The 72,089-nt window shown below is 42.1% G+C and overlaps 2 protein-coding genes and 1 long non-coding RNA gene across 3 annotated transcripts; 1 reads left to right on the top strand and 2 right to left on the bottom strand.

The window, feature by feature from the left end:
- Window positions 1–8,937: 8,937 nt before the first annotated feature.
- LOC139650697 (uncharacterized) lies at window positions 8,938–13,191 on the bottom strand. Its single transcript, XR_011695653.1, has 3 exons — window positions 12,785–13,191; window positions 11,900–11,991; window positions 8,938–10,036 (listed from the first exon to the last, which is right to left on the bottom strand). It is a non-coding gene; the product is annotated as an uncharacterized lncRNA (long non-coding RNA).
- A 1,435-nt stretch (window positions 13,192–14,626) lies between these two features.
- tm6sf2a (transmembrane 6 superfamily member 2a) lies at window positions 14,627–18,260 on the top strand. The gene is made up of 10 exons (XM_071527434.1): window positions 14,627–14,718; window positions 15,677–15,780; window positions 15,876–15,973; window positions 16,129–16,232; window positions 16,345–16,427; window positions 16,526–16,650; window positions 17,195–17,296; window positions 17,419–17,511; window positions 17,815–17,934; window positions 18,051–18,260. The coding sequence occupies exons 1-10, from the start codon at window positions 14,627–14,629 to the stop codon at window positions 18,258–18,260; spliced, it is 1,131 nt and encodes a 376-aa protein (XP_071383535.1).
- Window positions 18,261–21,360: 3,100 nt separating this feature from the next.
- On the bottom strand, window positions 21,361–59,321 carry LOC139650462 (neurocan core protein-like). Its single transcript, XM_071527144.1, has 20 exons — window positions 59,224–59,321; window positions 45,218–45,297; window positions 41,432–41,635; window positions 40,581–40,763; window positions 39,713–39,887; window positions 39,109–39,236; window positions 38,484–38,768; window positions 37,653–37,796; window positions 37,169–37,246; window positions 36,849–37,024; window positions 36,582–36,741; window positions 32,944–34,179; window positions 29,833–29,949; window positions 26,078–26,191; window positions 25,036–25,087; window positions 24,681–24,787; window positions 24,321–24,403; window positions 23,975–24,119; window positions 22,093–22,275; window positions 21,361–21,495 (listed from the first exon to the last, which is right to left on the bottom strand). Exons 1-20 carry the CDS (start codon window positions 59,319–59,321, stop codon window positions 21,380–21,382), a joined length of 3,864 nt encoding a protein of 1,287 aa, XP_071383245.1. The 3' UTR covers window positions 21,361–21,379.
- Between the last annotated feature and the right edge of the window lie 12,768 nt (window positions 59,322–72,089).

The following is a 72,089-nucleotide window of genomic DNA, read 5'->3' as shown; positions in this document are numbered from 1 at the left end:
TGTCACACCTATTCAATTTCTGCAAGTGGCTCATGGTCAGTTACAGAGGAGCTGCAGCTGGAGCTGGTGGGGATTTGGTGCCTTGCTCAAGGACACTTCAGCTGGCTAGATGATTACTGTCATGGGTGTTTGAATCTTGGTCCTCCTACTTACTACACTACAATGCTGCCGAATATCAAAAGGTACAATTATTACAGTCTTTGTAAAATGTCTTTGGTCTTGACCCAGTAATAGAGCAGCAGAGATGGATGAGAAGTCCAAAACTGGGTCAGGCTGTAGCCAGAGGCATACTTTTACACACCGGGAGAGTTTGGGGTATTTTTCATCCAACATTCCCAGCAGCAGGTGTTGTCTGACTGTACACGGCACTACAAAATTATGTCTTCCAAATCGGTTGGTTATGATCATGGACTTTTGTATGTGATACTCCTGATTTCACTAACATTCTGTGATCTGATCCCATAGGGAGGACATTGTATCAAAACAATAGGAAGTGCAAAATCAGCTCATTACATCTTGTAGCAAGACAGCATCATCATGGAGCCACAAGATGGCACCATAGAGCAGATCTTTATTTGTCCTATTATTGGCCCCATTATGCTGATGAAGAAGAAAATGTGATTTAGGAGATTTAAGAAGTCACAACCTCAACCATCAAGATGAAACATCAAGCATAATGAAAAAAAATAGACAATCTCACCTGTTCAAACTCCTTGAGAGTGTGAAGCTGAAGAGGAGGGGAGTTGTCTGTTTCATCACTACACAAATCTGAACAGGGGAACAAAGAAAAAAAAATCATAAGATTAACTGGTCACACAAGCAGTTTTAATGTTATGTTGGGTTTCATGTAATAGTTTAAAAAAAACGAGGGCTACCTGTCATGTGACCTGTGGTCTTGGTTGAAGTCTCCTCTTCCTCAGCACTGTCCCGGAGAAACAAAGAGACAAAAACAGAGCCAGAATGGGTAACACACACACACACACACACACACACACACACACAAATGCAACTGTGGAATCAAACACAAAAAGCTACAGGCTACAGCACAGCTACAGGAGTGGTCTTCCAGCAATTAAAAAGCTACTCAGATCTTTTCACCATTACAGCTTTATCTCATTTGCACCTCTATGGGAGAGAGGGGGTCATCAGGGAGGTGTAAGGGAGTCCCAGCAGGGGAGAGGAGAGATTTGGAGGGATAGGAGGGGAAGCCAGGGAGGGTCAGAGTTCAGTTGAGCCTCTCTAGCCACTGCTACACCCAACACTCTGTCTGCCAGCCAAAAATGCACATTAGTGTTCACAATACTTTAAGTGGCAAGTACACACCAATAAAACTAAATGCCGATTGTAGACTGCATTGATTGTCCCGGAGATTAAGTCAACAAAGAAGTAAAGTGAGTGAGAGAACCATGCACAAGGCCACATATGTGTACACACACACACACACACACACACGCACGCACACACACACACACACACACACACACACACACACACACACACACACTAGCCTGCTACTACAACTATTTACTAGCCTACTACTACAACTTTTATGACTACTACTACTGCCACTACCATTGCTATTAGTAGGCCTACTGCTACTATTGCTACTACTAGGCTACTACTACTACTACTACTACTACTACTACTACTACTACTACCACTAGCCTACTACTAGGTACTACTACCACTCCTACTATTACTACTAATAGCCTACTACTACTGCTATTGCTACTACTAGGCCTACTGCTGCTGCTACAACAACAAACTACTCCTACTACTAGGTTATTATTACCAGGCTACATTCTGCCTATTGACCACCAATACTTCCCATTCCATCCCTGGTAAATTCCTCTAACAGTTGCTGGCTCAGAAAATGTGCAGGCAGCTGCTGCGTGCCAGAGATATAATAGTTGAGCAGGTGGGTAAACAGGCTACATCTCACATCATAATGGTGGGCGATGGGAATCATCATCACATCTTAATACTGTTTCATATCTACTGTGTACATGTCTCAGTCAGATGATGCATTTATATTCATAGAGTCAGATAAGACCAACAGCAATATAACTGGTCTGATCAAAACTTGTAACACTCCTGTCCTGGATGGAGAATCTCAATCATAAGGAGTCGCCACACACTGAACATCGATGCAAAGAATGCCACATTTAGTGCATTAAAAACGACTCGGGGCATGTTTGTCTAATTTCTTTCAGTGATTCAATGATTTTTCAAACTTCCTTTTGATTACCTTTATGAAATCTGTCAGTGTGACCGCTCTCTCAACACCTGAGTCCATGATGGAATTTAGCTCGGTGTAACGCTCATTACTCCTCGGCCTGTAAGTGTCTCCCGGGCCCTACTGCCCTCTTTTCTAAATCCATCTATGCACATTATCGATATACAGTATATGCCAGTGTATCGCAATATATTATGGTCTGTATAATGCCCCAAAATAAGCCATATGAAGCGCGCCCCGACTCATTATTTAAACATTTAAATTCCTATCTGTGTTGTGAAAACATGAGAAACGCCATATGTGGTTTAAAAATAAAACCATATAGGCATGCAGCGCAATGACGGTTTCAAAGTCATATCTGTGTGACCTAAATAGCGGTAAAGACCGATACATAATTGTATGCAGATGTAGCCTACTGTATGTGTCACTGGCCACGTCTTGTGTGGGAAAAGGCCTTTATCGGAGGCGCGCACAGCTGATTTATGACAATGAAAAAAACATATAGCGGAGAAAACGGCATTTTAACCGATAGGTATCCCGTTGATTAAACCACAACCGATATGTTAAAGGAGTGTTTTATTAAAATACCCGATGAGCAGCAGTGTTTCGTTGTGTCCCTCGCGTGCAGTGACGATGGGCTGCCTTACCTTACAGGCTCTCTCCAGGTTTGCTCTGGCGACGACGAGGTCCAATCCATATATCCCGTCAGTCAAAGGGCAACCTTGCCGGTAAGCCCTTGCTTTTAAATCACCCGTCCATTATTCATATTTAGAGATATCAACCATAGGAGCTTATGTGCTTGGCCGACGCTCCGACCACCGCTACGTATGGAAGGGATGCGCGCCCTGAAAAATGAGGCAGGGATGCGGTGGGGGTGTGAGAGAGCCCCCATACCACAGACCAGACCCCCTGCTGTTCAACCAGCCCACCACCAGGTCGGGATATGAGTTAAATAGGAAAGGAAATCACTACGTTAGAAATACATTAGGTTTTTTTTTCTCTTTTGAGACTAATGAAGTCGTTTAAAACGGGCAAATGAGCTGTCTAATTATAACGATTCACCAACAAGAGTCATTGCATCCGTTCTAATTCTCTGATTTAACTGTAGAGTTGATTTTTCCAAAATAAAAGTACTGCTACCATGTTTTCAGGGCAAAATTGCATTTAATATTCCAGTTCTCCCTCTGAGACAGAGCATCAAATAGTTAATATCAGGCAGAATTATAATACAACTCCACTCTCCACACAGAACATTAATAAACTCAACATTTTCACCGTATATCCCAGGATTTTCTTTAATTTACAGTGTTAGATGTATTAGATCCTGCATTCAATTAAACCATTTCCCTGATGAAAACGTATTGGTTGATCAAAACACTAATGCCCTATTGTGGTTCTGCTTATTTTTAAAAGCTGACACTGTATAAACACTGTAGGGGTGGAAGTCACAACTGCATGTGCTGTTACTGATCATTTTATCTGTTAGATAAGATAGTGAGATAAGATAGTAAGACAGTAAGACAGTAGCGGTCATTACCCTCCAGAGATGGTGGGTGGCAAGAGGATTAACAGGAGCAAAGGTGAGATTGTGTCATTGTTTGTTTTAGCAGCCTGCTTAATGACAAGAGGATGTGAAGAGGGAGGCTGGTCACTGGCAGCCTTGGTAGAGGCTATGGTAGCTGGTTTGGCTGCAATGACCAGACCACTAAAAACACTGGAAAAAGTGGAATTCGCCTTTACAATGTGACTAAAACAGACAGCAGGATTTGAGGAGCAGAGCTGGTCATCCTTAGCTGGCTGTGGCAAACTGTAACTCACATGAGCCTTGGGGGAAGAATCACCCCTCTCAACCACAGATAAAGTTACAAGATGATTAGAGTCAAGAAGTTCTGTTTCACAATTGCCTTCTGGTTATCTATAATGGCAGTCTGCTTGATTGTAACTTCTAATGCCACCTCACCTCACTCATATCAGCCTTAAAAGGGTATCTGTCCCTCCTTTGTAGAAGCAGATGTGGTGGAGAGAGCCAGCTTCTGTAAAACAGCGAAGCTGTGGGTCCCGTTTTCTTTCCCTCAAAGGAGCGAGGCTGCATGCACAGCAGAACCATTGGCAACTAGGACTGGCATCTGTTTCCCTCTAGTTTCTAGTTTCTCAACCAAATTTACTTTTTTGACATCTCCTCATCACCAATTAGATGTCCAGAAAATACAATGAATGCTATCTTCACAATAAGTTGCTCAGTATAATCAGCAGCTGAAGATGCTTGAATGCTGTTGGTTCCAAATTTTGTGAAAGGACACAATCTCTGAGAAGTAGATTTGTGCTGTGGACAGGAATTATGTGAAGATTATGTTCCTCCACCACAAAAGGATAATATGTCAATACCACAAATTGTATCTATTTCAGTGCCAAACTATTGTCTGTCTCCAGTTATGTCTCCTTCACTTAATCCTTTTGTGGTGGGAACATGTATTTCTCTCACTTTTTGTGCACGGAGCACGTATTTTAAGACATTGTGCTCATTTCACAAAATTTCAGCAGACCAGGCAAATTTTTTCATAAGGATCATCTGAAGCTCTTGAACAATTACAGACTTATCACAAGGTAGAGCATAAACAGAGGGCTTTCACTGCTCTTTTGTGCCAACAACCAGAAAACGGTACAATACTTCCGTCCCAATTGGCCCCAGCTAGCAGGATGCTGAAGCAGGGCGTACAGACACTGTATATATAGCTACCATAGATTGTTTTTGACATTACCATGGCTGTAGCTACAACATTTGTTTGCACTGATTTCTGTTCTGTAAATAGTTCTGTACATTCTCTGCATATGAGTCAGCACAAATTATATTCTTCTCGCCTCCATGGTGATATTGACAACAGACAATAATACACACACGCTTTGCACATTGTCATTTTTCTCTACATCTGTTTGAAGTTTGTTTTTGTTTTTTTCAAGGATACTGCTGCAATGCACATTCAAATCAGCACATTTTCTATATGCTATTTCAATCTATAAAGTGAATGCATTAACAAGGTGTGCTGCTTTTTACAACGCACGTCTGCATGCCTAGACACTTACATATGCATAGCCTCTGTAGACTTGTTAATGTGACTACAACACACATTTTGCATATCATATACTGTATATTTGATGCAAATTCACCTATTTTTACATTGTTTCCACCTTTCAGCACACATTTCATATTTTGGTATATTTTTATATCATACTATTCTGCATTTATTCTTTTCTTTGTCTCAGCAAGTTCTGCTGCTGTTAGTTTGCACCCTAATAATACTACAATCCATACTTTTCCCCATACTTTATTCTACCTGACACATTCTAGTGTTGAGATTGTTGGTTGTGTATGTTTATATATTCTTGTTTTTATTCTATTTTTCTGTTTTTATTCTACTTTTCTTTTTTGGATCCTGTTGCTATTTGCTGCAATGACTCAATTTCTCTGTTGGGATTATAAAAGTTTCATCTTTTTTTATCTTAAAGGTCATTTTGTCATGCGCAGTAATATAAACCCAGGGAAGGAGCCTAGAATGGTCAACAACTTGCATCAATTGTCAGATGAGATGAGATGAGATGAGATGAGATGAGATGAGATGATGCATCATCATGGTGCAGCCCTTCTGTATGATCAATTTCTGGGGGAATACAGACTGTCTACTGAATCTTTACATAAAAACATATGATTAAGAAGTTGGTGGTTGCACAATTATCAAATTCGAGTCATCATTACAATATAGATATGGTAAGTGTGTTTCCATCTCCTTTTGAAGTTGCAGTGATATTTTCCTCAGTCTCAAAACCTTTTGTTGGGCCGCTCCTGAGCAGGGAACTTCTGAAATTGTCACTCTTTTCATTCATAAGCTGCTGTATAGAAGCGGTACTTCTGTGGTATAAGTGGTACTTATTAAAATCATTTACTCTAGACTAAAGATATTCAAGTGATTTCCCCATACTTAAAATATATAAGTAAAGCATTCAACAACAGATTGAACACTTATACTATATATTATATATATATATATATATATATATATATATATATATATATATACTACTATATATATAATATCCTATATTTCTCTTTATTACATTTAGGCCATTTTGGAAGATGAAGTTTTATTGTGTAAGACTAGTAAGTAGACATGATACTCTTTATAAAGCTACACTTGATTTTCTTTGGCATCTATCATAGATCTACCACAGAGGATGAACTTTCTGTAGCGTCATTATCAACATTTCTTCTTGTCAGCCATGAAAAGAAAAAATAATAATGCCGATGTAAGCTATACAATCAGTAGAATCTTTATTAGGGAAAATGTAAGGCATGTTCACAATTTTGTCTCTGGTTAACAAACCTATGCTGGTTTTCTTCTGTGCAGATTGAGTTGGTGTTTACAGGTATTATGTAGGCTATGCTGAACTGAGTGTGTGTGTGTGTGTGTGTGTGTTGTTGTAAGGGCGGGTGCTGCAGATCACTTGTAATGACCTCAAAGGACACTAGATGTCCTCATAAGGCCACTGTACACTCAAGCATTTAGAATTTACATGAAAGATAAGAGCTACTGTCTATTATACTAGTCTATTCTGCTACAATATATCTACAGCCTTACATAATGCTTCATCATAAACACTCTCTTCATTTCTTCAGCAGTCCTCTCAATATTCATACATTCACACCATATAGGTTTACAACAACAAGTCTCTGTCTGATTTTCTCCTCTTCCTCCTCTTCGTCTCTCAAGTGTCCACAGATCTAACTCTTCCCAAAGGCCACCCGGGGTCCCGTCCTGGCTGACCGCAGCTCTGTGCCATCAGAGATTATCCAGATGGCAGGGGCGCTGTCGTTGCCCTCAAGGACCATCTTGAACTCTTCGGCCCGGGCCATCTCCTCCAGTTCAGGGGAAGTTTCTGGGCACCAGTCCACCATGAACTTATCCTTGGCCTCGCACAAGTTCACCAGTACTTCCTCAGGCTGCTCCCCGAACAGCCAGTCTGGAACAAAAAAAAAAAAGAAAGGGAGGGAAGGAGGAAGATGTGTTGGGAGGAAACAGGGTAGAAAGGGAGTAGATGGGGAGCAAGACAAGGGCATAGTGAATGAAATATAGTATAAAGTTTAAAAGTCAATGAACAAGCTTGGTAAATTGGTTTATGCTGGTTTAGTAGACTGTAATTGTCTGTTGTTGGTATTGTGTTTACAGTAAACACAATACCAACAACAGGCAATTACTACATATATTCAGAGCTAATGCAGGTGAAAAGATGAAAGTACACCTGGGTGTCTGCAGTATAGTGTTTCATAACGGTTCATAGTGAAAACAAACAGATTTAGTATCTTCTTCTGCAATGGCGGACTGAGAAGCTACAGTACCTGCCAAGTCATGGATGAGGTCTTTGATGAGGTGGCCGATGATAGCATAAAGAACTAACAGCACGATGAAGCCAGCCATGAGCACGTAGAGCACATGGGTGGGCAGGTGGATGGCATCCCGGGAGGGGGGTATATAAGTCTCAAAGAACACCGACCCATCTCCCTCTCTGTAACGAGCGTTTACGCCCACTGTCGGCTCCTCCATGGCTCTGTGGGACTCTTCACAACACAGGCAATCCACTGAGCATCTCTGTGTCATTCCCATATTGAATGAAATTAAAAAATTAATTGGGTGTGTCACATTGTCTAAATGCTGTTTCAGAGACCTTTTAATAAAAAAAAAATCATGAGATATTCTGCTGCATTAAAACCACACTAAATATGTATGCAGTAATTCAATACTTTAGATATTCCAAAAACAGAAATAATCTTATTACCCAACATACTGTAACACAGTGAACACACGGTACACTTTCAGTAAAGCTGCTCAGAGTTAAGCGACTAGAATATGAATAATACTGTACATACAGCAAGGAAGCAGACGAGGATCCTCCAATCCAGAGTATCTGTGCACTCCTCTGCCTAAACACTATGCACTAAACCTATTTGCACAACTCTATCTCTGTCATTGGTGAAGTTTTTATATTTTGTTTCCCTGTACAAACTCCCTATCTGCCTGCCTGTTGAGGTACGCAGATAGAAATCAGATTAGCTGCAGCTTGAGCTACTCAAGGTCAGATGAACGAGGCTGAGCCGGGTTTCTCAATGATGGAGAGAGTATTTACCTGACTACCAGTCAAACATATGGACACACTGCATGTTTCTTTATTTTTACTATTTTTCACATTATAGAATAATAGTAAAGACATCAGAACTATGAAATAGCACAGATGGAATTATGCAGTGATCAAAGCTATCTTATATTTATGATTCTTTAAAGTAGCCCCCGTTTGCCTTGATGGAGAGGCAAAGGCTTTGGAAATAAATTCATACATAGGCATCAACTTCACTATTTATATTTGTCTAAGAAACAAATCTATCTATCTATCTATCTATCTATCTATCTATCTATCTATCTATCTATCTACCTGTCTGATCATCTGTTTATCTGTCTATGTATCTATCTAGACAACTTAAGTAGGGACATCATAACTGAAGAGGAATGTTGCCCCTCTGCTTACATCAGTATTTAATATGCCTGATATAATCCTTGGCATTTACAAACAAGGTCATTGCCCTTGACACAACCTGGTATTAGAGATAGGTAAGAGGGATTAGAAGAAGAACACAGACAGAGAGAACACATTGTTCAGTTGTTTACTGGAGAAAAGCTTAATCCAACATCAGAACAGGAAAGCTCATGTACAGTATGTTTAATTAATTGACACATTACAACAACACATGTAATGTAATGGGAAAATATTGGTGATGATGTTTGCTTTGGTTATACCACACATGGGCTGGGGCCAATCCACGTTCACTTTGATCAATTCAAAAACTAAATCGCAACAGTAATTCATTTGTAATTAATTCAAATTTTCTAAATATTTTTCATGCAAACAGTTTCACTAGTTGAATGACAAAGACCTGTAGAAATAGGTCTCTATAGATAGTGAATTGACCTCAGCCCTGCCACACAATGTAAATTGTATAATGTATGCTATGCCTTTTTACAGCTCAGGTTCAGATGGTATTTACTTAGAATTACTATGACAATGACATCAATGCTCCTGCCAAATAATACATGGTGGTTCTTGTGGTAGTAACAGTGACTTTCACTTTTCTTTCGAGTGTTTTTAATAATATAAATTTTTTGAGGGGAAAATTCTTGTAAACATGAGAAACAGTGTGGACTGACAATAAAGTACTACACTGTATGTTGAATGATGGACAACATGAACTATATTTACTCTTACAAAGTAAGGGAAATACTGCATGGGTTTCTTTAAGTGTTTTTATATAAAAAAAAACTGCCTTAGCTTAAGCAAAACTACAACAAACAGAGGACATTAATCTTTGGACTTAAACTGAGATGGGTGGCAAAGAAAATCGATTCAAACTACTGCAGTGAGAAAATGATGGTTCAAAGATCAGCACAGAGAACATTTGACATTGCAGAACTCAGAGGGAAGTGACATAGGGGGTCATGGGGCAAGCGAAGGTCACACTATGAGTGGATATCCTCTTTTCTCCTGGGAACGAGGCGATGGCGCTTCGCATCGGAGGGATGGAGGGCCGGCCGCTTCCAGCTGCCTGGTGGAGCCCCGGCAGCAGCCCCTCCCTCTCCCTCTCCATCTTCAGCCTGTCTCTCTCCGCCAGCTCACTGGAAATGCTCGCCTGCCGCTCCTCCTCTATGCCTGCTCTCCCGTCCTCACAGTCATCATCCTTTGGTTTTGGGCCAAGAATCCAGTCTGTGAGAGAGGAAAAAAGAGGAGAGAAAAGGTGAAATTAAATAAAATAGCTGTTTTTCTGTGACAGTCCATTAAGATCCTACTTTATCAGTGTAAACTCTGCCACCTGACACTCACTCAACTTTGCTCTGATATTCACCTTAATGGCACAAGGACACTGTGGGGAAGGTAGAAATGATCTTGGAACAGCACACAAACCACAGAGTAAGTGAAGGAACGAACACGTAAAGAAGACCGTCATCAAGTGTCACACACAAAAAGGGAAAGATAGACTGCTGATCCAACCTCAGCCCAAAAGTTCAGAGGAAGACGAGGCTGAAACACACCACAAACACGGACGCCAGAATGGAGGGTGTGGTGGGAAGGAGTGGTCATCGGCTCAGGACATTTCTGAGAAAACACAACACCGGCCTGGGTGGGGGGTTACCTGCCAGGTCATGCATCAGGTCCTTTATCAGGTGTCCCACTATGGCGTAAGTGGCCACTATGACCAGCACCGCCCCGACTAGGACATAAACTACATCGCGAGGCAGAGTTATGGCGTCTCTTGCCGGGGGGATATAGTCCACAAAATAGGCCTCCTCCTCCTCCCTCCTCCTGGACAGCTGGAGGAGCTGCCGGTGCTCAAACACCAGCTGTGTGACGTTCCACACCAGGTTCCCTCCTGAGGCGTTCAGGGATAAAGTTGGTTGCTGGTCCATGGTTCAGTTGCGTGATAAATGCTGATAAGTGCCTATTCTCTCTATGGAGTCGTAGGAGAAAGAATGTGGTGTAACTTTGGGGTTGTTTCTTTGACGCTGACCAGCTGATGACAGATTTATTTTCTTGTTGTGTCTCCAAACTCCTTCATGGCACTCTGGACACTTGGAAAAGGGGCAACAGAGGTGCATCAGAGAGAAGGATGGAGAGTTGTTACCAAGCGTTTTGAACATCATTTTACATTTGCTCATGTTGGGAAGAATGGTAGGATTGACAGATGGTAGAGGTTTTTGGAAATGTCAAGGTGGCCTGAGAATTAGGACGTGGCATGTCTCTTAGGAACGACAGTAACGCAACAGTACTTGAAAAATGTAGTTCACGAGACGAGGGAGGTTTTATATCCTTAAGTGTGCCAATTCTCCTAAGCCTTTGTCTAGACTCAAATCCCAGCATTCATGATCTTTTGGGGAGAGTTCTTGGACAAATTTCCTGGGGAGTGAGGAGTGTGAGACGGAGGGGAGGTGAATATAGGACAGTCAGAGTTAATAGGATTGAGTCTGTCATGGAGGGAGATATCAGCTTTCCATCTGCAGGGATTAGAGATATGAGAGAGGAGAGGTGGACAGTAATACGCCAAAGAGGCTTACGGTCGTCCATGACCAGGTTGTATAAAAATACATATATATATAATACATATATTAAACATAGTCTCTCTTGGGTTTAAACAGGCTGCAATTTATAGATATCCCATGCTTTTTAATGCCTTAAGCACAACGCATACATTTGTCATATTCTCTAAACGTCCTGTCATGCAGTTCATCACTATGACAATATATTTTCACGACTCATTCCATGCATCAGTGGTAAAGCTTTATGAAACAGCAGATGAAAATATTTCAGAGTGCAATCTGTGTTTTACAACCAATGGGTAGTAAAACTGTACATCGCAAAATGTTATTTATGGCACACATTCATGGAATATTGATAAAGATCAACACAGCAGACCGACTATCAGAGTTTTCCGCTTCCTCTCTAATATTGTATATGCATGATAAAAAAAAACAGAGATGAGGAGGAGAGGGGAGGATGCAAGGAAGAGGTTTTAAGATGTTAGAAGTAATGTTTTATGTCATGAACAACTGTTTTCAATCCATGATTCCTTACCTTGTAATCAAGACTTGAAACTTCTCCTCAGCTGTATTGACTGACTTGTGGGAATGGACTTCCAAAGTTGTGCATGTAATATGCTGACTCTTCTGAAAATAACCACAAACACACAGCAGTGGGTTAAAGTCATCAAAACAATGGACATACATTTTACTGACCGCTCTGTCACAGCAAACAAACCCACCATCACTGTTTTTCTCTACCAGAGGGAAGCTCAAGATGCTATGATGCAGTGATCCAAACTTTTCAAACATTAAAAACGCTTCTTCTTTTGCATCCGGATGCAGATCGCTCCACTAGACATTAGATACTTTGTCTTTTTCTGTTTCTTGGCTTTGAAGCCTGAAAAACTGATTAATAATCCAATGCCATTCTATGATGGAGATGCCAACGTTGAAGATCAGAATGAACCAAGAGACTGGATGCAGACCGTAATAGAAAACGTGTGGCATGTTGGGTAGAGGGTTAAAAGGATAGAAAAGGGTGTATGAGGCTGAAAGAAAATGAAGTCTTGTGGTATAGTGAAAGTAGGGTAAAAAAGGAGAAAGGAGAAAGGATGAAGTGAGCGCGCGGTGTGAGATCTCTGAGTGTGTCTCGGGATTGAGGCTGTCAGGAGAGTAAGGCTGTCAATGTCAGTATCAAGGTGTTCTCTTGTAATCCTCGACGAGATTTGGTTGACACATGCCAGTGTCACCAGTGAAACCGTTAAACTGAGTCAGCACACAGCAGACAGCAAAAAAGAACACAGCGTTAATTTACTATTATTTGACGCTGAGTATTTGTCTCAATTAATACTGTAACACTACTCACAGACAATAAATCATTCACTTCAATGGCATTTACTCGTAGCAAAAATGATGAGAAAATGAAATGCATTATTACCTGTACGAATGATTCCTTTCTCTTTACTTTGCAGGTTCCTTTCGGTTCAGTATTAAAAATGTGAATTTAGGAAGGGGGGGTGAAAAAGAAAGCAGGTCAATTACAAAATCAAACTCCAAAGCCCTACAAGCTGGTCTGCCCTTGCTGACTAGTCCTAAGTGAAATTAGATGCAGTCATTCAGTCAGGCAGGTCCATACTGACTCTGACTCCTTCAGGCTGGGGTGACTGTATCCTTCTTGGGCTTGTCTTCTGCCCCTTCCAGCCACTTTGAGTAGGCATCAGTCAGGAGGAAGGTCCAATAGACGATAGTCAGAGAGGTGTTGACGGTCACAATGCCAATCATTAATGGGTGTAGCATGGTGGCAGACTGGGTGGGCTCTTTACTCTTAAACATGTGCCACTATGTCTGCTGTGTGGGCGAAGAGTGTCTGTACATGAGTCTGATTGAATCACCTCTCTGTCTACTCCTACTCTTTTCGTAACCCTCACCCCTCCCCTCTCCTCTCCTCTCTCTCTCTCTGTCTCTCCACGGGTCACCATAGGTTTCTGTGGCTTCAGCAGCGTAATCCTCTTCAGCCTCTATTATAGCAGATAAGGTTGCATTAGATGTAGGCCTGCTTTATAAATATTACTCATCCATAGAACTTTGCGTAATGTACACATTCAGACAATACAAACAATAAAATCTCTCTGACCGGGGATAGTGGGATGGCCTGATACTTTGTGAAGAAACTGTACAAGAATTGGGGCTTTTGATGAACTATTTACCGAACATAATCTTTGCTCTGGTCTTTATGTTCTCTCTCAGATATAATCCACAATCTAATCAAGACTGGAGACATCAGACGGAGGAAATTTTAATCTTACACCAACCAGGACAGATGGCTCAGGGAGACACTGGAGCATTTCAACATGTGCAGAATGGACACCACAATCATAATAATTCCATCTCATTTATCTCATATCCATATGAAATGATGTGATAATAGAAAGCAAAAGCACAAGAAAATCTACTGTTTTATCCCCATGAAGCTTTATGCTAAATGCTGAAAAAGCCATTACGGAAAGAAACTACTGGCATAAGAAAACTGACAGCAGTTTCACCAACAGGTGGCAGTATCTACAAGCAGACACACAGGATGGTGAAATTATTTTCCAATGTAGCCTCATTACCTCCGCCAAGGAGGTTATGTTTTCGGTGCCGTTTGTTTGTTTGTTTGTTAGCAGGATTACGGAAAAACTACTGGCCCGATTTTCATGAAACTTCGTGGAAGGGTGCAGCATGGGCCAAGGAAGAACCCATTAAGTTTTGGAGCAGATCCGGATCCGACTCACGAACAAGCAATAATAGCACGAACCTTGGCGGAGGTCTGTGCTCTCCGGGTGCCCTTCTAGTTGAATCAGATTTCAGACCGTTTTAATCACGGTCAACAGCAGGCAAAAAACCCCCACAATGAAATGGCTTGTTTTCACCCTGAAGATCTATGCGTATTGCATATGGAAAAACATTTTACGCATAACGCACAGTCAGTCGATTAAACTGGACCTGACTCGCCCTTTCTCTAAATTTGGAGTGAACAGCTGACATCAGTCCTATGAGTTGAACTTTGAAACCCACTAGATAGTGGATGCACTGAATCACAGGTCGGCAGCAGCGCATTGCCTAATCATAGGTCAAAGGCAGCGGGTGACACTCCTTTCAATTATCACATTACCTCGGCTGCAGAGGGAAGGATACTGGGCTCTAACATGCCTCATTTTACAACCAACAGTCTTTAGTGGAGAATATTCCTCTCAGAACTTTTTTCTTTTCTATTTGTTAGGACTAATTAATTGTGAAAATGTGGCCGCCGCTGGAAGCATGCGTTTTTCTGCTTTCTCTGTTTGCGCCTGGAGTTTTATACACCATGAACAACATTCCTGCGCTTCAGGAGTAAGTTTGCACTCTTAACATTTCCCTTCTTCTTAGCTTGTAGGCCTATGGAAGTATTTTTTTTTTTACAGTAAATGTGTCGATATTATTAGGCCTACAAAACGACCTACAATTGGCGTGCATATGGCGAGAGGGTGATGTGTTAATCCTGAGGCAAGTCAAGGTTGCATTGTTGTATACACAAAACAGGTTCCCACAGGCCTTGAAAATCCTTGAAAGTTTGTGGAAAAATAAAACAAGGCCTTTTAAAGTTTTAGAAAATTAATGGATGGCCTTTAAAGTACTTATTATTAAAATATAGCACCCAAATTCATCAATATGCCTCAGCTGTCTGGACCAGGATCAACACTTCACATAGTGAGGGAAAACCCTGTGATGGATTTCTGCTCTGATGTAGCAACAGTGTTCAGTTTTAAAATTAATTATTTCACCGGGATTTCCTGACTTGACAAGATGAGTAAAAAATTTGACTTATATGAGGTCTAATTTAGACCAATGTCATGTCTTACCCCAGTACATGCCAATTTTGAGTCCTTGAATTTCACCAAACCAAACTAGTCATTGAAAAGCCCTTGAATTTGATGTCCAACTGAGTGAGGGAACTCTGAGAAAAGGAGGAGGGGAGCTCCCCTAAAATCAGCACTGTACTGGCCCTTTATAGTCTTTCAAAAGAGTGAGGAAAACTTTTCTCTAACAGAATAATGGATGAAATAGGAGGTTGTTGAGTTGTCTAAATGGTTGCAGGGTTGTCTACAACCTAAAAACTCACATTCACAATTGAATATGAACTTTACCTACTTCTCTCTTCTCCTGTCCTCTCCTTAGAAAGAACTTATTCTGACAGGAATATGGTTGTAGGTTGTAGAGTTGTCTAAATGCTTACAAGTTTGTAGACTTGCATAGATTAATTAATGTGCACTCGCTATCAACTTATCTGGTTACTCACACTATTCCTCAGACCTTTGCCTATCCTGGGAATGGGAATGGTCGTCCTGGGATCTGTACTTCTCCTGCTTCTCCTCACTGTGCGGCACAAGAAGAGTGTGGACCCCTTATTCTATGGTACAAACTCACACACAAGATCTATCAGTGAAATTAAAATGGAGTGTAAGAACAGCAGAGTTATTATTTCATTGTGCTTCTTTGTGTTTCTCCAGTGTTTGCAGAGTTTTCCTTCACCTGTATGGTGGGCCTCACCAATGCTTTAGAGCAGGATGGGTTCATCTCCGGCTTCATGGGCTTCTACCTGAAGATGGTAAGATGGTGTCCTATCCTTAGCTATACCTCTCATTCTTCTCTTTTTCTATGGCTTAGTAACCTTAAGACAAACTCCCAAGGATTTTTCCTCTCAGAAGTGCATCCGTATAGAGAGCAAAAGTTTAGATTCATTGTGTGATGCTGTCTCTTCAGGGTGAGCCTCATCTGAGTACCGCCTACGCTGTGATGATGTGCTACTGGGAAGGCTTGGTTCACTTTGTCCTCTTCCTCACTATGATCCATCGCATATTCAAAGGGTAAGCTAAGGTGTCGCTATTTTCTATGTAGCCTCAATCCCTTATTGGGAATTCACATCTGCTGTGTATTCAGTGAGACCTCTGATGAAACCTTCATTTTCTGTCTGTGCAGGAAATCCTATCGTAGTCTAGGGCTGCTGTGGGCAGGTTCCTCCATCGCTCATCAAATTGTTTTCATCCCTGGAGTGGTCATTGGTGAGAGCTTCCTTCACGCATGCACACCTGCTTTTGGCCCTCAGATCATCAGTTCTACTTTAGACTGCTTGACTTTGATAATATTCCTGTTTTTCCAGGTAAATATGGGTCTAACATTCGCCCTGCCTTTTGGAGGAACGCACCCTTCCTTTTGGTGCCTTTCTGGGCGGCCTCCCTGCTCTTCAGTAGGCCCAGGGAGATGCCAATCATCACAGCAGACAAGGTGAATTTCAGCAGTCAAGACATATATGTCGAATAGATATCTATCCATGCAGGTGTGGAAGAAAACTCAGGACAGGAGAGTGGCAGTTTGACAGGTTTATTCAATCTGCAGGTCAGGAGCCAAGGAACTCAAAATCTGGATGATTACATAGAGTTTTATCATATTGAATATTCATGAATATGTTAATACAGATAGAATATAATCAAGCTATTGGTCAAAAAGTCCACTTGGTCAATGTTATCTAGGAGATTTGGGCATTTGCACATTCCAGGCTCACAGTTCTGTGAGAAACACACAAGATGTTACTTTAGAGTTTAATCTTATAATGGTGAAGCAGATTCAGTATTCTTGAGATTTAGGCACTTAAGGTGTAAATATTACATACAGCATATAGGAATGTTGCTTAGTATAGGTACTTCCATTTCTTCCTCAACAGAGGGTGCCCCTTCTTTTGTACTTTAGAGTTGCTGTTCTGCTTGTATGATTACTGTTAAAATAAAGTAAATGCATCTATACTGATTGAGGATTCATCTGTGTTGACCAGGTTGCGGTGGAGCAGAAGAGAAACCTGCTGTCTCGGCCCGTTGACCTGCTCCTCTCACTTGCTTTGCTGGGAGCGATGGCCTTCTCCATTTTCAGGGGATTTGTGAGTAACAACATATATAAAAGCCTTCATATCAGTCCAGCATTACCACATCTGACTGAACTCAAGGCATAAGAGATTAGATTATTTGGAAGCTAACTCTTCATACCCTCCTCCCCCTACAGGTGGTGCTGGACTGTCCTCTAGACGCCTGCTTCACCTACATCTACCAGTATGAGCCCTATCTCAAAGACCCAGTCGGCTTCCCGAGGGTTATGGTGAGTCTGAATAGAAGAAGAATACACACATCCATATTATTCCACAGGTGCCGGGTAGTAAAGATGAGTACAAAAAAGAAGAGAATACCCATAGAAAACCCACCCGCTTTTGTTTTCCCTGTGAGCACAACAACGTTTCGACTGATTTTGCATGTAAGAATAAAAAAAGAAATCACACTTGGGGACACAGCAGAAGAGTCTGAATAAGAACACACAATACACACACAGACTGAACTGAATGATTTGTATGTACATTCAAAACGATAATTCACCAGTCTCCCTCATTGTGTATCATTACTGTAGATGCTGGTGTATTTGTTCTATGCTCTGCCACTGCTGGCCGTCTTCATCTATGGTCTGAGGACACCTGGGTGCAGCTGGATGCTGGACTGGACCATCTTCTTTGCCGGGGCCATGGCCCAGGTAACCACAGTTAATATGCCCTGGCAGTTATTCACTGAAAAGCAAAATACAAACTAAAGTCTCATATTGATGATTGACTGCCTCCCCCTCCTCCTCCCCTCTCCTCTCCTCTCCAGACCCAGTGGTGCCACATCGGGGCGTCGCTGCACTCCCGCACTCCCTTCACATACCGAGTCCCAGCAGACAAATGGTGGCCCGTTATCACCCTCAATGTGCTGTTCGCTGCTGCACCTGCTCTGCTGGCCCTGCGCTGCTACGCCAACCCCGCCTATTTCATGAAGTCTGTTCCCAAGGGACAGAGCAACAACGAGAAGAAGAAAAACTAGACCACACACAGGCTGTGGATTGTCGAGGCTCTAGCAAACTGTGAAGAATATTTTGTGCCACGACTAATGGGTTTTTGTTTTTTTACTCTCTTTGGCACACAGACTGCATTAAACCAGCATTTTTAAACCAAGACCCAGAGGGAATCTGTTGAAAATATTGCTCTCTACTCTGAGTCAACCATTTGAAATCAGTCACCTCAAGCAGCACTCCCTGCATGGACTACTGGACCCAGATAAAGGCTGTTTGTGGAAGTGAGGACTGTGATCAGCTCGCACCGCTTTCAAGTGACTCATGCAGACACCCAGTTGCCATTTTCCCAGACTAACACTATTAACCTGGATCATACGGGTCAGCAGTACGCTGCTAGAGAGTTACAGTTATTACACAAATCTATCAATGGGAAGCAACGCCAGCAATCCACAACAAAGCTCTATTTCGCCCCCGACTCTAGCATCAACGTTATTTTTTACTCTGAAGTTGACAGGGTCAGTGAACACTGTTCTGTGCATGGCAATCACAGGTTTCACCTTTTGAAATATGTGAATGTTTAAAGTGTTCATACTAATTTATAGAATTACTGAATGGTTGAATGGCTGATCACTGAATGACTGACAGAGTTGCTGATAAGGGAGATAACGGTAGAAGTTTCCCAAGCAGAGGATATGATGAAAGGAAATTGCCACAAAAGTCCATTTAGGGACAGATATTGTCTTTACTCTTTGGTGATACTTCATGTACAATTTGCCCTTACCTTTGCCTTTCCCTCTGTTGCCACTGAGTCTAAATTTGTTTTTATTTTATACAGTTTTTAATATGACAAATAAAAACACACAGGGCACTGAATTAGGGTTATTTGTTGCTGTAGCTTTTTATTAAAGTAATGGGATACAGATTATTTGAGCCGGCCCGGTTTAGCAGGGCAGAGTTTCTTGTTTGCGATGTGTTTGATTAAACTACCTTTGCATCCATCCATTCTCTTCCATTAATTATATTCAGGTATTGGTTATATCTGTGATTCTCCTGAAATGAACTCCCATCTCCGATAGCTGATTACACTTTTCAAGCCCATCTGTCCTTTTAAAATTTAACAGGCCATAAGTTGATGATAAACTGAGCTGCAGCTGTTTTTGAATTCTGCGTTTATTCTCAGAATGAACAGTTCACTGGTTTAAACCTCTCAGTTTTGGGACACAGCACTAGCTCTCTAGATGTCAACATTGTTTCCTGCTGGTGATGTCATCGTGCCCTATGCACTGTGGGCCGCTGGCCCAGTAAACTATGTCCTTCCTGGCTGTGGCTGTCAAACTGATAAGCGGTGAACCCTGGATAGAGGTGAGTTGTCACACACACAAAAAAAGCCCACTAATGATCACATGACAGCAGTCTGTCAATAAACATTGGTTTTTGAAAAGGTTTGTGTGCTGCAGACCTCGTACAGTATGTCAGAGACTTTGGTATCAGGTTAAAATAAAATTGATACACACCACTAGAAAATACAATTTTTTTTGATTGATAGTTTTGTGATAGATACTGTGGGTTCTGTGTTGGCAACACAAGTGATTTTAGTTGTTCTAGCAAACACTATCTTTTATGTCACATTCACCTGCTGGGTCATCCCTTCCTTTCTTTCAACAGTCCACTCACAGACACAGCAGAGATGAGACAATTACCTCAGGATGAAACTACTGTTCACCGGGCAGAGCGCAATATGAAGTGAACAGGAAAGCTCCGAAACCTTAGCAATAGGAGGACAACCAGATAAAGGTTTTCGATTGGATTTCATCAGCTGGAGTGCCGAGCTGATATGATACAAGCGACCGGTACGCACTCCAGCACTTTCCTGACAGAAGAAATGAAGGATTATAGGATCCGGACACTGAAACAAAATCTGTACATGGTAGATGTAGAAGCTGATAAACCGAGTCGGTCGTTTATTAAATGAAGAACAATGATTGGAAATGTTGCCGTTCATTTTTTCACTTTATTAAGAATGGAACACAACAGCAGGACAAAAAGTCATAAGAACACCAAAAAAGTGGATGGCCGATCAAATATCAAAGGGACCAAGGACAAAAGTTGTGACATTCTACCCATCATGTAAATATAGCCGTGCAAAGATTGAGAGTATTTAGCAATTCAGATACAATCAAGCAGTTATCTTGGGATAGTATTGTATAATCCCATCCATACTATCTATGTCAATGGGACTTGTTCATTAGCTGAGAAGTGCTCAAGGTGATGGGGAACTATTTGATTGGACAAGGTCCAGCTATTAATCAAGGATCAGCCAATAACAAACATCACAATATTTACAGTACAGAGATTAGAGGCAATCAAAGGATTAATTTTTGTTACTGATTGATTGTAGGAATGGTACACCGGTATAGAAAAAAGATGTTACATTGGCTGTCTGAATTATAAGTAAAAAAGAAAGCATATTCACTAGCAAATGGTTCATAATAAATAGTAACATTACACGAAAACATAGCAAATATTAGAAAAAAGCATGTAGATAGAATAAAACAGACCAGCTATTCAGGTGTTCTATGGAAAAAGTAACAGTTACAGTACACATACAAAAAAAGCTCAGGGTTATCGGGGACTGAAAGCTATCTTGCATCAATTACATCTGTGCTTTGTAAACAGAATACTAGGATGAGCATCGTTTTCCATGTAGAACAAGCAAACTTTAAAAAGAAAAGTGACTCACGTTTCTCTAATTTTCTCTCTTACATGCACACGCTCGCACACGCGATCACACTGGTGTCAGTCTCTCAGACCAGAGAGAGGGTTATTCATAGACAGGCTGAGGGTTTACTGAGATGTTAGAGAGAGGCCGTGTTAATAAGACAGAAACCGTTAGTGTTCACATGGACCTGGGGTGAAGGAGGTGGGAGTAAAAAACACAACAGCAGCCCCAAAACACCAGAACTCAATGAAGGGGGTTATGGAGATAAGTGTTAGAACGGGAATACCATATTCAGCAGGAGGAATAAACCTAAACTGAGAATGATAAAAAGCAGGAAAAGAAGATGGGAATGGTTCTGATGTGAACTATTGTCTTTTCTTTATGGGCCGTGGTTAGCACCCAGGCATTGCGGACGTTGTATTATTTGGTTCAGTAGTGGCTGTGTGTGTCCTCTCTGGCCCTGTGACCCTCTCCTCCGTGTCTCCTGTGGTTCCGGCGTTCACGGTGCTGATGGTGGTGGCGTCGGTACCGGTGGGATCGCCGGGCTAAGGAAAAAAACCCCAAAACAAATGTGTTTATCTGGCTTTATGGTGTATATGTGTGTATGTACACATATAGCTGAATTGTAGACTGAAAATTCATCTTTTTAAAAAGTACCTCATATCACTTTTTCCCAGTTGAATGATATCCCCTTTCTACTTGCTCTAAAAAGAAAAATCCCTTTTATCTCTCCCTTTAGCTCTTATTATATTTCTTTCCTTGCTCTTTTCCCTTATTCTCTTATTTTATGGCCTTATTTTTGGTTGATTGTAATTTTAGTGATGATAAGAAATGAATCCTATTTTACTGTTGCACTCATTGTGAGTTGCTCTGCATATAAGCATCAGCTAATTGCATAAAATATAAAAGTGTATGTTTTATCTAAGCATTATTTAACCAGGCAAGTCAATTAAGAACACATTTTTATTTACAATGACAACCAGAGGCAAAATGTCTCTTGATGAGGAATTGGGAGATGGGGAGGAAAAAAAAGAAGAATAAAATATTAACAAGAATAACATTTGCTATACAACATGAGCACATAGTACAACTTAAGTATGCACTGAACACAGCTGTATGTGACTCAGCTGTCAGCCACTCACACTTTGTGCAGATGATCTTGGGGCGCTCCCAGCTCCCGTCGGCCCGGCAGCGTGCGGTGGGGATGTGGCGCTGGTAGAAGCCTTCGGAGCATTGGTAACGCACCACCGCATGGATATCATAGTGTGACCTCCGCCGACCTATCAAGTGGGCGTTCTCCACCGCAGGCGGGGTCCCGCACAGCACTGCCAAATGAATAAAATTAATGATGATACATTCTGTGTTAGGATCATTTAGAGAAAAGAATGAGACGTAGGACAGTGAGCTGAAGTTGGATTTTTTTTTAAATCAATCATTTAATCAATATCTATTTCACATCAGAAGATGAATATGGAGCAAAAAGACAGACTGTAAGCTTTTGTAACTTCATAACCCGGCCCCTTCTTACTCTATCCCAACTCACCTATCACCTGTTTGAATTATGCACAAGATGTTGTCTGTCTGTATGTATCTTACATATTTCTATGTAGTTTTACTGTTTTTAAATGCTATGCTGGTTTTATAATCCCTGTGGACAAATATTTTTTATTGAATTGGAGCAATCACAATAATCATAAATGGTTTTGTGACCAAATACTAACTAATACTAAAAACTAACAACCTCACTTCAATTCACTGACTTAATCTGTCCCACCTGTAATTGGCATAGAGTCTGGATACCCAGGATAAAATATCAAGGAGGGCAGTCTGTATTTTCACCCCTGATCCATCTATTGACTACAAATTAGATAAATGTACAGGAAAGGAGCACAGCTTTAGCCCACTGTCCCCACTGTGCTTTTGCTTTTGACCGAACTGTCACAAAACTTCAAATGCTGTTGCTAGAGCTCAGTGTTGCAGGTGTTTGCTGCCTCTAGATGGCAGCCTTACTGCTGAGTCTGAGCGGTGAGCAGCGCTGTAGCGAGGCCAGAGGGAGGTGACGGGGCTCTGCAGCAGACAGGGAGCACAGCCAAACCACAGAGCCATGAGACCATGACCAGACAAACGACAAGCCCACAGTGCTGAATGCTTTATTTCTCTCTCCAGCTCTCTCTCTCTCTCTCTCTCTCTCTCTCTCTCTCTCTCTGCTGTGTTTTCAGCCTGTCCCTTTCTCTACATTGCTTTGCATCCTACTGGGTCTCATTGCATTAACATTCAGGTTGGCTGGGTAGGATTATAGAGGGAGGGTGTGGGCGGGGGTGAGTGTCAGAAATACCTGGCAAAATGTCTTCTGGGAATTTCAGATCATATTTGTGAACAAGGCAGTAATTGACAATAACTGCAGCTACAGTATTGCAGCCTGGACTAGTGTAAGTGATCCCTTGGGAGAGAGGCAATAAGTAGATAGAGATTGATATTGCTCTCAAAATCAGTAAAGGTTTGAGATAGAGCCACAATATTCACTTAATTTGTCTTTTCTTATCGGTTTTTATCGTCTGCTGTTATGACCTTTTATAGAGGAAAAATAGCAAGCCATGTCATACAGTTATTGAAGTCTGACAGACTATTGACTGACTTTGTGGGGAATATCAGTGGATTAGAAAGAGAGCAAATGTTTTCTTGATAAAGACTAAAAAGACTGGTGGCTAACGTTAGGTGTCCAGCTGGTCAGTGAGTCAGTACAAGCAACAAAACTGTATGAAAAAAGCAAAACTTTTGTCTACTCACATGAAAATATCTGTCAATTAATAAGCTTTGATACACTGAGATCAAGTCAAGCATGTAACCTTGTCACTTTGACAGAATGAACTGCCATTTGTTAAGATTTGACTGGACTTGAATGTGTCTTACGCAGCAATTGGCGTTTGTAGGCACTGGAGTAGAAACCCTGAGTAGTATTACCTTTTTACCTTTTAGCTACTGAATGATGCCATTGTGTGGTAAAAGTCAGTCCAGTAGTATTACCTGTGCCTTTCTTGCAGATGTAGGGCAGGTTGTAGTTGCAGGGCACGTCGTTCCACTTGCCGTCCTCATGGGCAATGGTCACCACACAGTCCTCCCCGCCTGCAAAGAAGTTATCCGGCTGGCTCTCCCTCCAGTTCTCATACACCTGCACCGCAAAAAGACAAAAGACTTCAGCTGTACCCGCTTTCTTTTCAGATTAATGTCTCTGTCATTTTTTTGAGAATATACAAGGGATTTTGCACATAAATTAAGATGAAAATTGATGGAAAAATACTGAATACTGATTCATAATGAACAAAAAAAGGTTCAATATATGCAGCTGATGCTTGAAGACACTGATCCTAACCAGATCGTTGCTGTCTGTCCACTGGAAGTCTTCCTCCACTGTACGGTCATTCAGACCAATCCAGGCGTTGTCGTGACCCAGACCTGGAAAAAAACACTTTCTCATTAGACTTAATTACTAAGCTACTATGGTGAAAACTCTGACATACACCTACACATCATCTACACATACACACACACATCTTTGTCTTTCATACTCTGTCCCTTTGCCTGTTCTTATTCTCTACCTTTTTCTATATCATCTCATTTGTGGCTTATTTCTTCTTCTCCCTTCCTCTTCCATGCTCTCCCTGCCTCGCATCATAGAAATACCAACAATGACAGCAGCATGGTTTAAAAATACACACACACACACACACACCATTGATGAACTCCTGCTCGATAGCGGAGGTGACACTACTGAGGTGGGCACTGTGCTCTCTGCAGTCTTTCTCTGCATCCTCCCAGGTGTGTCGGTGGGTGAAGTACCTGTGAAATAAACCAGAAAAATATCTATAGGAGAATACAGTAAAAGCAAAAAACAGCGGTATGAAAATATGTATGGCATAATACGCTGCAAGACGAGTTTAAATGGTACAGAGCGCTGCTGTAAGTATGTCAAGGATAACCCAAGGGTATGGAAGAGGGTAATCCAGATAGACGGGGCACCTGTGGTTACAGGTGCATCTTTTGTACCTCTTTTTATTTATTTTTATGGCTTTTTCCTCCTTTCCTACCTGTAGCAGTGACCATGGAACTTCCTCCAGCCATGCTCACAACCTTCAATGTCTGTGAAGACGGATGGAAGGGAGAAAAGGGAAATGAGAGAAGGCAGGGGCAAAGATTATTACTGAAGGGCAATTAGAAGACATGTGAGAACATGTAAAATAAAACAGGTTGTACGAGAACAGAGGAGAGAGGAAGAAGAAGAGTACAGTATATGGCTTTGGCATTCTGAGAGGCTAAATACATAAACTGTAATTATGCAGGCTCTTTTTCAATTCACAGCACATGTGGCCCTCTCTCTGCACTATTAGTATTCATTAATAACACCAAGAGCTGTGGATTCATTTGTAACTGCAAAGGTTAGATATTCATTAATCCTCATTAGTATTAGCGCAAGGCACATACACACACAGGGAGGATGGATCAGGAGCTGGAGGTGGCTGAAGCCAGTGAGGTGAGGAGAGTCTGTAGGTGTGTGTGTGTGTGTGTGTGTGTGTGTGTGCGTATGAATATGTGCGCGTGCTTGTACTCATGTGTGAATATTTGCAGAAAAGGGTGAAGAAAAAAGAAACTGTATGTATACAGAGGCATGCATGAGCGAGAATGTGTACGCATGTTTCCATTTTCAGTGTGTGCATGTGCCTTGTGTGTGTGTGTGTGTGTGTGTGTGTGTGTGTGTGTGTGTGTGCACGCAGGAGTCTCAGTCTGCATCTGTCACCCTGCAGCCCTGTGACACATACAGATACACTGCCTGATAGTGAGAGAGAGATGGAGCTTTGTGATATTGGGTTGTGACATATAGCGGTAACAGATGCTGCACACTGATCAGGATTATTTCCACCAGCACAGTTAGCAACAGGCCTCTTACTGCTGGGATCAGATGGCAAGGAACTGACTATTTCACCATACAGGCTGCATAAACATCTACTGAATGTATTCATGCTACACAATCCATGAGCATTCATTAGGAACAAAGAATGCATGAGAATTCCACTCACACAGCCAGAAATAATCAGTTCTTGATTAATTTCTATGCAATATTCTCCCTCTCACCTTTCTCACACGTGTCTCCTCCATAGCTGGGCAGGCAAAGGCAGAGGAACGAGTCGATCTTGTCGATGCAAGTTCCTCCGTTTTCACACGGGTCAGACTGGCAGTCGTCAACATCTGTGAGGAACAGAGAAGCAAGCTCATTAGGGTTATGATTAAAAGGATTGCTCGAAAAGGAAAAGCGTGTTAGAGGCTTGCGCTGCCAATCAAGCACTAACACAACATTAGTTGGTCATTAGCCCTGGTTTAAACAGCGAAATGTGTCCATGTTGGCCATGCAAAACATGCTCATCCTGTCTCCTCTCAAGAAGTACAGTACAATAACTCAAATTGGGTGTGAGGAGAATAGGGACACTCTAATCTCTTTTGCTTTTCTGTTTTTGTCCTCATTCTCTCACGAAGCAAGACACTCTAAAAGCCTTTCAGGGATTATTACGTCCTTCATTATGCGTCTGCAGAGTTTAAGGTTGACTTGACATATGTCCTTTAATCTCTTCTTTTTGTCTTTCTTTGTCATACTTTCTCTATTTACAAGAGGTTGCAGTGAATGCTAAGCTCTGCTCCTCAATGACAAAAAATGACAGATATTTTGTGAGTAATAAGAAAGTCTCTGTACAAAATGTGAGCTTGCATGAGAGAGGAATAATAACAGCCTGCAAACTGTGTTGCTTTTCCTTTTAAGCGTGAAAGTATGGAAACAAATTGGGTGGACTAGTCAGCAGGGAGACCGGCCCTAAATCAGAGGATCTGGGTTCAAGCCCCCATGAAGGACAGCATCCGCCCCGCTGAAGTGTCCTTGAGCAAGACATTGAACAGCTCCAGTACAGCTGTTCTGTTCTCTGACCTTTCTGTGAAAGTAGGCAAGCGATAGGAAAATTTCCCAACAGGGATCGATAAAGTATCCCATTATCATTATATTATAAATGGAGGCCATGTAATCTTCTTTCACCGTTGTGTTTTTTTTGGAAAAGAATAACTGATATAGCCTCGGACCACAGAAATCTATTAAAACTCACAGCGAGAGGACAAGGATGAAAGCTACTTAAGAGCTCAAAGTTACTTCAAAGAATGTCCTCGGTTGGTAAGGGTTACTTAGTTCCAAGAAAAAAGCTCAACCCCGAAAAAGGTCAGTGACTGTGAAGAGCTAAAAAAGTGTCAGACAGACCAAACTAGCGTGACCTTTAGCCCGTTATCCAAGTCAGTGTGACAACTTTAGACCACAAGGCTCAGTTCTGCATGTATGACCAATGTGGCACATCTTCCAAGTGAGACTGGGGGGCTTTCAGATTTGGGAAAGGGAAACTGACTGTTGTCACTAGACACAACAACGCTTCACTGCCAATGCTGAGAGAATCTGTAGGTGTTTAGGTGATAGATAATGCTCCATAAAATCCCACATTAGTCCATTTAGCCAATAGGTGCAGAGGTTGGACGTCCTGCAGGCTGATAGGCACAGTGATAATTTCTGACAATGTAGTCATTGAGGCTTTTCTTAGACTCTTTTTTATGAAAATAGATAATAATAGTCATCATCTAGTAATTGCAAACAGACAGAATAACTTGAATATGATGCTGGAGACAGAAAAAAATAATATTATCTAGGTCAACATTACTATAATTTGTGTAGAATAGAGTTTAGATTGGATTTTCAAAATTAAAGTAAGCAATTACGGACACGCAGGACAATATCATCAGTCTGCAGCTAATGAACTCATATGGACATGCCAGAAATTCAAAATGTCGCAGTGTACAAATAAGAAATATCTTTTTAAGGATTCTCAGGTAATCGTGACCAGCATGACCTTGAATGACCCCTGCTCCCTGACCCCATGATGCTCCAGCTCACTGTTCACCACACACCGTTTCCTCTCTTTCCCCATTAAAAACACTCCGGCTCTTTGTTGTTCGGTATAAGATGTCTGATCCTCTCATCCTTCTCATCCATTATGCAGAGGGGAAGCTGCTCCTGAGAGAGATAATACTGCAAATTCTGCAAATCCATACAAAGCTTCCCAGCCTACCCGAGCATCAGCTGCTGTCTGTCAGTTTGTCTCTGTCTGTCTGTCCATCCATCCATCCGTCTATCTGTGACACTGACGGAGGTAAGATAGAAAACTTGGCAACCTGGAATGTACGCACACTGATGGAGGCTAGAAAAGTCTGACCTTCTAACAGAGAACTGGACCTGCAAATTTAGAGAGTGCAGAATAAAAAGTGACGGCAGGGCATGGCCACTCTATTGAATGAATGCCGGGCTCCTCATGCACAGTGGGATTCCGCTGAGAGAGTGACACAGAGGTGAAACTACACATTTTATAGAAGTCTTCAGACACAGAGGTTGAGGTACTGAAGCAAGTGTAGAGAACGAATGGGACTACAAACACAGACAATTTACTCATAACGTGTTCACGCCCTGAATGCTCCACGTGGAATGGCTGCCTAATGAGCTGAGCACATGTTCAGGACCCCAAATTAGGACCCCTAGCTGTCCTGGCAACTGCCTAGTGGAAAACAATAGGGGGAGTGAGAGAGAGAGATAAATAGTTACAGATAGAGAAATGAATGATTTAGAGAATGTTGAGTAGAGCTGAACAATTAATTGGAAAAACAAAATCGAAATCCCAGTATGAACTTCTGCAATTTCCTAATCGCAGAGGTTGCAATTAATTGCTTAACAGAGAGCTGGGACATCCAAACTGGATTTGGACGTGTTTTAGAACTGTGGTTAATCTTTGGTCCATGAATCAAGTAAAATATTAAGGTCTAAAAAAATTATGACAAGAAAAACTTAACTTTAAACTATAAACTCTTAAACCTTAGATTTATTGTAAAAATCTTTCAGCCCTAATGCTGAGTACAGATGCTTTCAGTCCCTCTCTGTCCTGCACCTCCTTCCTGTACCTACCAAACCTCTCAGAGTGACATCACTGAGACCAATGATCAGCTCCTCTCAGCTAATGTTAGTTTGTTTGTTTGTCTCTCAGCAGGATATCTCAAAAACCTATGAACAGATTTCCATGAATTGGTGTACAGATAGACATTGAGCCAAGGAACAGCTGATTAGATTTTGGTGGTGATCCGGCTCTGGGATTTTTGCCATTTTGACGATTGTCTTTTTCTTTTTCTTTTTTACCCATAACTATGCAATTAACAGAGATAGAGATTGATTCCAAGTCAAGAAATCGGTTTAACTTAAAAGTGATTGGAATGATGTCTTTGGGTGTAACAGCAAGTTGGAGAGTTGGAGAGTTGGAGAGTTGGAGAGTTGGAGAGTTGTTGAGCGTTGGCGGAGTATTGTGCTTTCTGAGTGCCTTCCAGTTCATGTAGCCTTGAGCATTAACAGATCCATTTGTTCACGAGATCTGCACCCTTACTACTTGACACTACAGTTTGCATGTAAAAAAACAAACAAAAAAAAGCCAGGGCAGTGAGAGCTAACGCTTGGAAAAGAATAACAGTTTGACCTTGATGGACCACACCCCTAACCCTACTCTAACTGCCAGAACCTGACCTCTGACCTCTGCCTCCATACAACCTCTGTGGGTCCTGTCCTACTGTGATGGAGAGCTTGACCTCTGACCTGCCAATAGCCCACTGAGAAAGCCTTGCGTCAATACGTACACACACAGACACAGAGCTGACTATATTATGTTAATGTGTGCGTGCATATGTGTCTGTATGTGTGTGTGTGTATGTGTGTAGGGGAAACGACATATGTGAGTGAGTGTGTAAGTGTGTGTGTGTTAAGCAGTACTCACCAATCTCACAGTTCTCCCCAGTGAATCCTTGTGGGCAGTAGCAGCTGTAGCCCTTTCCCTGAGGAAGGCACTTTCCTCCATGCAGACACGGGTTAGTCACGCAGGGCTCCACTTCAACTAGTAGAGAAAGGGGGGGGGGGGGGCATTGGGGATTCAACATGAAGGGTGTGGGTTAATTAGGGTTACCATATAGGACAGTATTTGAGTTTTCTTTTATTTAATTTGATTCATTTTGGGGTGAAAAAAAGCAAAAAGCGGATATGTTAAAATATCCGTATACATGTATATCTGAACCTAGAGGCTAACTCATGAAAGCATTGGAAACACTTATTTCCATGGTGATCCTCTAGCGTTGGATGGCTTAAATGCAACGTACTTTACCGCTGCTAGACTGCTAGAGCATTGGATAAATGTATAACACATTTGTGACTCCTCCTGGCCTCGGGGAGAAAAGATTTGCAATTTCAGTGGATGTATTAACACCAAAAAATATCCCACTGTAATTTTCCATCATCGCGAGCGCTGCCAAAACCAATGGTTACAACACACAGATATCCATTTCACACTCTGTCTCTTTTCAAAGGGATCAGAAGCCAGGGAGCCCCAACCTCACCATCCACTCACAGCCACAGTTGTCATGGTTACCATATGGAAAGCAAGCCTTGGCTCACTCCACAGAATGTAGTGGGCAGCGAGAGAACTTCAGACGTTAGCTATCCTCAACAGAAATGAGCAGACCTCCCGCTGAGCGCCTGGGCCCGCTTTTCACCCACTAAATGCGTGCGTGTGTGTGGTCTCCTACCACAATTATAAATTTCCATATCAATGGACGGACTACCACGTGTTTCTCCCCTGAGCTGCTCATTATGGCAACTTAAGGTCTTTGAAAACCACCACTCGTTCATTCTGGCCACAAAGCCAGGCTGTGGGAGTCTTTGTTCTGCCAGCTTTCTCTGACACTGAGGACTGCTTAGGAGGGGGTGGTGTGTAAGGTTGCGTGTGTGTGTGTGTGTGTGTATGTGTGTGTGTTTACACAGTACGCTGAGCGAAAATCAATACCTTGGCTATGATTAGCCCTGAGGCTGATCCTATCCAACAACCAACCAGCTGCAGACGTCTCAAGCTCCCATCCTCTAAATTACCATCATGCTTGCTGCTTTACAACATAAAAAAACAAAAAAACAAAAACAAGACTGAAGGTTTCCTATTGCAAGGTCTCCAGGTTTTCTCACTGACCTCAGCTCTACAGATTTATGATGAGTTTTGAGAGCTAATTCCCTGCTCATGGTTTGAATTCTGCTGAAGTCAGGTGCTTAAGCCGGTGATGCGTTTCATTAAACGTGCATCAGCTCGGCCCGACGTGCACTAGCATGTTCTGTTTCAGTCAAAGTCATGGCATGCCTTGACAAATATCAACTATTATGACAAGTAGAAGAACTATAAACCTGTGTATGTGTGCGAGCCTGCGTGTGTGCGTCCATGTGTGTGCGAAAGATAAACCTGGTGCGATTGGTCGTTCATTAAAGCGAGTGGTGCAGAAAAATCAATAGGCTGTAGAAGGAGCTGACAGACCGTCCCTTGCTCTTCACAGCATCTGACACCACCGGTACAAACAACAACAACAAGCTGGAAACAGCAAAATCCAACAAATAAGTTTAGAGAGATAATACTTCACTACAGCAGTGTACCTGCAAGTATTAATTCACATGTCGCAAGACACTGTGGAAATACGGTTATGGTTTGGAAATAGGATTTTCAGATAAGGTACAGTATTCCAGCATTTTAAACCTTGCAGTCGATGTTGGCATTTCTACGAAGAGTGGGGAAGCACCGAAGAGCAAGAGAGAAGAGGAAGGAAGAAACAAAGAAACTGACATAGAAATGAAATGTTATAGAAAGACATGGTGTTCTAGATGCGTGTAAAAAGACCAGGCAAAGAAAGAACTTAGATGGCAGTGTGTGTGTGTGCATCCGTGTATCCGTGTGCATGTGTGTCTTTGTGAGTGTTTGCATTATGTGTGTGTGTGCATGTGTGAGAATGATGTATAGAAGGCGTAATGCTGCCGAGGGTCCTTGAGGGCTTTGAAGCCAACATAGGGCTGCTCTTCCCCACTCTCTCATTGATTGAACACTGACTGATGAAGTGCTCTGTGATCCAGTCAGGAGAGCAAATACTGACCACCACTATGCAACCCTGCCAGAGGAGACTGGGAGAAAGTGAAAGTGAGTGTGTGTGTGTGTGTGAGAGAGAGAGAGAGAGATTCAAGCTGAGAGTCATTATTCATATCTGGTCTCCTGTGAACTCCTCTATTCACTTCCTCTGTTTGTGTAGCGAGGATATCGCCGCTGTCAGTGTGTTTGTGTGTTTGTTGTACTGGTTTGCAAAACACAAGACCTTCTGCCTACATGACTCCAGGGTCTCTCAGTCAATCAATCAACCCGTATATACACCAGCATCCCAGATGCGTGCCCTTGGCTCCATGTCGATACAGTTTACAGTTGTTCTCCATCCAAGGCTGTGCACAGACTCCTCACTCCCTCTCTGTGAAGAAAACAGCTCACCCATCCCTGCCGAAGACATGAGCTGTTTGCAAAGGGAGCAAAATAAATCACCATAGAAATGTGTGATAGCATGATGCCCACGGGGCTTCCGACTGCCGGGTGATAGGATGTTTCCCGTACGCACTCTCATTATCAAGTGAAAAAGAAGCAGTAAACCAGGTGGCCAGCTAGAGGCTTCACTGACATATGATGTGCTGTGAACCTAATCAACAGATTGCGCATGGAGGCATGAATGCGGTCCCTTGTCCTCGTGGGAATACGGGCAGGCTATATCTCAACAAAAGGTATGTAGTATGATTTTTCTGAATAAATAAGCCAGTGGCGAGGTCAGGAGAGGAGAGATTGTATGATGGTGTTAAAGGAAAACAATGCTCAGTCTTGCTCTTAAGGGTGCCAGCAGGAAAGTGTGTTTTATTAGGCTTTCTTGTGGAATAATACCAAAATCTATGAGGGAAAACAAAGCCTACCAACAGGCTGAAGGACTGAAAGAGCAATAAACATGGAACAGACAGAAGTATAAGGATCCAAAAACAAGATAAAAAGACTAACCTCCTGGGCCCAGAGTTATGGTACTGAGGTTGAATCCTCCTCTGCTGCCCTCCTCCTCCATGTTGCCAGGTAACGGAGCCCCTGATCCCAGAGAATGAGACCAAGCAGGCTCCTCCTCCTCTGGGGGCCCGGAGGGTGATGGAGGATAATCCAGAGACCCCTTTGCCTGCTGCTCGGCTCCCCGAACAACTGCTCTCTCCACTGGGACCCAGTGAAGAGAAGGGAGCTGGTCCCTGGAGCCGTCCTGGTTGTCTGATCGTGGAGGTGGAGCCGGGTACCCTGATCCCAAGGTCTGGGTATGAGATGGGGATAGGGATGGGGATTGGGATTCGGATGGGAATGAGGAGGGAGGAGATGAAGGGGATGGAGATGGAGAAGTGGACAGGGACGGTGATGGGGACTGAGATTGGGATGGGGACGAGGATTGGGACAGGGATGGGGAGTCAAACAGGGATTGGGAGGGAGACGGGGAAAAGGACGGAGATGGAGAAGAAGATGATGATTGGGACAGGGACACAGAGGGAGATGGTGTTGGGGAAGACGAAGGTGATGGAGTTTCAGATGAAGATAGGGGTTGGTATGGGGATGGGGATGCGGACAGGGATAAGTCTATGCTGTCTGACCCAGGACCGGTAGTACTAGTAGGACTGGTGGTGGTAGTGGTGGACTGCCCTCTCCTATGACCCCTCTCTCTATTTCTCTCTCTGGATCTTTCTCTGGGTTTGCTTGGTTCAACAGGTCGACGAGTGAACTGTATTTCCCCTTTTGCTTCCACGCCGGCGAGCTCTCCACTCCCCTCCTCCTCTCCTTTTCCTTTCTCTTCTCCTTTCCCCTTCTCTTCCCCTCTCGCCCTCTCTTCTCCTCCTCTGCCCCTCTCCTCTCCTCTCCCCCTGTCCTCTCCTCTCTTCTTGCCCCTTCCTCTACCTCCTCTACCACTGGCTCTAGAGGTCACCGTCTCCTCCCTCTTGTCACTCGGCTGGGTTGTGGTCCCCACTTGCGAGGGTACGACACGGACCCAGGTTCCCCCTCTGGATGAGGTGGTTTCTGGTGCAGGGCTGGAGGTTGTGGAGGTCTGGATCTCTGAATTCACCCAGCTGTCATTGCTTTCTGTAGTCAGGGAGCGGTTAGTGAAGGCTGGGGAAGTGGATGACTGACCAGCGGGTGATTCTTCACTGGCTGGCGTAGAGTTTTCCCTCGAGAGACCAGTGAACCATGAACCTCCCCAAGCAAACAAACCTGCAGAGAGCACGGAATAAACAAAGGGAAGGAACGAAGGAATGCAGTTAATGAAGACAGAGAGAATAGTGCAAGAGACAAAGCCAAGAGTGACAAACAAAGCGAGAGATCATCTTATGAATTCTCTCTGCGTTGCCAAGACAGACAAAACAAACACTTCTAAGCTCTTTGTCTAAGCTGTCTGTCAGCTGTTTTGTTCTATCATTCTACCAGCTCTGTCTCCACACCCACATTATCAACGCTGGCATGCAAAGCTCTACTGACACTGTAAAGAAAAAACATTTATTTGAAGAAAAGGTTTGAATAATGCAGACAACAAGCTGAAGATTTCCCTCTATGTTAAACATTCATGACACTGGGATGAATATGACCGGAGAACATGGACAAAGTAACGAAAACATCACATGAAAAACGACTTTAACTTTCAATTTTCTAAATGACAGTTTCAAGGGCAGTTACACAGGCAAGCCATTTTAAGTTTAATGCCAATTAGCAGTATGTATTGGCTTAAAAGAAGCTTCAAAGCAACATGAGACATTGGTGGGGTTGTGCTACATCACAGGTTTTACGAATTAAGCATGAGAGTTCTAGGCCTCTTTGGAAGTCTAGTAGTTCCAAAAGAAGCCAAATAGTCGATGCACAAGCCGCCGGTGCATCAGTCACAAAACTGCAAAATTCTTTAATGTGGCAAGGGGAAAAGTTTATAAAAAATCATGACAACATTATGCCAAATCCAGACAAACTGTATTGGTAAAGAGGAATAGTACAATTCAATGCTCACTGATAGGAATAGACGAAGAAGAAGGCAAACTTGTTTATAAAGCACATTTAAAACAACCATCGCTGACCACAGACATGCATGCATAGTCGAACTAAACAGCACAAAACTACAGCCTCACAAATTAGCACAGAATTGAATGAGCTGGTATTTATGGCAGGCTTTTATCCAGGGCCAACACATAAAGAAATGTAACCTAGTGTAAGGAGCACAAAACCTGGATCCTTGAGAAATGGGGAAAAGTAATATTGTTTGATGAATACATTTCCCCGCTTTTATGTTTGGAGAAAGCTAAAGGATGCCTTCAACCCACAAAGTCTGTTCCCAACAGTGGGGGATCTGTAATGGTATGGGCAGCCATCTCCTGGGAGTCATTTGGTCCGATGATTGCTCTGGATGGTTGTTTAACGGCCAAGGAATATGAGGCCATTTTACAGGACTAGGTGCACACTATGGTGCAAACAATGTTCCTTCATTATGTTCCTATATTCCAAGATGAAAATACCCCATACACACTCCCAAACGAATTCAAGAGTGGTCTAATCAAGACAGAAGTAAAACAACCTCCCACAGACTCCCCAATCACCCGATGTAAACATCATTGAACCTTTATGGAAAGTTCTGGAGCACAGATTGCAAAGTGGTTTCCACTTCCTTCATCCCTCAAAGAACTGGAGGCTTTCCTTCTTGAAGAACGATCCGATTTCCTACTAGACTGTTCAAAATGCAGTATGACAGCAATCCAAGGACAATTGAAGCTGTTTTGAAGGTAATGGGTGGCCCTACTCCTTATTCGGTACTTGAAATGTATACAATGTGAGGTATTTCCATTATTTTGTTCATCCATGTGTTTTCCACCTGCGGGGGAAAAAGGTCTTGGGAGGGACTCAAATTAGGGACCTTTGCTTTCCTAACTGATATTTAGCACCCTCTCCCCTCAGCACCACAAAGCCAAAACACAGAGGGAGAAGACATCAGGGAGACAATTGCCTACAGCTGGAGCTCATCAACCGTTGCACCTGGTGTCAATCGCAGCTCGTCAGCGGCCCTATAAGATAGGCAGCCACTGATGACCGCTGGACACACTCCCTCTGCTCGCCAAATGAAGCCGCCTTCAAACTTCAGCTCACTGGGACACCGACACCCTCCAATATCCCCCACTTCTTCCCCTCACTACCTCCAAGTTTGTCTAATAAACTCCCCTCCAGGGGCTTGTTTGCACCGTATTTGCTGTACTGTCTGGCTGTTGCCCCACATCACAGACCTGAACAAATTACCTCAATAGAGAAGCATGTGCGCATGCTCGTACACACATGTATGTGCAGGATACACAGACACACACAGCAACAAACCTCACCTCAACCTCCCTCAGCACAACTCATGTCACTGCTCAGTCACTGCTTCGTACATCCAACACTGTTAAAGTCTTTGCTTTGTAGTATATTTCATATTCCCTTTGTCTCTTGCTGGTGCTTGACTTGTTCTCTTACTCGTATTCTCTTTACAGCCTTTCATTCCCTAATACACATAAGCACTGTCAGGTAGCAAAACCTAGTTGACAGGCCATATTAGCCTATTGATTCTATGTAAGTGCAATAACATATATGATATCATATCTGCTCACCTGGTGTGCCAGAGGGATTTGATACAGCATCTGTCTGGCTCCCCTTGGTGGCTGCTTCCTCTTCCCCCTCCTGCCCACTTGGTCCTGTGGTTCCCTCCTCATCGTCCCCTGCCAGGTAGTTCCATGGCTTCCAAATGGACTTGACAATCTTTGAGATCGCCTAAAATAATGGATGGATGGATTCATGGATCGATGGAAAATCACCCGATTCTATGATGCTGCTCAAGCAATTTAAACTTTGTAATAAAAGAGCAAAACCAGACCAACCTTCTTCTCAGCAGGAGTGGGAGGAGGGTAGGTGGTGGCAGGGACTGGGGGCCTGAGAAACTCCTCTGAGTCGGGACCGGGCTCCAGTGGCTCTCCCCAGTCTAAGGAGGTCTGTCCTGGGCTTCGTTGGAGGGTCACATACAAACCTGAGGACTCTGAAGACCAGGGGTCGGAGGCTGAGGACACAATCAGTTGGATGGTAATTACTGATCCACGCTCTTTTGGGATCAATACAAGTAATCTTCCAATGCATATTTTTGATCTATCATTTGAAGATTTGAAGATCATTGCTGTATTGGCTGCCTTACCAGCATCAACACTGTGGAGGCTGGTCTCCTCCTCTAGGTCAACCAATCCTGTCCAGTTAGAAGGTGAAAGGTCATGGCCATCAAAGGAGCCTGCCTGGATATCTGTGCAAAGGACAGTTTAAGTTTTGTTTTTTTATTATTATTAGTATAAATATGGGTATGCAGTATATTTGTATATGTGTATATACATATATGTATTTGGATATATACTTGCTCATATTTTGGTGCAGTGTTTTACCTGGCTATGTGCTTTTTATCTCACAGTGTTTTCATAATTTATTTTGTGACTATTGTGATGCTCACATATTTCAAATGATCTGTCAGCTGCTATGTGAGTATTTAATAAACTTAAACTTAAAGTAAAAAAATATATATTTATTCATGTATATATTTATCTATTTGTGTGTTCTTACAGTATCTGTGTTTTACTGATTGATTCATTGATTGATGAAATGGATGATGCTACAGATCTGATAGTCGTAGACAAATGTAGAACCTCTAGTAGTGGTGGTTCGCTCTGTAGTGAGGTCGGGCCTATCCGTCCCTGGGGATTCAGCATCACTTGAGCCTGCCAGGTAGCTCCAGGGCTTCCAGAGGGAGGTGTAGATCTTAGAGATGGAACCTGTCTTCTTCACATTACCTAGGGAGACAGGTTGCAAAGATTCGCCGCTGGCATGGCAATTGTTAAAAATTTTATCCAGTGTATCTCAAAGGTTTATTACAGTTTAGTTTTTTGCAGGCAAAGGCCAGCATGAAAGAAATGGGACAAAGAGCACAAAAGACTGAAATGAGCTGAGTATCTAATCACTTCAGTACTGAGTCTAGAAAATTAACTTTGAGAGATCCTGTCCGTTTCCACTTAAAAACAGCTCTCGCTCCCTCAAGGACTCTGTCAATCCTGCAGTTTAACAAATATATGAGAATGGGATACTTTAAAAAAAAACCTGGGTCAAAAATCTGTGTTGCCATAGCTACTCCAGTGGCAATGGCATATATTGTCATGGTTACTACATTGCTTTCATTCAGTCAAGGCATGCTCTCTATAGCAGCACTTTCAGGACTCTCAGGAGTGGAACAATAGTTGTATCCATTTATCCCATCAACTTTTATGGTCATTTCTGATCTACACTCAAATAATAATGATGTAGTATATGATGTGTAGTATGTATATGGTGTAGTAAACAATGTATATGAAGTATGCACATGACCTAATATAGGATGTATATGATGTGTATATATACAACAAAATGTTATGCTAATGCAACCAATGGTTTTCCAAGCCTCAACGCTGCATAAGAGAAACCCTCCTGCTCTGATGGTACAGTACCTCTGTAGCAGTAAGCATCATAGAGTACTGTGTTATTGTCAACAGTGCTGTTGGGTGTGATGGTCCTGACTCCTGGCTGGTCCCCTCCACAGTCCTGGCGGGGCCAGGTAACCGGGTAGCGGACGCTGCCATCAGAGAGCCAACCTGGGGCACAGCTGTCCAGACCGGCCCGCCACGCCAGGTAAAGCTGCCCCACCGTGGCCAGCTGCCCCCCCAGGGACACACAGCGGTCTGAGGCCGAGGATAAAGACAGCCTGCCTGGGACGGAGGAGTGGAACACCTCACCTGGAGGAGAGAGACACGGGAGGGGGGCTTGTTACGAAGCAGATGATTCCTAACTGGTTTCTGCCCTGCTTCTTCTGCCTGCCAAACAATTAATATTCTGCAGATTGTGTCTGCTGTAGTTACAGTACAGTGTAGCACCCAGTGTAGGTAGGCATCTGGGCTGGATCACTATATAGCATTACAGTTTTTCAACCATATTGAAAATTGCCTATTCTAATGGTACTGATGCTTTGTAAGGAGGCAGAACAAGATGCAAGTATGAGAGTAAAAGACACAAGTTGTGGCAGCTTTAATGTGTGTGTGTGTGTGTGTGTGTGTGTGTGTGTGTGTGTGTATATACCATCCAGTTCTTTTGCAAAACAGTACACGTCAAACAGCTCATTTGGGTCCCTCTTCCCATAATTCCTAACTCCAGCAGAGTACTCCTTGTGTCCATAGCAACCAAGCTCTGGCAACAGGACAGAATAGCTGTGGAGAAAACCATGTGGGAGTCATACATGGGAGCTGCTGACTGTTTATCTCTCTCTTTGCTAATGACTGTTGATAAGTAGCATAAAGGATTTATGGGTATTTCAATGTATGAACGTTATCTTAGCTCACTATGTATTTCTTTTCATTTAGACTTCATATGTCAACTGCATTTGTCATTTGAAGGGCAGGGGATTAAAATGAAATAAAATAAACAACAAAGACACAACAGTGCAGAAAAAAAGGACATGACGTACCGAAGCAGATAAGGTAACAAAACATAAGAACTGAACAGCAAATGAAATAACAGATTGTACAATAAGAGAAGAGAGAAGTAGTAAACAAAACAACAAGGCAAATGTCTTTATATCACAATATTAATGGCAGGTTACAAAAGCACAGCAGTCATCAAATCAAAGCACGACCGCACTGCAACTAGCGAGCAGCACCACGAGGAAGTGACAAACTCTTCTCACCGGACAGTCTGGTCATCCAACCATCCCGCTGCACAGCTGGCGAAGCCGTCGTAGTACGCTGCCCACAGCTGTGCTGGCGTGGCGATTCGAGCCGAGTTCTCCTGGCAGGCCCTCTGGGCGTCGGCGAACGAGAGGGCATAGCGGGCACTGGGGGCCTGGTAGTGGAAGACCACACCTACACAGACAGACAGCAGGGACAGGTGGTGAGGTGGACAGCAGGCAGTGAGACTAGCGACTTCTAATTTCAGAGATATACCAACACAGTTGGTATATCTCGAGCACTTCTATTCATTCATAAATTCAAAATCAATAGATCAGTGGGATATAATGAAGAAAACATTTTACTGTGACTACAAACAGATCAATTAAACACTATGTGAGTCTCAGTTGAAATTTCACAGCCGACCGCACAAAGAAATTATCATTGGTTTTCAGACCAAACACCTTAATTAAAGAATTACACAATTAGTTGGCTGGAAAACACAGATAATGAAAACACAAACACAGTAAGCTGGAAAAGTGCTACCAGAGCAACCAGATCAATGAATTCAGTCATTATGATATTGATATGGTGAATCAATGTTATTAATCTTTGATTAAATTAAAGGGGCTGGATGAGGTTAGCAGTGCTGCTGTTCTCAAGCTGCCATTATCTATTGTGTCTTTTGGTACAACGAGCCTGGAATGTGAGAAAACACAAAAAACAGTTTATTCAGAAGAAGAAGAATTTTTAAGCCCTTTGTGTTAACGCAGCCATTAGCTCAGTCTGCCTGAAGCATTTTCAATTAGCAGAAACGCTTCCTTGGAGCGTTGTACCACTAAACTTCCAGGGAATAATCAAGCCTTCTATGGTGGCTGCTGCACTCACCAGAAACCACCAGGGGCACAGTGTCTCTCTCATAGTCGTTACCCATGACAACCTGACAGTGGTAAGTGCCCGAGTCGTTGGTTCGGAGACCATGGATCTCCATGGTAGCATTCAGGGGATTGGCAGTGTATCCTGGCAGCCTGACGCGGCCAGTGAAAGCCTTATTCACCTTGATTACATCACCTTTGGCAAAGAAAGAGAGGTTTCTCCATTACAAAACATGGCTACTGATATCCTGCAGGTTTTAGAAATGAAAAGTGACTTTAAAGGGCCCTATCATGGGAATTCAAAATCCCTCTGTTTATATATACATATGATCAAAACTGTTTAATGCAGACATTGTTAAAATTTGAATTTGTTTGAAACACACAGTTATTGCAGGCAGTTTCAGGACTAGCTCCAGTCAACATATCTCAGCTGGAATTGGTCTTGTTTGGCTCCCCTCGATAAAACATTTATAAAATCCTTCAAGTCAGGCAAGTTTGCAGCATTTGAACTGACTCCCCAATGGAAATCCTCTACTCAACACTTCTTCCTCATTTTAATTAGAGGAGCTGCTGTTGTCAACCAATCAGGCTTCAGTATTGTGACTGTTTTGCATGTGAGGACTTCACATTCATTCATTAAATACCCTTTTAACTAAACTGCAAATATTTGCAAAATATCATGAAGAAGAACATTATTCTTATCCTGAGCCACAGTATATTTGATAACAAAATCATGAAAACTGAATAATATGGGACCTTAAAAAGATGTGCGGCTCTACTACATACATGTATGATATCATAGATTTCTAACAATATAGGGTTTAAGCCACAACACAGTCAGGTTTTCAAGTCTCTTTGTCTTACCCCTAGCAGAAAGCACAGTCTGCTCCTGAGCACCCCCCTGTCCTCCTGCTGGCAGCCTGAGGACAGTCCACAAGATGTGGGGGGGCTGGCTGGAGGAGCTGGCCTGCAGGGTGAAGATGCAGGGCAGCAGGGCTCGACCAGCCAGAGTTTCTCTCACTGCAGGGTGGGTGATTCTACGCATGTTCACTATAGAAGAGGTCGCACCTAGAGAGGAAGAGAGGGAGAACGGGACATGGTTGGTATGCAGTTAAAGACCCCATGAAATGACTTCTTTACTTCCTTGATTTGATGCATTTCCTATTCAAAAAGGATGTTGGGGCGGGACATAATGCATTGAGGGATCATTCAAAAGTCTAAACCAATGGAATATGAGTCTGAGAGAGAAAGACAGTTTTATTTGATTGGAGGGGTGTGGAGGGGCGGGATTGCTCAAAAATCTGATGGTTTTATTGGATAGAAATTGATATTTATGCCTACTAGTGCAGCATGAAGTCACCATGAAAGATACTCTGTTTTCCAGGGAGTAAAAAGTAATGGGAGTTCATTTCATGGGGACTTTAAATATGCTTGAGGAAACTTTTGCTTGCAGGTGGGATATCACCATGGGGAGAGAGAGAAAAGAAAAACATGCAGTAAAGAAAACACATTTCCTGCAGAAGAGTCACCAGATGTGCATGTCTACTCTGGGCAAGGGCAGAGCAGATAAATTGTTTTTGACAAAGACATGAATCAATCTGTTGGGCTATTAGGGTAAATGACTTATTCTGCACGCAGCAGTCGAGGAGGCACATAGATAGTGTAGGCTGTAGCTTCTCACCAAGGCGTCTGCTAACAAGACCTCAGGGATTCATTAGCAATTTCACACTCACATTTCCACACCGGAAACCAAGAAGAAGAAACTTGCCTCTCATTCCAGCAAAGGAACACAACGCCGGCCCGTTACAAAGCCGCCGGGCACACACACACATTCATACACACACACACACACACACACACACACACACACACATACACATACACATACACAGACACACACGCACATACACTAGTGACCACTATGGCACATTGAATTCAGCAGAATTATTACAATTCCTATTATACATTTCATCCTACTCCCATCAGACACTTGCTCGCTCTCTCTCTCTCTCTCTCTCTCTCTCTCTCTCTCTCTCTCTCCCTCTTTCTCTGTCTCTCTCTCTCTCTCTCTCTCTGCCCCCTCTCACTCAAGCTAATTTGGTGTGATTTGATGTAAAAGGGTCGGGGGCAGTGTCATTCTATAAAGTGCTAGGTTCGTGGCTCTGCGGGCAGAAACCAGTAATTCACTCTGTCTGGTTGCCATGATATACAGGCTCGGTGTAACCATGACAACGGGATCACCTATAAAAACATTACCCTCTAACCCGCCACCCCCTACCACTTTGTGGCTTCCCCCTCTGTGTTGTTCACATACCAAGCTTCCATAAAAATGTGGTGTGAATTTTTTTTTTTTTCACACCAAAATAACCCACTTTCTAGCAATAACCTACTTCCATGGCGTAAGTAACTTTCATTCACTTCTGAAATATCGCACTCAATTTTATAACCATTATCTAATCCTTAGCAAGATCATGAGCCAGCTAGTTGAACTCATGACATCAGTAAATAGCATGGACTCTGTGAGATGTGAGACTTTCTAGCACCCACTATACCAACATAAAGCCAGGAGACACATTTCTCACAAACCTTTAGTCAACTCAGCTAAAATTTGTTCAGGGATCTTTGCAATTTGCTTTCCATTTTTGTCCAACCCATTCAAATTTCCACTGTGTTACTCAAACACATACATTTGTAGAAAACTAATATAGGCTTAACAAGAGGCACTGACTAAAAAAAAAAACACAAAGCCTTATTTGGAATAATGCAGTTAAGCTGCATAGTGGAACTGAATCCCCGAACGATATCTCCATCTGCATTTAGATTGGAATGTTTTCACAAGCTGAACCCCCTGAGAGTATCTCTCTGTGCTGAAGAACGCCCCCGCTGCCTTCTCCCTAAATCAGAGGTAATCACAAAATCACAAATACTAGAGAGAGCGAGAGACCGAGCAAGACAGAGAGCCAGAAGGAGAGAGAGAGAGAGAGAGAGAGAGAGAGAGAGAGAGTGTGATGGGGGGAGAGAGAAAGAAAGGGAAAACCAATGGGAAAACGGAGAGAATGAGGGAGTCTGAGAAATTGAATGGTTGAAATTGAGAGACTTTGGATGACAAATGCACCCTGAAGCATGGCAGTGACAGACGAGACAAAAGCAAAACAGCCTGAAAGAGGAACAGAGTGCTGGAAGTGACATGAAGGACACTCACTGTCATTAACAGACGCCATCTCTCATTCCTGCCACTCCTTAAAGAGTTCACTGGCCTGTTTGGATTAGGGTTAGACTGATACAGGGTTTTCAAGGCCAATATTTTTGTATTGAAGATATTAATATTTTATATACTGTACTACTGTGCAAATGTATGCAGCAAGGTGCTCCAAAATCTAATCAGATCATCTATTCTATAGGGGGTAAGTGTGTTATAAGAGTGAATGCATTGTTCTTCAGTTATTGTGTTCAGAAGAGTGTGTCTATACACACACAGCTACACACAGACAAACAGACACACAGCTGCCACCATTACAGCATAATGTCCCGCATACCAAGTACCGTGGTGGCAGGACATAAAAATAGAGAAGTGCAGGGATCAAATGCACCCAGATCTCAGCCCATGTACAGCTAACAGTGTTGAGTGGTAACATGTTCCCAGTACGAAGCAGTGAATTACTATTTCAATTTCAGTAATAATATTATGGTTATTATTCAAATCATCATCCTGTCTAAAGACCAGACTGAAGTTGAATTATCTAAAAAACAACATCCCACCACCATACTCAAATTAGTGGTAGCCCTCGCAGTTACTGTGGGCTCAGTCTGCGTTAGCTTAGATGAAAAATGGCACAAAAGGTCTCCTTCCCCTGGTGGAATTATACTTTGATTTTATCGAGCGAAGAAATGACAAGAACATTGTTGTCTGTAGGGTAATGAATTACCGCTGTCAGGGAGTAAGAACTCAAGTAATGCTGTAACTTTGGAAATGATTGATGCATTATTTTGTTTGAGTAACAAACCCAGCGCTGACCCCTAACCATCATGCATGCCAATCACAGGGAAAGTAATTAAGGGAAGCAACTTATCTTTACTGTAGGCAGTCAGCAGACTGTGTGTGGGACCTCAAACCCCCGACACTATCCGCTAGAGACCTGCAGCTCTGAGATGTTTTGTCTTTTTGTTCCATAATTGTGAATTTTATGCACACTTGTAATTGAACAGATGGTCGACTAAACTTGCATAAATGGGCTTGGAGGTGTTCCAGCTCAATCCCACTGAGCATGTCTGCAAACATCCTCAGCATGTCAGCACTCACTTACAACACTCACATTAGTAGAGGACTGTCTTGTGTGTTTATTCCTCTGAAAAAAACTAAAAACTGGGTATTGTTTTGTTCCTACTGTCAACTGCCATTCTATCCTTTGGTCCACCCGCCTTCCTCCCCTCCTTCCTTCCTTCCTTCACTCTCCCCTTCCTTCCTTTCTGGCTTCATCCTTCCCTCTTTCTCCTCCTTCACTAAACTCATTTGTGGGCCGACATTATCTGCCAGTATTGACTATTGTTTATGTGGTTCAGACACTGACTGTCGGTTGCTGCCGCACCTGGAGATGCAGCGGCTGATGTTAACAAGACACACAGACTGTATGTGGGAGACAGACAACTCACCCATGCCAAAGTACAGCAGCAGCATCAGAGCCAAGAGGTTCTGCCGCCCAGCTGCACACGGAGTGAGCACCATCCTGGACCTGGAGAGAGAGAGACAAACAGAGAGGGGGAGTGAGACAGGATGGAGAGGAGAGACAGAGTCAGAGCTGAGAGGAGAGGGAAACGCAAGGTAAAGTTTCATATGTGTATGATGCATGTCTTTCAGTTTGGTTGTAGCTATCTATTTTATCAATGTTTCCTCTACATCTCCCCAAGCAGAACATCAAACTCATGCTATCATCCATATTCATGTGATAAATTTGTGTGTATGTTGTGCAGTGTTGGCACTGCGCAATATCATGCAAGGATGCCCCTCAAACGCGAAATAGCACATATTAATACCACCAAAAAAACATACTATAAAACATAATTTTTTATTACCTTTTTATTACCTGGAGACCTCGCCACATCACATACCCAGAGTCAGAACTTACTGATCTTGTCTACTAACATGAAATACTAAACAAAAACTTTAAAGCTACAATATTGTTGCTGTCGGGTGAAAACTAGCCATGACTCAAGCTAAAGCCAACACTGTTTCTTAGTTTCAGAAAAGATATGTGGTTTTCACCCAGCAGCAACAATATGCAAGTTTTTGCCTTGAGGCAGGAAGTATATTGTTAGTCTCGCCCTCCCCCCCCCTCAGTTGGTCAAGTTCATGCCCCAACACCTGTCACTCATCTGGATGAGCTGTCTACCTTGAAACAGCATCTAGCCTGAGGCTGAGGTAACTGGCATCCACAGATCATGAAGAAGCAGAATGCAGACCATCTGCAATAAAAAAAGCAATGCCGATGTTCACCGGGCTTTTGAACGGGCCTTGTCTGCTGTACGTTTAGCTTCGTATTCTTCATATTTTCTTTTCTTACTGCTTTCTGCCGTTGTTGCTATGACTTCCCTGCTCTGTGGCCACTAGCCTCACCTTGATGGCCACAACCCAGCTCACCGCCGCCCACGCCCAAACAACACACACCCACTGCAAATACACACCCAAACGCCCCGAATATCATTGAAAAGCCAATTTCAGGCATGTACACACAGACAGATAGAGGGATAATGCATAATATATCTAATATATTTACTGGTATTTTAATGTGAAAGAGTTGTGTATTGCAGCCTTAAGGCCACTTTAGGACCCAGTTACAGTTCAGTGGATCTTGTTTGAGAAGAAGAAGAAAAAGTATTCTACTTTCTTTGGTCAGTTGTCAGCCAAGGCGGCTGCCCTAGATTTTGCCATTGACCTCCTGTGCTTGTGTGTGTGTGTGTGTGTGTGTGTGTGTGTGTGTGTGTGTGTGTGTGTGGTGTTTCTGTGTGTATGCCTTGCAGCCAGTGAGCTACATGAAAAACAAAATGAGCTGCTATAGCTAGGATAGACTATTGTGTGAAAGGCTGTAAACCACTAGCACTGCAATGAGACATGGTGACCTATGAACCCGTGCACTGAGGATGCACCACTGGTATTCAATATTGGGTTGGTATCTGGCTAAAATAGGGTTTCAGAATCCCTAATGTTAAATCTGATGATACCATATGATGAAACCATATCCTGATGAAAAATGATTTTATGTCACATATAGAATGATAAATCTCTAATGGAGAAGAATGGATTGTATCTCATTTTGTCTAATGACCCCAAACTAAGGGTCTTAGTCTTCATTTTCACTAAAAGTAGTGGATCAGATTGGTGCTCAACGTCAGCTGATAGTTAAAGTTTAGTACACTGAGTCAATATCTGCAGTAAAAAAGTGATTTTGGTGCATTCCTACTGAACAACATACAGGAAATCCTAGCCCACATCAGAAATGAGCTGCTGAGTTTGCCAGAGGATTTGGCTTGAGGCCCAAAGCTTCTCAGCTCAATGGAAGGACACATGAGACAGTGTTTTATTGCACAGCCTTGGCAGGAAATGGAGATGAGGAGCAGAATACGTTGTTTTAAGCATAAATATGTGTTTCATAATTCATCATCTTTTAGTTGACATAAAAGAGAAGAAAAAGAAATTAATCTAAATTATTCATGGCAACAAAATCTGTCCTTTTGGTGCATTCTTGATGACACAGGCATGCCCAGGAGAGGCTAGTAGACAATATAGAATAGTGCTTGGACTAGAAATTAGTCCAACATGTTGGGGCTGTCTAGATTTCAGTTATGTAAAGTAATGATTTACCCAGGAAAGGGAATGGTCAAGCCTCTTTGCATTCACCAAGGTAACAGCAACTCATGCCAATGGCATCCCTGATGCTCAGAGAGAAGATTATGCAACACCAGTATACCAGTTCAAGCCTTTATAAACTACAAGAATAATGGTCACTCTCTTTTCTAACCTTGTGAAAGCTCACTAAAATCTTATACAGTATAAAACTGGAGCGTGTGAGACAAAGCAAAAATGTTCCTCTCGGATAGTAAAGCATTGTGTGGTGGCTGATGCCTGCCAAAATTAACTGTCGTTAAAAAGCAATTTGTTGTGCCATTTTAATAGGGGGTAGCCACGGTGGTCTGTGGACTCCAGAGTGAGGGGATCCTGGTACGGGTGAGACCCCGCTGTGCCACACACTTTGAGGCATCCCATCTCCAAAGGTGGGTTAGGACCCAGTGATGGGCTGTGACAGATTGGGGTCGAGCCATTGGACTGGGTGCATGTTAACGGCCTGAACCATTGGTTGAGCTCGCTAGGTGGGTGACAAGAGATTTCTAAAGGCTTGGAGAGGGTCACGACACAGAGAAGTTTGCCCAGTCCCGTTGTAAGGAGAGAGGGTTAGCGTCTTGCATCAGAGGGCATGGGACTGGCAGGGGCCCAGCAGCCACCGCCGACACCACCGGAATACAGAGAACGGCCTATGGGCATCTCTATGAACGCCATACAACACTGTGTGCCTATAGACACCAGCCATTCAAAGTTTTACCAGAGGGGATTTACAACATACACTGCACTGGCCATCCAATCACACCAGCCGCATACTAACCAGCCCCACCTATTGTTAAGGACGAGTCATCAGATGTCGTGAACGCCTCCCTCTAAACCTCCTTTCTTCACTTTCACAGGCATAGTTGTGTCTAAAGAAGAAAAGAGCCAGAAGTCTCTAAAATGCTTCAGTGGACTTCAATGCGGATGTCTATTCGACACATTTCCACGTTGTTGTCTGAATAGGACACATTCTCAGCGCCTACGGGTGGAGTGACAGAGATCCAAAGAGAGCCAACAGACGAGGCTGGCAGACCTACATTACGGCTCAGCACTAAGCTGTCAATCTGCTGGAGCTGGAGACCAACTGGCCTCACCATCATCATGTCACAGACATGATGGGCCCCTCGACCCAAATCTCCTTGAGTTCTGCAGTTGGTGGGAAAATTGCTTGGAGAAAAAAAAATGAAAAGTGCGGAACACATAATGTCAGCTACGGCTTCAGTTGTGAGTTAAATCATGTTTGTGAGCATAGCATGACAGCTTTATACTCACAATGCTTCCATCGCCATACATTCAAGTGTGTGTGTGTGTGTGTGTGTGTGTGTGTGTATACTGTTAGATGATGCTGTCTCAATCCTTCCTACAGCTCTATTCTGCTGTGGCCTCATGAATAAAGCCATATTTGACAGAAAACTCTTAAGGTAATTTACCATGTTGACTCGTTCAGACACACACACACACACACACATTTACTTACACACACACACACACACGCAGCTATAATGGCATGGCTATCATAGGGCACCATATCAAGCCCCAGCCGCTGCACAAGGTAAGTCAGTGAATCTCATCTAGTGCAATCACACACACACACACACACACACACACACACACACACAAACACACTTGTACTGCACCCCCACAAATGTAGATGCATGCAAACACAAGCACACATATTGGCAGCTTGCGTCTCTAGAAATCAGTTAAATAAACGCTTGATTTTTCACCTTCCCCAAGGTGGTGGAACTCTGTGTATTCTGCTAGAAAGCAGGAAAGTGCATGTGTGTTTTGTGTATTGTTTATGTGCTACATTTTTCTTTCTACAGTTAAACAATCATATTTTTCTCTTCTGTTTGGCCTTGGACAGAATATTGTTCTTCACCCACCGGGAGAGAACTCTGTTTGCCCCTCTGGGAAATGAAATTCAGATAGAGGAAAAGGCTGAGAGTTTATTCTGTATTTCTACAGAAAGTCCCCAAACTTTTCTTGGGCAACAGTATGATAAATCTAACTAATAATAACGATAAGAAGAAGAAACCAAAATGGCTAGAAACAGGGGATGATGAGGAGAAGCTGAGGATTCAGGACTGAAGTAGAGGTAGTTTTACAATAAAAAGTCAAGCTGTCAGTCTCGTTATTCCCCCTACTTGGACCTGACAGGACAATGTGATTCCTTTCTTTTCCTTCTCTTTAATCATGTCTCACAAAACTATTACCTCTAGAGAGTGGCAGAGTGAACAGCAGAATAACGGCTCCAGATGAGTGACAGACAAAGTGGTGGGTGGGGAGAGACAGAAGAAGAAGAAAAGAGGAATAGAGGGAAGGACATTTTATAACCAATGTGAAAATAATACTACTCCACCATGATGGAAGCTCTTTAGAAAAGCTGCTTTGGCAGCACCATAATACTTCTGGCCATGGCTGAATTTTAAACATCCATATGCTTGCACAGAGGCAATTTTCATTAATGAATTGGAAGTACCTTGTAGGCGACTGGGAAAAATACACTGGTGGTACATTGCAGTGGTTGGTGTAATAAAAGGGGCATCAGAACAGAGCGCATTAATTGCTCAAGAAATGAAAAAATGAAAAACAACTGCAATGGGAAAATTGTGAATTGAGCTGAATCAGGTATTCACTTCCTACTCCCTCAAGGCGCCGTGCCCTCTCTCACTCCTCCCTCCTCCACACACACACACACTCACACAGATATATACACCAAACACACACATACCCTTTGTGTTCGGTGTGCCCGTGTGGTGACTAATCACACTCAAAGCAACTAATGACTCATGCAATTCTGGCCTGGGCTCCACATGGAGAAGAGAGACTAGAAGGCTGCTGGTCCCTCAGTTTTCCAGATTACACACCCCATCCTCTCACACTGACACCATTGATCTCACTGGGTGCAGAGACAGGGGTTATTTAAACCCACACCGGCTCGATAACAAGCTTCGGAGAGGCCAAGCTAAGATTTGGCTTGATGTGTGTGCAGTAAAGCGCGGACAGCAGGCGATTTAGTTTATCAATCTCGAAGATTATTGGCAGACAAGTCTAATAAGTCTAGTGAGAACCAGACAGAGGCAAGTAATGCTTTGAGTCATGACTCAGGTGTGTGGTAACTGTAAGTAGGTTATACAGCAGTTACAGCTCTCCTGTTCTTTTTGTTCATCATTCAATATTCAACACATGTAGCAAAGAATCATACTGATGTGATGTTTAATGCATATGTCACCAGTGGTGTGTAAATACCTGAGAGGGATGCACAGTTAAGGTACATCTGTTTCCAGCCCCTCTGTAGAGCTATTAAACTGCTGTGGAGCCGCACTCATCTCATTTATCAGTGCAGAACTGCAGCAGATGATCTCTGTTTTGAGCTCACTTTCTGTCTCTCCCTTCCACCACCTTCCCTCTCACCCCCTTTCTGACACTGTCGCCTGTGTGTGTGTGTGTGTGTGTATGCATCTGTGTAGGTGTAACTGTGTGCGTGTGGGTGCATGTGAGCCGGCTGTGAGTTGAAAAAAAAAACTCCATTTAAATGCATTTAATCAACATTGCAGGCAGATAGGCTATTTGTAAGTGTGCATATAAAAGTGTGAGAACTCAGTACGGTAACGGATAGCCCCTAGAGGAAATGGAAAGCGGGGTGTAAGACGAGAGAGGCCCCGCTGGAATCAATCACCGCACATTTCTGTAATGCATCACGGAGGATCAAATCACACGGGTGTCATATGTCATGTTGTATAACCTGCAAACCCTTCATTGAAAGAAGATGAATGTACTTATTTCACTTAAAGGAGGAATTCGCTGAAAAACAAAGCTGATTTATTATGTGCATAATCTCCAACTGTAAACAGTCCTGCACAAATTCATTTGGTTTGAGAGCTACTGAGAGTTAATGAGTATGAATTTGTCCGCTTAGTAATATTATCCAGTGGACACTTATTCCATGTAGTGTTAAATACAGCTCAGGGAAATTAAAGAGTAAGAGTATACCTAAAGACCTAAGGACTGACCTAAAGACTCATGAGAGGATACTGTTGAGAAAGTAGTTCTGAAATTAGTAAGTTTGCTTTATATACAGTACTTTGCACAGTGAGTAAGGCTTTAAAGAAATTCAAATCAAGCCAAAGAACTACAAAAATCTTCTCAGGTTGAAACAGTGAGGTTCAAATGTATTATAGGTGGAATGCCCCTTTAAGCAAATAGCAATAAAGAGCGGTTTGGTGATATATATCAGGGTCAGAGGTCAGATATATGTAGCTAGGGGCATGCTGTCTAAGTGGCCGCTATTCCAGCTGAGGTCAAAGGTGAGGGTTCAGAGGTTATGTCTTGGTAACAAAGCCAATAGAGGATCAGCATGAGCCATTGTTATCATCTTCAGTATATTAGTTAAGTCTACACATCTACACATACACTGTTTGTCTCAGATTCTCAGAGTCACAATAAATGGGCCACAGTTTCATGCGCAGGGAAAGGTGGTCAGAAAAATGAGTATCTTAGAAATGAAATGGAATAATAGATACAAACACAGACATACAGGTGGGACTTTATCCAAGAATTCTTCATCTTTAATGATGTGCTGAGTCTGTGGAATATCAACTAGGTGCAGGAAGAAAAAAGAGAGTTCTGTCCTTCAACAATGTTTATCACTAGTGCCAATGCCTGGAGAGACAAAAGCTACTGTATCTCCTCATTGGAGCAATCTCACATCAGCAGATAACGATAACAAGAAAGAGTCGCCGAGTAGAGATATTTCTAAAACACAATGGCAATAAGCAGTAACCGTCCCTTTGAATGTGACCAATCATTCTAATCTGCGGAGGCACTGGGAATGCTAATATAACTTGGGAGCTGCCTTCAACCAGAATAATGTTAAATAAGACATTCTGCCCATCTAAAGAGCTCGTTCCTAACCAAATGTATTGCCCTACATCTGTCTTCCACCAGTCAATACCTTCGAGGAGAGCCTCTGGCCAAAGACAAAGAGAGGGACCTTTCTCTTTGTGTGGGTGAGCTGTTCAGCTGTGGTCTCATCTACGCTTGTAATGATTGGCCTGGTGGGTAGCGTTAGTCCCTCCCAGGGTAAAGAGTGCACTTGATTGATGGATTGGTTTGTCCAACCCCGCTTGGGTTTTGGCGACGGGAGAGTCACTCAACAAGGGGTTCAGTACACCAGGGAGAGAGGGAGATGGAGGCAGAAAGAGTTGGACGTTGCACCTCATCCAGCACACAGCTCAAAGCAACATTGTGCATTGTTCTTTTTTCTTTTTTCTTTTTTGTGGGTGGGGGGGGATAAAGGCTTGTGGTTGAATCATAGGCTCTGACATTTGGGAGCTGTCCAGTGCTGAAAACACAGATAGTTTCAGCTCCGCAGACGGCAGTCACTGTAAGTCATTGTTAGGCTCAGCCCGTTCCCCCTTTGGTTGTAAATGGATCACAAAGTTCAAAGAGATCATAAAATTCCCACTCTGTTTTATAGTCTCGCTCGCTGTGTGCCAGTTGGGCCGTATGTTTATGAATTACACTTGGGACACAAAACAAAGACAGAAAACTGTCCCCTGTTATTTGCTGCATTTGAAGAACACTAGCCACCACATCACTCTATTTCTGAGTCTAATCAACACAATTTAAATGCAGCATAACCATAAAGCTGACTCAAGAGCAAAGGCCTGTGGGTCTCAGAGGTAAAGCTTATTTTGGTCACACCTAAGCTACTTTAAGCTAGTGGTGGTACTAATTTGCATTTATAGTGCCATTCTGTTAGCTATTAACACAGTATTAGGGGAATAGACCTCATAATCATCTAAGTGACATATTACAGTGGGCACTTCCATACCAGAGAGAATAATATCAAACCCCGAGTGAAAATTATCTTTAGCTTTCACTGCAAATATGCCAGCAGCTTGGCTCCTGACAGACATTCATATTAGAGAATGAAAAAAACAGACATGCACATATTGTCACTGCATTATGGCAACAACCTCCCCAAGCACCTAGACAATATGACCAGCCATGCTAAACTGTCTCTTTTCCCAAAAAAACATATGCTTATATCCGAAAATTCGTTTACAATATCTCATCTGTCTAAACTCATCTCTCCCATCTGACAGGACTCTATTTTCGTCTTCAGCACTGATGCAAAGTGACTCCCAGAATCAGAGACGAATCAGAGACAGACACAGCAACGATATTGAAATAAACAATACTGAATCTGAGATAGCGAGGCAGTAAAACTGGGCCAGCACTCTATCCAGAATCAGACGCTTCCCATCTCCACGACACCGCTCCATTTCTCCACTCTCTGATCCCTCTGGTCGTCTGAGTGTGGTCATCTACATTGCTGGCAGGCTGCCACAAACCACCAGACAGAGGTGAACACACACACACACACACACCCACATACACACACACAAATATGCATGCCTGGGCTCATGGACGCATGCACACCCACTCAAACACGCTCTCTCCCTCACACACATACACTCATCCGGACAGAATGAAAAATGCATGGGGCAAACTTTCAGTCGGGTCGCTGAGTCTCATTCCTCACTATTTTCCCTTGCCATCCCCCCCCCCCCCCCCCCCCTCCTCTATCTCTCACACACATAGATTTCCTCAGCTGGAGCTTGTCTATAGTGTGAAGTTGCCTAGTTAACCTCGCCTGACTAACTCCTGCTTTATGGCACTGACACACAGCTGGTGGTAGGCTCACTAACAAGGCCAAAAGAAAAAAAACGGGACTTGGACTCCTCCAGACTAGAACAGTGAATAGAGGGAGAATGGGCTTTATTGGGCTGCAGGGGCTCTCATATCCTCAGACAATACAGCTCATTTGTCAAGGTGACCTGAACTGTTCTCCTCCTTCACAGTGATTTGTACATGCCAGTGTGTTTGTTTATGGAGCAGGCAGTCATCCATGTATGAGCAAAGACTTTCAAAGGTCTTTTTACTTCACAACTGCTTACTTGGTACCAGACATTCATCCTTGTACCACTTTCTTATACAATTTGTCACTTTTTAGTGTCATTCTTGATTCTTGACGAAAGCAGAGTTCGTTTGACTGTAGAGTCAAAATGTATTCTTTCATGTGAGGATAAAATAAAGTGTGAAGCAGCCAGCAGACATTGGTGGGCATTGATAATCCAGTTTCCATACAGTATCTCTGATGTCATGCCCAGGTTTTGGAGGTGGACCAGTGAGATGTGTTTGGCAGTTACCAACACATGTTGTTTGTTCACCAAAGCAGACTCATTTACATAATACATTTCACAACACCTGTTCAGGTGTTCTGATCTGCTTCTACCATAGCGTCAAAGGAAGGTACCACCTTTTTCCTTTTATTTTTTCATCTGAAAGAGAAATTCTACAACGCACCGCAGCAGAAAGTTCCTCTGATAGGGAGACAGGATCTCCTGAGATGAAGCCGTGTAAAGGACACACTAACAAGGTTACTTCGTGAGTTTATGATTTATGCATGCGCCTACACGGGCCGTAAATATAGGCTAATATTAAAAGCTTTGGTCTGTAAATTATTAAAAAATATCCCAAACGTGTGCGATTTGTGTGCGTCGCAAAAGCTGAGGTTTATGGACGCGCAAAAGAAGACGCATTGATTGGTCCTGGCAATTTTCACCATATGACTTCACAGGAAATACTTATTACTTACACTTATTAAATATGCTTTCATAATTAAATAGATTGTCTATTTATTGCATTTATTGGCAATATGAAAACCACTTTAGAATTCCCATTAAATTGACTAGACCTATTTTTTCTCCAGCTGAAAGTACCATACATTAGAGTCAACAAATTGAAACACTTAAAACCCCCTTCCAGCAGCAGCGCGATTATACTGATCAAACGCCTCACATTACCCGATGCAATATACTCAAGGCATGACTTCAGATATGATTCAGTGACCAAATCGTTAATTTCAAAAAGCATATTGACTAAAAAAATGGCTATGGAATTATTTCACTCTTACCTTATCTGACAAAACGAGATGCGTCTTATTGGTGCAATCCTCTGGAATGTGAGCGAAAGGTTGCGCCTCAGTGCAGGTGCTCTCCGATGCTCCCAGGGTGCAGAGACGACGAAACAAGGGTGAAACAGCACTTTGCAGAGGCAAAAAAGATCAGGGTGAGTGTGTGTGCACAAGCCTTCCCCGTCCTGGACTTTTCACACCTTCGCGTATCCTCTCCACACTGAATATGCACCTTTCATATTCAATTTAGAGAGAGAGAGAGTGGGAGAGATGCGCTAATTCGGAATAGATGCAAGCTGCAAGCTGCTCTCTCCCCATTCGCCAGCAGCTACGCTGAAGGAGAGGAGCAAAATCAGTTTGAACAAAGAGGCAAGCGGTGACAGGCAGACGGTTCCAGCGCCCCCATTCAAAGAGGGGGGACGAGGTGGTGGTGTGGTGTGGTGTGGTGTGGGTGGGAGGGGGAGGTTAAAAAAGAGAGAGGGTGGGGGCGGGGGGGGGTGTTACTTTATATGACCATAATCCGATTCCATACATAAACCTCAAAGGTTGATCCGGTGTCTGTGAATTAAATTAGAATTTGCCCATGAGCTTACAGTGACTGTCCGACCACCAGCTAAACCCCTTATCCTTAGGCTACATCCTCATATCCTTATCTATAAATTTCTGCAAATTTCCATTCATCTCATTTAAATCTTGACACAAGTTGTGTAATTACAGATAACATTCATTGTAAGCCTACTAGCTTAACTGATGAGTCAAAATCAAGATCATGTCTTGCCTCTCAATGGAGTGTTAGGAATAACATGTGACTGTTCAGCTGAATTAATTGCAACTGTGTCACAACTGCTCTGTGAAAACACAGCTGTCTTAGATGCTTCTCCTGGCACACTCAACCTGGCAACGGCCAACATTTCATCACTGCAGTGGGGTCAATAAAAACCAAACAACATCAATCCTCATGAGCGCATTATAAAGAAGGAAAAACTAGTGTTTGTTGTTGATGTTGGTGTGGAGCTCAGACCAAGGTCACCTGAGCACAGGTCCAGCTCAAACGGTGATTTGTATCATTGATAAAGTGAGTATAGAGCAGCAGGGTCTTTGTTATTCATCATACTGTAGGACTGCAGTCTGTTGCTTAGTGCTCAAGATGGTTTTGAATTATGCATCTTTCCTTGTTTAATGGAGGCAGGAGTTGGTTTTGGAACCTTAATAGAGCCACTAATCATGGACATGATGACTCCAAACTAAAATCTATATTTGGAGAAGAGATGCTGGCTGCAGCATTCACTTTAAGCATTTATAAAAAATGTGTTGCCAGTGTCTCCTGAAACCCAAAATGTGCTACAAAGGGTGGAAGTAAATACCAAATTAAAATGATATCATATTATATGTGTTTCATCCCAGGGTGAGTATTTGAATCCACCTCTTGGTTGATGTTTTGAGACATAGAAATGGTCAAATGAAATATTCACCACAGTGTTTTCAAATGTGATGCATGGTGATCTTTTAAGAACCCTGCAGAGGAAGTGAAGACTCCTGCTTACACATGACAAGTCTACATACTGTAGCGTGTTTCTTGGTAGTTTTAGTCCCGACACTGATCGATCCACCATTGATTGGGGCAGTCTGATGTACGATTGCAGGCGATAGAGGTATGGATGCACCAAGATCACTTTCCACAGCCAGTACTGATTCTGCGTTGTAGTGCTGCAGTTTCCAATAACGAGTATTGATCCAATTAATTATTTTTACTGACCAATGTAGACTTCTGTTTAGGTCTTTACACAAAAATATCACAGGGATTACAGGGATTATTATTACAGGGAATCAGGTATATTCAGGATATTGTCTGATGTACCATCTTGTTGTAACCTGGTATCTGCATGATATCTGGCACCAGTATTGGTCTTGGTGGAAGTATCAATCAATATCAATTGGTGGAAGGATCAGTCAACAAACATACAAACATACACACATATATATGGTATGCTAGATCACCTCACACACACTGTTATTTCTTCTTCTCAGAACATAAAATAAATGGGAAGATTGGCAGGGAAAAGAGGAGAGAGATGTGACAACAAAACAGGAGCCAGCACACCATTTTCTAGGTAAATGTACTTGTTCATTCAACCAAACAGGCACCTCATCACGCCTTCTTGGTGTTTTAGGGTTTTTGTTTTTTCTCACAGTAAATGCACCAAATATGAAGAAAAAAATGCTTGTTCCAAAATCTCCATCTGAAATGCAAAAATTCAGATTTAACAAAGCTGTTTCGTGATTCAGAGAACATATTTTAGTCGCATTTAATCGTATTTAGCGTGTAAACACAGTTGCGATTGGGTTCATCTCTAATCCCATTGCAAAGGCTAGTTCTTGGCTTGGGTTTGTTGGCTTCAAAACACAATCGTGGTGTTTTGTAATACTCGCGGCAAACAGTAGGAGAAAATATATGCAAATTGCAGTCACTGGCTCACACTCATACACACACACACACACACACACACAGTGGTTGGGTTGGAAACTCTAGCCAGCGGTTAAGGCCTTCCACTGATGCTCTCGATTCAGTCACTGTGTTTATTTTACAAACAGACGCATTTATAGAGAAGTTTGTTGATGGGCCTCCCATTGGTGAGAGTGATGAGAAAAACAGAAACAAACATAGCAGTGGGGGATTCATCTGGCTCTCATTGCATTACCCATTCCCTCAGAGCCAGGGAGGAGGAGGAGCGGAGAGAGATTCAGAAGCTAAACACAACTTTCAGAGTTTTACTGCAAATGCCTCAGGGAACCGCTCCGGGGAGCTCATCTGAATATGTGAAAGCACCCAAAGACCGTCGGTAGAACTGACATTTTAGGATAAAATTGTTTGTTCTTTGCTTTTTTTCCCCCACTTCTGTGCCACACAACTGCAACAGAGAAGATGCTGCATAGTGACAAAATATCCCAAATTATGAATATTGTACATGCACTTTCACCACAGGAGGTGGAAGTGGGTATTAGAGCTCTATTTAGGCTCAAAGTTTATGGCATGAAAAGGAAACTTTGGATCAAGCTTCACACACAGTTTCATGACACATACATACACTGCACATACTGACAGGATCATGCATACAAACACACACACACACTAAGCAGCCTTGACGTGCGTGGTGACTTTTAGAAATGTCAGGCGCCCCGCCAAACAGACAAACGATGTCAATCATTCTTCAGCAAGGGAGCAGCCACCCACGAACAATAGAGAACACAGAATACACTGGGGAGGCAGGATGAGGACGATGATAATACAGAAACGACTTCTGGAAAGCTATTATATCATCTTAATGCGAGCAGAAAACAACGTCAGAAGTAAAGCACCATGCCCTCAGTAGGAAGAGACTGTAATGAGGCTTTGAATAGCCTCATGATTTCACCATGCTGTGAGAGGCGTGTGGTCTCTTTAAGCTACTGTCTTTGCTTATTATTTGTTGTGGAGACTCAATCTGCATGGCTTTCGGTTTATGGCGTTGCTGTTAATGTGAGCAGATCAAACAGGCTAGCGAGCACGCCACATGAAAAGGGGGAAAAGAGATACGAGAGCCAGACCTCATGTGCCGGAGTCTCCCAGTGGAGAAAAGCCTGAACTAACAGTTGCTTTGGAGCAGAAGGGATAGCGTGTGTGTGTGTGTGTGTGTGTGTGTGTGTGTGTGTGTGCTTGTGTGTGTGTGTGTGAATGCATGTATGTGTACTTGTTGGCCTGCTTTAGCGCCGGTCTTTGTGCTGATGGGGCAGTCGTTCAGACTAAGGTTTAGCCACCATGCGGCGTCCAAGTGTTCCCGAGCCAGCGGGCCCCATCTGGGCAGCAGCAGCAGCGCAGCCACGGAGGAAGTGGGGGAGACGTGGCGGGCAAACATGCTAACCACATGGAATACCTCCACACAGGATAAGTACAGGCCCGCTGCTTCACTGCGTTTGTTTTGGCCCAATTTCCACTTTGCCATTTGTAAAAGTCATTCAAGTCGGTTGGCAGCCACGCAGACTGTCGCTACAGGAATAACTTAGCGCCCTTGTCAGATGAACACGTCACATCTCCAAAATGTCAACTTTTTAGGAACTAAGAAAAACAGCCTTGTTTTTTTGCATGACAGCCATGCATTTTTGAGGTTATTTAATTGTTTTTGAAAAGGTTTCATAAACCCAAGATTGCTAGGTTTTTCTAAAATGCAAGTGTTGTAGATTTTTCTAAACCCATAGAGGAGTATGTAATCTGTCAGTTGAAGTTAATATTTTAAAGCATAAAAATCACCAAAACTGGAGTTGCTAGGTTTTCACCTGACAGCGATGTTATGACACCTTTCATACTTTCTATGGTGGATTCACTGTAATAACTGTGAGATTCTCCTTTTATGATTTGATGCATATGTTTGTGGAGAAGAAAGGCAAACTACAGCCTTTTATTCCAAGTCAAATTTGGCTCTAGGTTAGAGACATTTTCTTTTTACTGTAAGATTGATTATTCTATTTTAGGGTTATAAGATGGGAAGGAGAGCGCCATCGGTCTTTTCAGGTAAAATCTGCTACATTTAGCCACATGATAGGAGTTACAGGATAAAAATATTGGTCAGGAATGAAAGAGAAAACAAATCTGGCCGGCTTGGAGAAAGATTAGAGATTGTTTAGAAAAAAAGAACATAAACAGCAGGGGAGGGAATATTAACAAACAAGAGAAGAAAAGAGATTGGACGAAGGAAGAACAAAAGAAAGTACCAATTCCCAAATCACGGACGGTTTTACAGTAATAGCACAAGTGTTTGAGCTTCATGCTTCCGGGAGGGAATGAAACTATTTCAGTGAAACCTTCTCCTTTGATTTCTTGTTCTTCAAAGTTTGTGCTGTTTTATTATGCGTGTGTGTGTGTGTGTGTGTGTGTGTGTGTGTGTGTGTGTGTGGTTTTTTTTTCCCTTTTAGTGTCTGTGTGTAGCTTTGTTTGTACATGTGTCAGCCAGTGTGTCTGTGTGCACATCTGTGCTTGTCTGTACAGTTTGAATGATGTGTGAAGCCTTTAAGATCACACTGGATAACAGCTTTAACACCCCCCCACTCCCCCCCTCCCCCAACACACACACACACACACACACCCACATACACACACAAACTGAAAAAAAAAAAATTACACACTCAATTAAACACTGATCTACCTTGGTACTTAAAATTCAGGTCATGTGTGGAGTAGCAGCTGTGTGTGTGTGTGTGTGTGTGTGTGTGTGTGTGTGTGTGTACATACGTGTTCATGCATGATTGGTGTGTGTAGGTATGACTGAATGTGTGTGTGTCTGTGTGTGTGTGTGTGTCAGTCTCTAATGAGCTCCCCTGTGCAGCATCTGTGGTCTGTGTCACACTCAGCCTTCATCCTCCTCCTCCTCCTCTCATCCTGTATCTGAGTCTCTCCTCACTGAGGCAGATAACAGAGCCGCAAGAACAGACAGGAGGCAAAGGGACGGTGCTTTGTTACACACACACACACACACACACACACACACACACACACACACACGCACAAACACACACACACACACACACACACACACACACACACACACACACACACACACACACACACACACTCTCCTACTGCAGCACATGTACATCTTTTATGTTAATTAACATCGTCCCAAACAGACTCTACTCTACTCTACTCTACTCTACACTGTATTCTGCTCTACTCTCGTCTTCTCTACTCTATTCTACTCTACTCTACTCCACTGTAATTGCTCTACTCTAGTCTACTCTACTCTGCTCTACTCTACTCTAGTGACTATTCTACTCTATTCTGCTCTGCTCTCGTCTACTCTACTCTATTCTACTCTAGTCTACTCTACTCTACTCTACTGTATTCTGCTCTACTCTCGTCTACTCTATTCTAGTCTACTCTACTCTATTCTGCTCTACTCTATTCTGCTCTATTCTCTACTACTCTATTCTACTCTTCTCTACTCTACACTGTTCTACTCTATTCTACTCTACTCCACTCTATTCTGCTCTACACCACTCTGCTCTACTCTATTCTACTCTACTCTAGTCTACTCTACTCTATTCTGCTCTACTCTATACTACTCTACTCTATTCTGCTCTACTCTACACCTTTCTACTCTACTCTATACTACTCTATACTACTCTACTCGACTCTGTTCTACTCTACTCTACTCTACTCTATTCTACTCTACCCTACTCTGCTCTACTGTACTCTACTGTACTCTACTCTACCTCTACAAGGCGATGTAAATGTAACATAATGAAAGATCACCAGCAGCTGAACTGAACTGAACTGTATTTCTCATCGCTCCAGGTAAGACCTGCCCTAGTTGGCCTGAGACTAGAGCGAGTTTCAGTCTTATTGCCTCACTCTGCTTTTTGTGACACTGAGGGGAATGAGAGTAAATGATCAAGTAGATCTACAAGCCGACTCCTTCCCCAAGTTTACTTCAGTTTTTACCCTGTTTCATCATCCAGGTCTTCTTTCTGTGTTCTCCAGCCTCTTTCTCTTTGAACGCCAGTTGCCAGAAAACATGCTCCACTTTCTCTCTGTCTTGGCCAATGACACTCTGCAGTATGTTCAAGGACTGTATTTCATAACACAGTAAACACCTTTCATAACACCATTAATATCACCCTCCCCATCTCGTCTCAGCCTCTCTCTCCTTCTTGCTATTGAAATGGAAAACATGGACCTCTTACCTCTTTCCAATCAATGCAAATACAGGATGCTTTGCACAGAAATACAGACAATGATGTCAAGTGTTGCCTTCAACCCAGAAATGAAAGAGAGAAATGGTAAAGGCCATGACAGGTGTTTCTACAGAATATACACATTGACTAAACTGTCATGCTCAGCAGACCTGTCAACGATGGAGAATAATACTAGAATAAATTTGATATAAAGGACAATTTCACAGCATTTACAAGCGAGAAATAAGGTAAGTTATGTGGAAATTTTCATTTATGGGATGAAAAATACATTCTTGTTGTAGTTTTACAGGGTCTCTTGCAGTTTTGTCTGTCTAGATATTTGGAAATTAATCGAAATTAACCCCCCCTTTCTCTCTCTCTCTCTCTCTCTCTCTCTCTCTCTCTCTCTCCCCCTCGCTCTCTCTCTCTCCCCATTCTCTTTCACACACACACACACACCCACATACAAATGTCTAATGAAAATGCCCATCTGTTTATTTTTCCTAATTACAAACATTTGGCTTGTCGGAACATTAAGGCAGCGTTTATCCAGCATAATTTCTTTAAAAACATAACTCCTGCTCTGCAAATCCTGAACATCTTGAAGACACAAGACCATACAATTCAATACAAACTGGAGTTACATGGTCAAGTTGGCTGCGAGTATCAGAGTACAAAAACATCCAAATGTTGAATTTTAAAGACAGACTGCGGGTCTCGTTGTCATTTTGAAACCTGATTGTCCTTCATTTGTCCACCGGCCTCTCAACATCTCTCTCTCCTGTGTTGTTTGGAGCCGGAGCGCTCTGAAGTGTTATGTGAGGATTATGCAGACGGGCCTTGAAATCCTTCAGCATTAGAAATATTCATGCTTCACAGTGCTTCAAATCGCAGCATCATCGTCTCGCCCTTGACAAGACACTCAATCACCATAAAGCAGAGGAGCAGTCAGAGGCTCTGGCAGGGCGGCATGGCACTTGAAACTTCTCCATGCATCTTTATTCAGTTTTCTAAGTAATTTGATTGAATTTTAAGTTGTTGTAAGGCTAGTATACCCATATGTGCTCTCTCTCTCTCTCTCTCTCTTTCTCTCTCTCTCTCTCTCTCTCTCTCTCTCACACACACACATACACTCACACACACACAAACAGTGATCACTGTGCAGTGCTGGTCTTTAACCTCCTGGGTAAAAGGTCAGTCTAATTGAAACCTCGGCAGCCTCAGGAGAGCTGAACTGTGCTGCACTGTGCCACTCGCTGATTGCTGATATGAGGTCTCCTCCCTCGCCCTCTCTCACCTCCCTCCCTACTGCAGGACCATTAATGATCTCATCACTGCGATGCAGCCGCTGCTCCTCCACACCTGAACTGTGTCCACAGCTCCCGTCTTGCTCCTTCCCGTCACTTTTGGAATGATAAATGTTTGGAGAAACTTTCTTGAAGGACGCACAGTTGCTGTGCTTGTCCTTGGCGGATGTTTTGCTGCAGCAGACTATAAGACAGAGTAAGTTTCTCTGCTGAAAGACAGGAGGTGATATCTAAAACTATTCTAACAACCATGACAAGGTATGGGACTGGTCTGATGTCACCAGGCAGACTGACCCTAAAGATTTCAGACAAACCATAAGAAATTTCTGGAATTTAGTCCAGTTTTTGAAAGTAAATTTGTTTCTTGTGCATCTTTGTTTGCAAACTTCTTTCTGTCCTTCCTGCACAACAGCTTAATTTACTTCATACAATTAAACAGGGAATGGTGAGAGAATTCAAAATGATCTTGTTGAGGCAGCTCAGAGATTGATGCTTTAGGGCCATCTAGTGGGTGAACTCAGTGACACACAATGCTTAATAATGGGAAGGACAGTCACAGTTACTTATTACAGTAAGATGCAGTATAATCATATATCAATATGTGGAAAGATTTAATCAGGTTTTGTTTTTGTTAAGGACTTCAACTGGTCTTCAAAAGGAGTATTAGAATGAAAACGGAAGTTGTGCCTCATATTGTGAATCAGCCTTATTATATTTGCAGGATATAAGCATTGAGCAGAGATGAACTTCTGTTTAATTTTCAGGAGTTAAAAACACCTGTGAAGACAGCTTTTATTACAGAATTGACTGCAGATGATATTCAACTTGTCTGTCACTGCCATCTACAGGAAACACTGAAAAATGTACTGAGAGCAGCAAAACTGGAATGTGGAGAGCCAATAACCTTTATTTATTGATCTTAGCAAAACAGAGTGACAAAGATTTACAAGATGAATAAATAAAAAATAATATTAAAAGAAAAAAAATAACAAGATACCAAAGGGCATGTTTACAGGATAATTAAAACAAGAACTCAAACTATAATTGCCCTTCAGCAATTCACATTGTAGATGACCTGTTTTATTTAACAGATCTAATATGTTTCAGCACCATGGACAGCATCACTGGTTGTTTAGCACCAGTTAGTGATTTCCTCTATATTTACCTGCTGGTCAAAAACAGAAGGGTTTCTGGTACCAATATGAAGCTAATTCTAAAGCTAAAATCAAAATCGTTTTCCAGCCTACAATAAAACAAACCTCGCAGTTATTCTGAAGCGTTAGTAGCTGTTCCCATCTTGTCCAGAAGGGGTCTCCCCCCGCCGCTGTAGCTCTCCCTCCACATGTGTCTCCCTCTCAGATGGAGAGCGGTCCACGTCCCATTCATCAATCTTCTTTTATTCACAATGACAAAAGAGACATCAAATAGGGAGGCGTGGGAAAACACAACAATGCATTTCAGAGCACAGTCAATGGCTAATATATGCAAAGTGGGAATAAAGCGAGTCCAAGCGCTCTGTGTGTGTGTGTGTGTGTGTGTGTGTGCGTGTGTGTGCGTGTGTGTGCGTGTGTGCCTGTGTGTTGGGGGTTGGGGGGCTGGAGGGGTAAGTATTTCTAATTTGCTATTTCTATATCTGTCTAATCATAGGTCTAATGTATTTTAATAACTAAATTGAACAAAAATCCACAGTAATATCCAAAATGTTCTACTATTTTTGGATATATTTCTAATATTTCTATAGTGGCATATGGAACATAATGAAGAGGAACGTACAGTGATACAGTATTCCTGCGCCACAACCCAAATTGTTTTTACTTCCTCCTATTTCTAGCAGTCTCGCAGGATCTGGACCCATCGTCCCCAGAATGAATCTGAAATGATCTGTCTCTCCCCCGGCTGGCTGCTTACTGTTTCCCACCCAAATCAAAAGGGGCGAGTCGCAGGGGGTCATGTCTGGCCACCCCTCAGGAGAATAACAGGGTCTCTGTCTGCCCCCCAAACCACCAACGGTTCTCCACCGTCCCTATAGCAACAGCCAAGGACCCTAGAAGGCCCCAGACTGGGACGTCCAAGCAGATGCCCATAATTAACGTTGCTATACGGAGGTGTCAGTCCTGCCAGTCTGCCTTGCATGGAAGCAGACCCTCTCCCAGACCTGTCACAGGCCTATAGGGCTGGGTGAAAAATGACTGCCCTGCGGTGTGTGTGTGTGTGTGTGTGTGTGTGTGTGTGTGTGCGGTGGTTGTGGGTGGAAGGGTGTGTGAGGTGGGGGGGGGCTGAATAATGACTGCCCACCAGTATCTGCCCAGTCCTGCCAAAGGCTACACTCCAATATTGACCATCATGCATGGGAAAATTACAAAGGATGCTGTGTAACACTTAACATCAGCGCTTCCATGATTTTGTGGCATTTGACATCATTCAAACCGAAAAAAACCCCCAGCTATACACCAAGTTATAAAGATTTGATCTTTGTCGATGAGGCTCATCCATGATCTCATTAAAATACTGTCAGTATTTTATAGACTTTTAAAAGTAAAGCTGACCTTGGCTTGCCTCATTGCATGTATGGCCATCATGAGTATTGCGTTAACAAAGCGATGTTCTCATTGAAGTGCTGTCATGACACTGACTGACTGGGTGTCTGGTTTACACGGTTGGCTGAGAATGGGATGGTGTCCCAGCCTCACGCCACATCCAACTTACAGAGATCTGGACATCCCATTCCAGAAACGTCCATATCCTGAAACAATCAGACCTCAGTGATGCATATCAGACCTTTTACCATTAATCACTTCACTCATATTCTGTAGTAGAGGCATTAATGCTCAGAAGAATATTTACAACTGTAAGTTAAGGAAAGCCGGTATACAATAAGCTGTAAGATTAGAAAAAATGGTTGGCAATATGTTTGTGTTTGTAGTTTGTGTTTATTTTTTCATGTCAGCTGGGCTTGAGGATAAAAAGCCAGCTGGTTTCCTCACTCGGTGGCCCAGTTTTGATCCTTCAGATTCAGCTATCCACTGAAATATCATCAATGTGTTTTTCCTGAGGCCTTGCCCTGACCTGGTCAACTGATCAGCACTGATTGGGTTAAAGACACATCCGTCTGCTGTCCGGCAAGTGACATTAAAGGTCACTAAATGCACTGTCCATGAGTTCATCAACAGCCCTTGGTCAGCAGCACACTCCACCAGCCCAGGGGGGTCAGGGGGTCAGCTCACCTCTGACCTGGCCAGCCCTCTCTGTCGTCGTTACATAATAAGATGTTTCCCTCTCCACACTGATGAATCTGCTCCGTTTAGTGGGACAGAGGGTTTTAAGGAAGTGTGTCTTTATGGGGCAGTTCAGCCCAATTCAGGAGGTCTGTAAAGGGAGGCTAGTGAAAATCTATATGGGCTTGTAAATGCTGAACAATAGAAAAGCTATAAGCTGATTCAGGGGTTTTATTCATATAGGTTGGTTTCGATATATTCTACTGGACTGTGATGACCAGTATTATGGTTACACTGAGTTGTGGGTGTGAATGTTACTTATCATCTAAATACAATAAATGCAGTATTCAAGTATTACAGATGCAGAGCACAGTGACAGAAGATTTCAAATTCTGTAATACCAGAAAAAGGCACCTGAAAGTACAGCAGAAAAAAATGAAATTATGTTCAAGTGAAATAAGGATAATTGCGGGATGATTTCCTGAAATGTTAAACTCCTTACTTACACAGACAGAACCACAACATCCAAAATCGTCAGTAAGGGATTTATTCCCTCAGGGGTCATGGGTTCAGCGAGCCAGACACCGTTTTATGGGACCTCAAATCCAGCAACATGGGGAGGTGGGACGGGGCTGTCTGGGACAAAGCCAGCCAATTATAGTCTGGCTAGACACATCGCACTTACATGCCATACTTCCCTACGTGGGATTCTGCTGCTAACATTAAACCCACACTGAGCTGCTGGACATGTGTACAGACTGTGGGGGTTGGCTGAAATGATGACAGAATATACAAAGTAGCGAAATTTAATGCACAAAAAAGTTTGATTTCAATTATGTAAAACATAATAATAAAATGCAATTTGGCAACATCAAAAAGAAACATCGAACCCAGAAAACAGCTTTGAAATCTAGGCTGCATTTAAGACATTTTGGTATTTAGTGGTATTTATGTAGTAGAGCAGAACTAAACCATGTGATTGTCCTGTGCTGAAACATTAGAATCAGAATCAAAATCATTGTATTGGCCAAGTATACAAGGAATTTAGGTATGTGGTTGCATGTGTACGTTGTTAAAAGACAGAAAAGAATAAAAGATCATATAAACCAATGAAAACAGTAGCCTAATATACTGTATAAAACAAACAGTGGAAGAAAAAGATAGATCAGAATGGTTCAGTTGTTTAAGTTCTTAGAATAATTCTGAAGAAAAATACAAAATTGAAACAAGTCCAGTCTTTTGTATAGAAAATTGATACATTACTGTATGGTTTTTATTAACCGAGCCTCATTCTGATGTAAATAACCCAAAGTGTGGTGTATAGGCCTATATCACTCTATATCTTCATTTGGCATTAAAGGAAAACCATTGTTTCTTATATTATTCAGTCAAGGATAATGTGAGTGTCACTTCCTAGATTCTAATCCGATGCATCATAATGTCTCCAGGTGGATACAAGTGGACTATTGGGTGTGAAGGTGAAACACCGTACTTAACCTAAAGATCTTAAATAGCCTTAATTATCTTCCATGTGATATGGAGACAAGAGCTGTGGTACCTGAACTGTAGTTACTGATAGTACTGCTGTCTTTTGATTTTATCATTCTTATAATAATGTACATTCATTCATTACCAGAACCCATCTTATAGTGAACGTTTAAAATTATTCATCAGCTCAAATAATCATCATATTCTAATAATCTTATTTTTGCTGCACTACTAAACACTACTAAACTAAAACTAAAACAGTTGAAACCATACCTATCTGAAATAATGTACTAATATGCAGCACATAGTTTTCAGCAATATTTTTGCTTCTATGTGGGTAAATAAGCTCTATGTTCAAAAACCAGGTGGAAACTTATAGGTGCCAAAATGTAGGCCTTGGCCTCTTCAAAATTACTAAATTGCCAAAAAGTTATAGACCTAATGAAATTATTCTCAACTTTACTTTCCGTGAAACTATCGAATAATAAAGCCAGTGGATGTCAATATGATTATAGTAAACATTTTTAGATGTCCATTGTTGCCCGGCTGCTTAAACCAGCACCTAAAGAAAAATAATCAACTGAGAGGTGATAATTGACTGCAATGAATTTCAGACGAAGGTTGTGTTAGTTAAACCTCAGCCTGTGTGGAATATATCGGCCTATTTAGTGGACCTAAGAAGTGTTTTTGTCCTATAGTAGACCAACTATGCTTAGCAAAAAAAGAACTAAAGAAATCCTATAAAAAGAAGGTAGAAGGTTAATATACAAATATCACAACAGAAATAGAAGGCCCTAAAGGAATATTCTAGAGGTAATATGGGAGATAAGAGACATACCATAAAGCATAATAAGGTCACTACAGACTCCCTACTGAGTAGCCTACAACAGACACATATTATTGTGATTTTTCGTTAGGATAAAAAAAAACTAATTTGAAGAGGCCTGTACACTTTGGTGGTTAAATATTTTGGTGTTTTATTACATTGTGTGAAAAGAAAAAAAAAACACAACGTACTTTACTGTGATTTTGGGTCAGAATTTGTTGATGACAGCGACACATTATCTATTGCTGCATCTGAATAAGGTGACGAACTCTCCCACGACAGGGAGCGCGCGCCTTTTTGGAATTAGCCACGCGACACGCCTTGCATAGTAATGGTGGCTCGCGCTTTGAGCTTGAACTTGACCGTCGGAATGCGGCTCGTGGGAACGCAGGCTCGAGGGTGCCCTCCTCTATTCAGCGTACACAAGTCGGTGTCAGCTCTGATTATCATAAAACCCAGCCTGCTTCAAATTAAGGGACAAGGGCTTAGTCTCTCTCTCTCTCTTTCACACCAGGCAGGGGAAGAATTAACAGGTCTCTCCACGAGCCTGCGTCGGTAAGGATGTTTATTTTATTTGGAGAAAAAAAAAAGTTTGGTTGTCTATATGCTATATCCTCCTTTCTAACCCTAAAGAAAAATTACGATAACATTTGTATATTATTCCTACAGGGAGTTACACTGTGTCTGTGGAAACAACAGAGAGTTTATAGCGAACTTGCCAAACTTTATGGTATTTATTTTTTTATCTCCTGTGGTCTTGCTGGAAGGTTTTCTGTGGTATCATATTTCTGAATTATAGTAGCTGCATGATATTTAAAAGTTTTGCCGTGATATTTGTATAGCATCTTTCTAAAATGTCTTATAGGTTTACTATAGGCCTAGTTCTTCCTAGAGGTATTATATATCATGATGTTCTTCTTGAAAGCAGTTTGTGAGATAGATAATTATGTCTGGAATGGAAAGGCTTTACCAAAAGTTTGGCTGTTACTGTTCATTTGCTAAAAATAACATTATCATGGCCAATGGCAAAAGCTTGTCTGTTGGCCAATGAATTTTAAAACAACGGTAGGTTTTTCAAAGTGTCCCTAAATGTTCGTTTTATCAAATTGTATCTATTTCATCTAATTTTATCTATGGTGCTACCTACTTTTAATATCACAGCCTAATTCATTGAGACAACGTGGATACATCTGTCATAGGCCAACAAGTTACCCTGTATCTAGTAAGTGTTATCTCTAATTTCTTAGTTTTTTGTCTATTTGTTTAAAAAGTTAATTTACAGTGTAGCATGTGGCAATATCAACTTTAATTTCAACATCAGGCCATGAGGCTGCTTCCCAAATCTACTGCACAAAATAGACAAATTAAATATTCTAACAATACTTCTATTAATTTCTTCTTAACTGTAAATTAAACTCACTTAAAAATCCAAATATATCCAGTAGACTTTGTTCTTATTGACTTCAAAATTACACTGCAATGGTTTTGAAATAACTGTAAACTAAATGTTACTTACAATACAACAGTGTTCAATAGTATTTTGCAAACTAGTCTACAATAAATACTGAGAATCAAATAGATTAAATAAAGAGTTCAAATAATAGGAAAGTACCTACAGTAACTTAGCCTAATTAAATTGAATATCCTGGGAATTATTTTGATGTACTAAACCTTTGCTACAGAGATACCTGAGTAAAACAGGCCTAAAATAATAACACTTCTATATTTGGGAAATCTATACTTGAGCAGTCTCAATTGCACAACTGGCATGATGCTATAGAATTAATTACAAAACATTTGAACATGTTTAATTTCAAACATTTTTAGAGCATGTTATTCTTAACTTATAGCATTTATTTAAGTCATTATTGTGTATAGATAAAAACCTCTCATATAGGCCAGAATTGAATCTTATACTGTATCTTAGTCACATCAGATTCAGTCTAATGTGAGGCCTACGAGCCCCAACATGCAACATCAACACCAATTCTGAACCCAGATAAAAGAACCCCAACTTACATGAAAGTATGAAAACATACATTTACATATTTCTATCATTGGCCAAGCTTATGTATCTTTATTATATATAACCTTTATTCAACAAGACAGGACAATTATGAACAAATTCCAATTCACAATGACAGTTTGATGGGAGAAGCATGAAGAGGGTGGCAAGTTCGAGTAGTGAGAAAAGAAAAAGTAGAAGATGTTTCTTATAAAAACAACATGACTGCTTCATAAAAATGCCTCATTGGTAGGATACTCAAGATCATATTGTTTGCAGTGTTATTTTGAAACAACTGTCACAATTTAACTTTAAATTTAACAATTTACCTTAAAAGTTGTGAAATGGAATCATACAGTATATACTGTATGTCCATTTTGCTTCATTTCGTTGTGACTTACAAAGTCAAAGTCATTGGAAAAATCCCAAAGTATAGATTATTCTCTCATTCTGAATCCACCACAGACAGTGTTGGGACTTTACAAATATGCAACACACATATTCAGATAGATTATAAGAGTCACATTTAGTGGGAAACTGTCACTGGGTTTGTGTTCATTCAAAAGTGTTTTTAAAGTAACCACACTGCGCTCTGCCATATCCCCTTTCCTTCTCTCCTGTAATGTGCAGTAATATAAAACATAATCAGGGAGAACTTCAGGCTGTATGTGGATCTCCTCTACTGTTTATAGCAGGGATAAAATGTACGGTGAGGTTAACTAGTTCAATAAATCAGAACTTAAGTAAAGAGTTTAAATAGATGTCTGATAGAAAACATTCAATTAACATGAAACAATAAACATAAAATTCTACTACAGTAGTCCAATAGCAGTAAAAGTTATTTTCCAGACTTCAAAATGTATTGAAAATAAATGAATGAATATATATATTCATATATTCATATATTCATATATACATACAACAACTTTCATGTTCAGGCATCAACTCAATAACCTCAGTGTTCACTGTTACCACAAATTTCTCACAGGTGAAAGAGTTTGTGTAGTGTGTAGTTTTGGTATAAATTTTCTTTACAGGAGACACTGTGAGATATATATAGGCTATAGACTTACATTTTGTTATCATGAAAAGCTGTATTTAATTTTATTACAAAT

This window comes from Centroberyx affinis, unplaced genomic scaffold, assembly GCF_046629955.1.
Source record: "Centroberyx affinis isolate AG114_WGS23_722 - 3 ecotype Tasmania unplaced genomic scaffold, CSIRO-AGI_Caff_v1 ptg000112l_1, whole genome shotgun sequence".
In the NCBI taxonomy this organism is placed as follows: Eukaryota; Metazoa; Chordata; class Actinopteri; order Beryciformes; family Berycidae; genus Centroberyx; species Centroberyx affinis.
The sequence above is the reverse complement of the archived record's forward strand: the minus strand, read 5'-3'. Positions and strand labels throughout refer to the sequence as shown.

Coding starts and splice junctions, on each gene's coding strand:
- tm6sf2a (XM_071527434.1), top strand. CDS start 14,627: ATGTGGCCGCCGCTGGAAGCATGCGTTTTTCTGCTTTCTCTGTTTGCG. Junction 15,974..16,128: donor TGGGCTTCTACCTGAAGATG/GTAAGATGGTGT, acceptor CTGTCTCTTCAG/GGTGAGCCTCATCTGAGTAC. Junction 16,428..16,525: donor CATCCCTGGAGTGGTCATTG/GTGAGAGCTTCC, acceptor CTGTTTTTCCAG/GTAAATATGGGTCTAACATT.
- LOC139650462 (XM_071527144.1), bottom strand. CDS start 59,321: ATGTTTGCCCGCCACGTCTCCCCCACTTCCTCCGTGGCTGCGCTGCTG. Junction 38,769..39,108: donor TTTTGCAAAAGAACTGGATG/GTATATACACAC, acceptor TCTCTCCTCCAG/GTGAGGTGTTCCACTCCTCC. Junction 36,742..36,848: donor CCACTCCTGCTGAGAAGAAG/GTTGGTCTGGTT, acceptor CCATTATTTTAG/GCGATCTCAAAGATTGTCAA.